The 72,089-nt window shown below is 36.3% G+C and overlaps 4 protein-coding genes across 4 annotated transcripts in view; 1 reads left to right on the forward strand and 3 right to left on the reverse strand.

The window, feature by feature from the left end:
* LOC120766495 (glutamate receptor 1) overlaps positions 1-1,252 on the reverse strand; it is a 3,855-nt gene extending 2,603 nt beyond the window's left edge. The window contains exons 1-2 of the mRNA XM_040092046.1: positions 606-1,252; positions 1-114 (exon numbers count right to left, since the gene is read on the reverse strand). The exon at positions 1-114 is cut by the window's left edge and continues 58 nt beyond it. Coding sequence (XP_039947980.1) covers positions 1-114; positions 606-1,243 — 752 coding nt within the window. The 5' untranslated portion in view covers positions 1,244-1,252. The remainder of the gene's footprint in view (positions 115-605) is intronic.
* Positions 1,253-27,560: 26,308 nt separating this feature from the next.
* Positions 27,561-31,673, reverse strand: LOC120781238 (esterase B1-like). The gene is made up of 7 exons (XM_040113381.1): positions 31,582-31,673; positions 31,219-31,510; positions 29,642-29,742; positions 29,273-29,546; positions 29,059-29,209; positions 28,218-28,948; positions 27,561-28,115 (listed from the first exon to the last, which is right to left on the reverse strand). Exons 3-7 carry the CDS (start codon positions 29,650-29,652, stop codon positions 27,663-27,665), a joined length of 1,620 nt encoding a protein of 539 aa, XP_039969315.1. The 5' UTR covers positions 29,653-29,742; positions 31,219-31,510; positions 31,582-31,673; the 3' UTR covers positions 27,561-27,662.
* An 11,952-nt stretch (positions 31,674-43,625) lies between these two features.
* LOC120779809 (salivary glue protein Sgs-3) lies at positions 43,626-47,745 on the forward strand. The gene is made up of 2 exons (XM_040112185.1): positions 43,626-43,757; positions 46,626-47,745. Exons 1-2 carry the CDS (start codon positions 43,743-43,745, stop codon positions 47,565-47,567), a joined length of 957 nt encoding a protein of 318 aa, XP_039968119.1. The 5' UTR covers positions 43,626-43,742; the 3' UTR covers positions 47,568-47,745.
* A 7,837-nt stretch (positions 47,746-55,582) lies between these two features.
* Positions 55,583-72,089, reverse strand: part of LOC120779816 — a 20,751-nt gene continuing 4,244 nt past the window's right edge. The window contains exons 2-3 of the mRNA XM_040112192.1: positions 55,755-55,923; positions 55,583-55,697 (exon numbers count right to left, since the gene is read on the reverse strand). Of these exons, the coding sequence (XP_039968126.1) occupies positions 55,664-55,697; positions 55,755-55,923 (203 nt within the window). The 3' untranslated portion in view covers positions 55,583-55,663. The remainder of the gene's footprint in view (positions 55,698-55,754; positions 55,924-72,089) is intronic.

The following is a 72,089-nucleotide window of genomic DNA, read 5'->3' on the forward strand; positions in this document are numbered from 1 at the left end:
TGATGGAACCGTAAATTAAGTTTGAGACCTTCAGCGGGGCTCCAATAACCTTTCGGTTCAATATCCAACCAATCTTTTTGTATTTTGTAAATGTCGAAGAGTTGTATTGTATTGCTGAAATCGAAAGAATAAATCAATTGCAATAATTAGTCGCAGTCGAAAGAAATATTAATTACTTAATGACTAAGTTGGCGGCAGAGCAGATGGGAACCAATTTCTCTACATAAATTTAGTATATTGTGGACTTGGATACCGAATTTTCCTTCGAATTCATTCTGATCACAAAAATTCCATAGAATTAATATTGCTCCTAGTAAAAAAAGAAAGTTTTTCTTTCAGTCGGAATTTTAAGCGTTTGGTCTCCAGTTCTTTTGCTTTCTTTCACCAGATACTATTATTTTTCTTTACAGTCTTCTTTGTCATAGGTCAGTTTTCACCAACGGCTCGGTTAATCGTTGGTCACATCGTGTCTTTATTTGCCGGGAATATTCAACAAATCTCCCGACAAAGTCAAATACTTTGAGACAGAGTCTCCATCTCACCACAAATATTCTGTAGCATTCTTATAGAATAATCCAATTTATTGTAGTATATTTCACACTCACTTGCCATCCAACCGGACACCGATTGTAATGTCCGCACTTATATTCACTGGTAGTGGCGTCATCACGCGGCGCACATTCGCCAGCGCTGCCGTCACCGTACGTTGCTTGGACATTATGAACCAGATGCGAGAACTGTTGAAACGCGAGCCCACATCGACACGCACTCTATATCCACCAGCATCGATGGTGTCAACACTAATCACATTTGAGCCCAAAACATACTGCTGCAACAACACATCCTCCAGCTGGGCCACATAGATACCGACGCGCGGTGAGTCATGATAGAAGAGTCTTTGAAAATCGGTAGCGTTTTTAGCGGATTTCGCTTGATGGACATCATAAAACTGAAGTGATGCCACATTAAGCAGTGCACGTAATGCATTATCCTTTAGCAAACCCGCCTGCTGTTGTGCTTGCTCTGTGTCGCTGTTGTAGGCGATAATGGCATGATGGAGGTGTTGTTGTTTCAAAACGTCAGCAAAAGCGTCAAATTCATAAGCATTCGCGGCCGCTGAAACACAGAGATTGCACTTGGATAAAAGCAATATGACAGTTGTGATGAGACTAGTGCGTCCACAAAGCAGTGCCGTCGCCAGTGTCTGCCGTCGAGCCGTAGTAGCGCCTTTTGTGGCGGCCATTGCACTGATTTGTCGTTGTCGCGCCTGACAAGTGCGTAGCAAAAATTGACGCTTTTATATAGCAAAGTGTCGGATAATTGGCAAATGGAAAGGCAAATGGAAGGCAATTTGAGTCAGTGACTGAAGCATGATGTGCCCTAGAAAAGTACTGTTGGCCTATCAAGCAAAAACGACTACCCCCTTTAAAAATATATTTCGCTGCATTATTTAGCACAATTGATTTTTAATACTTTACATTTCACTGCAGCAAAATTCAACATTTACCGCTAGAAGTCTTGCAACTTCAATTTGCAACAGTAATATTTACAACAAAAATCGGTTTATTGCAACACCTGCAGTGCGGCATGCCTTCACGTACATAACGGCACCTTAATTATCGCATTAACGTTAATCAGCGTCGATTTGTCACAGGTGTCACAACAGTTACTTAAACCACTTAGCTGCTTTTTTTTGCGATGGGCAAGTAATTGCGTTGTTGTTGGTTTTAGAATGGCAATCACAACTGTTGCAAGAAATGTTTGCAAAAAGCGTAATTGTCGCCATTATTGTCAATGTCATCATCAGTTTAATTTCGCTTTTGTCGCATTTAAAGCACGTACTACGCACATAACGGTAATGGCTGCCCGACGGAAATTTAGTAAGTAGGAGATGTTTTGTTGAATGCCATTTCGATTTTAAGCGATACATACGTAAGTGTAAACATTATTATTATTTGCAATGCAATTAGGCGCTTAAATGGTCAATCAGTTTTCTACCCGGTCGAGGACTGTAAATTCAGCAAAACTAGCTCTCCAAAGCGTTAGACCGAGCAGCAAGTGTAGAACGTCTGAAGGTATGCGCTCCCAAGTCTTTAAGGCTTGACCTCCCAAACATGGGACAGTCAATAGAAGTGATGAGTTGCTTCCAACTCATCTTCTTCCACACAGCTTCTGCAGATGGTACCAGATCCTTATAAAGTAGAGAAAATATTTATATTCCAGTAGATGAGATTCTGGAGAACTCTAAGTATTGGAAAACTTTACTTTTCATCAATATTTGACCTAAGAGTTTTGGTGTTGAAATAAAATATTGTACGTCATTAGTAGTGAGCAATAAGAAGATGAATATAAACATAACATTTTCTGTTTTACAAAATTTGAATTCAAATAACTCAATTAATGTTCAATATATTTTACACAAAGACAATCAGACGATTGGAAAGATGAAAATGAGCACAATTTCACAAATTTTTGTTAACTGATTACTCATTGCATTAACTCGCAACATAGTTACGTTGCCACATAATTCAATAACATAAGCAGAACTCAATTGAGATTATGACTTCAAGCAATAAGTGTATTGCTCTTGTATGCAAAATTCGATATTTCATACTGAGAAGTACATACAATTTTTTATATTCCTATAAGGGTGGTTCTAAAACATCATTGTCTGGGATATCACAAATATTTTTTTCCCTAGCCCATATAATTTTTCATCTCAAGGGTGTATCTATAATTTTAAAAATTTAAATATTTCAATTCCAACTCTAAAAGCAGTCACCAAGAAAGACCACTGTTAATGAGTATATCAATGCGTGGATACTTGTGACTGCGTCCCAAAATAATGCTATTTATTCTAAAGGAAACTCATTTTAGCAAAATTTGGTATATTATGATTTTATGCTGAATTTTCGGAGATATTTATATATATGTGATGAGTTTGTTGTGATGTTTCTTCCTTATTACAATATTAATTGTTAAAATTAAGGCATATCAATTTTCAAACACTGTGGCAGTTCACACAAGTATATATACGTTAAATATGCGTGTATTGCAGTACTGCAGCCGCAGTCCTTGTCATTATGATCCCAATCCCATTTTCATTTATAGTCACATTTTGCTTTCATCAAAAGCAATTGCAGCGCTGGCAAAATTAAATTTTCCTGAAGCGGCAATTCATATCTGGGTATATGAGCATAAGTTGCGTACTCAAATATAATTACAAGTTTGTTAAAGCGATTAACTTCGATTCCAGCTAGTTGGCCTGGCTTATGAGTCATAATTATTTACATATATAGTATTTGACACTTGAATTCATCTTAGTTTCCTTAAGCTAATGTTAAAGCGTTCAGTTATCACAATTATGAATTATTTACAGTTTAAGAAATCGTAAGAATTATGCGAAGGATTCGTTGAACAATGCTCGGTCCTTAAACTCCTTTTTGCTTAAACTATATGTATGTGCATATTAATTATGTAGTTCTATGCTGTTGCAATTACTTATGAATAATAACATTGTGCCAGCTATTAAAATAAGACTATTTAATATATTCAATCTACTGTAGACCAATATACTTTCAAAAGAGACTGCCGCCTTCCAAAGTATTTACGAAAATTGTAAATAATTAAATAATCACAAGAAGGGAGAGTTAAAGCAGAACTAAGACTATATTGAAGTTTTCGTTTACGCTAAATTATTTACTACAAGATTTTTGCAATTTACTATATGCTCCTATATAAATAATTTTTCATTATAAATATACATATATGAATACATTCGTTCTTACAAGATGCTAGACTCCTTTCCATTACGAAAATGAAATACTTAGCAGTCATCTGAAGATGGAAATGCGAACTCAAATTCTCTCAACCATAACATGCACATTAGAGTTACGTAAAATGCATAAACGAAATGATTGTCAGCTGACACTCTAGTCAAATAGTTAAGGTTTGCTAACTTAGGGTTTTCAACTCATGACTTACATAGAGTCAGGAGCATATAATATTTTGAATAATTTTCTGTAGACTCATATGTACATATGTATGTATATTTACATATGTGAACATAAAATGATATGATAGTCAATTCAGTCACAAATTTAAAAAAATAGGGAATATTTAGCTTACTTTGGTTGAAAAGACCTAAAATAAAATCAAAGTCAAAATATCAATGACCCGAAATGAAGAGAAAGTTTATTTGGGAAATAAACTTTGATGATTTTTATTCATTCTTTCGATATAAGTTTTTGCATGGTAATTTGGCAAATAAGAATAAAAATGTCAAACACAGGTGTTTATTTGACAGCTGGTTTGAGCTGGTTGTCGTATATGGCTTGTTTATTTTTTAGCTTGTGACTTACCCAGGCCAACAGGTTCTGATTAAAGAAGCGACAGCCGATTGTTGAATGCTCCTTCCACGTTAATGAATGCGTTTGGTTATCTAAGGAACTTATAATTGTCCCGACTATCTCATATAGGGCTGTATCAAACGATTTTCCTTTGACGCGTGTTGCCTCAATTCCAAACGGGATTTATCGATTGATCAGATCGTCGCAGATTCTCTTTATACTTCGTAGTAGGAAGAATGGAAGATTGATCAATTTGTAAGATTTTGGCAAAGAGTAGTAGGAGTAGTTGTCCTTTTACAGTTTTGGTTCCTTCATTAGGGCTACGTCAAACTTCACTTTTACTAGTCCGTCGGTCAAGTTTGTGGACGCCGCGCTTTCACAGTGGAAGTTAATCTGCTTCTGTCCTTCTAAGAAACAGCAAGCTCTCAGTTTCCTATCCCGATGGGCAACTTGTTGTGGGGAAATCCTCAACTCCCTCCTTCTCTGCGCTTGAAGCCGTGTGTGCCGGGTGGAGAGTAGAAAACGAAACATTTTTTTCAAAAATAGGAAACTGTTAGGCGGAGAACCCTACCGTTACAACTAAGAGCTCGTACTTGGAGAGCCTTCCTTAGGGATGCCCATCAACCAACTTACACTCTAATATAAAAGAATTTTTAGTAATTTTGGTCCCAGTTATATATTTAAAACCTTACTCTTTCGGGTATTTTGATGTTTAGTCTTCGACCTTTGAGATGTATATAATGGATGCAGAACTTGGTGCAGATGGCATATCTAAAATTTCCATAAGTCAATGAACGGTACACATAAAGTCCAAATGATGCCACACAAGTATTTGAAATCGTCTTTTGAGCAACTGTTCCGGTGATAGCTAGAGGCTAGCTACTATCTACAGATTTATATAATTTATAGTTTATTATCACGACTACACTCATATAAATTCTTAAATATATATTATATATACAATATATATAGATTCAAAGTATTATTACACTGAAAGAATTGTTCTTTTTATCTGCATTAGACACGATTGTGATTTCAAATTAAAGTAATTAAAAGTTGCAGATAACTGCACACACATACATGAACATAAATATTAAAGCAGCGCTAACAATAAATACGTGAAAGGCTAATGAGTTGTCAACCATTAGAAAAATAGTGCAAAGTCATAGAAGAAGAACACAAAAGACATGAGCATTACAAACATGCATGCATACACACATATGCAATCACATGTGGGAGTGTGCGATTTAAAAATATAATGTTGGACCGAAAAAGAGCAAGCTGTTGGAGAATTGCGACAACAATCAGACAGCACTGTTGAACATGAGCATAAAGTAGGAGACCACAATGCACTTTGAACCCGACAACGTCACACACTTCTTCGACAAGCTAACGCCATTCTGCGGGTGCGTTGTTAGACTTTGCAGGGTTGGAGCACCATGCACCAGCTGGAGCAGGAGTTGGTGGTGGCGGCGGCGGTTAGCTTGCTATGCCCGCGGGCGCACTTAACGTTGCAGCAAAGTGAGTGACAACAATTTAATGCTTGGCAATTAGTGTTACCCACACATATGAGCATGAATGCACACACACATACACATACACACATCCATGCATGCTTGGGCGCTGCAGAGTGGTAATAAAATGTACAGATTGTGGGTAGGCAGAGCGAGAGGCGCGGGCAGCAGACTAAGTTGTACGATTTGGCGGATGCGGATGCGGATGTTAGCGCACACAGGCGACATCTTTTGCCTATATGCGATATTTTCGCTCGGCTTTTACGCTTTGTTGTTCTGCTAAAGAGTTGTGATTTCAGACACACTACCATACATTTTATTGTATGTATGTTACCCATACACTTATATATAATTACAAATTTGCATGTGTGCGTATCTCTCGTGCAACCGTAATTTGTTGTTGTTATCGCAGTGTTTTTGCAACATTGTTATTTGGTTTATCGTTAGCAGTACAAGCACGTACGCATACACATCCACCTACATACATACATATATCTATCCAACACACCCCTCCCTCTCTCCTCGCTCCCGGGAACCCTTTCATAGTCGCAGCACTGGCGTGTCGCTGTGTATTGCGTTGGCATGTGCAGCGTTGCCACACGCAACACAAGAGCCAAAACTAACAAGAACAGCAGCAACAACAATAACAACAAGAATAGCAACGGCAAAAGGCGTCTAGCATTAAAATCAACATCAAGGCATAACAACCAAAATAACGGCATCACAAATAATGTCGACATTTGCTAGTCGATGCTGTGCCGTTGCTCGTTATTCAAATTGCGACTGTGCCGCTGTTGCTATTGTTGTTTTTATTTATGCAGGCTGCTTTTGTAATTTACTAGTTTGCGCCACGACCTCAAACACGGCGCAGAACTCCCGCGCTGCTCTGATATTTACTACCTGCTGCCACCTACGCAAGTCGCAAGCCGATTACGGTTAAGTGACACCAGGCTTTGGCTTAGTCGGGGGAGCGGTGGGGCAGAGAGCGCCATAATGTTGAAACACTGGGTTTGGTTGCATATTTCACATGAAAATTATTTCATATAAAAACTATTAATGCATTGTATATGCTGGCGTATAAATATATTTCCATAAAATTTTAGCAGGACAATGCGTAAAGGTGCAGCAGGAATGTAGTAGGATTTGGAAGGACTGGCAGAAAAAGCGGTTTATGCAAAAATGCCAGAAAAAATTGATGTGTGATATGTGAATTAAAAAAGAAGAAACTATGTGCACTCATTTCATCTGTCAGCTGGGGCAATTAGTGTGCCTGTCGAAAACTCAGTTCTACTTTTATGAAAAGCTGAAAATTTGGTTTTATCCATTATAAGTCAACTTGTCGAAAAAATTTACGTTGAGTGGACAAAATATCGTAATATCCTTGTTACTGTTTAAAACGTTGGATTGTCATAGTGACATTGTGGAACAGTTTCTGATTGATAGTAAAGTGGGATCGGGTAAATACAATTTTTTAAATTATTTGTTTGCAAAAATATATTGAGTAGTCTAAAAAGGCCAACAGATGTCGTTGCAGTCGTATATCTTCAGTGCTACCAATTATATTGTGTCATAGCATATAGTGTTGGTGAGTAAAGATCAGACTTGAAGTTTCATTTAACCAAGAAATTAAATTAAAAAAAAAATAATAATTTCGGGGAAATTGAAAAAAAGTTACAGCTGTTCAAAAATGAATGAAAATAATGAAGAAGTTCGCTAAATTTTGAAATTTTTATATAAAAAGGGAACACCAAAGCCACCAATGAAATTTGTGAAGTTTACATAGACGATGCTGTATCAGTTCGTGTAGCACAACAATGGTTGACTCGCTTCCGTTCCGGAAATTTCGAAATTTCGCTTTACAATGATCGCACGATGTCTCTAGCGGAAAAAGTGCAAAAAGTGTTCGACCAAAATGGTATATATTTGTTTATTTATATATTAGCATAAATAAAAAAATTAGTTGAAGTTTGATTAGAAACACGAAAATACTTTTTCCACTAACCAATATATCGGTTAGCATACGATACTGCCCTTTAGTACACTGTGTGAGGCGGAGGAAACGACGTCTAATCAACATGTTTAGTCGTTATAGCTTTCGTGGTTTGTGTGACACTTTATGCTCCGTAAATTTATTGGGGGCGGGGCAGCGTGGATGCTTAATTTTTCGATTTTCTGTATCGAATTAAAATTTTTTGTCTAAATTTGGAATAATCCAACCGAAAGTACCAAGGAACACACGTATCAAGTTTCATCAAAATTTCTTATTTTTTACTCAAGTATCACTTGTCCATGTAGTAGTATTTGACGAGCGTATACGTACATATATCTTTCATAAACAGTTCTACATTTCAATTGCTTTAAAATGGCTTAAACATTTTAGAATTTTTATGTATACATAAATAATGCAAGCTTTGGTCATAAGATTGATTTTAAAAGGTCTATTGCGTTTATCTTTAGGACTCGATAGAACTCTCTTAGTACTTAGTATCAACACCGATTTGTAGGATCTTATTTCATACCTTCGAAAGTTTGTGATTATCGAACTACATTTATTTATGCTAGACTTAAGCTGCTTATGTAACTTACAAAAGCATTTCTGTATATCTCGATACTTTCCTTCAAATATAAAGGCAGGTTCAGAAGTCTCTTTAAAGTGTTTTATATCATCATTAATATCAAGTGAAACAATGGAATGTGAAATTCATAGGATTAAATGATCCCTTTGAAAACCTGAGCAATATGGGTTATGAACATACTTTTAAAAATACACAATTTAGAAGAATTTTGCTACTTTAAGTCGGACAGCGTTAAAATATCTCAACGAATAGCCTCGTCGCACTTTTACTTACTGCAGCATCGGTAGTATTACGAATGCTTTCCGGCCGACTTGGGTGTGAAACGCCTGGCGCATATTTAATATGCGCAATTTTCGACCGCTCGCTTATGCTCGCTGGCATTTTTCCTCCCTACTAAGCATTGTTCTATGCGTTTATCTGCTGCTCTGGGAATTATTTGAGTGCGGTCGTGTGTATGTTTGTACGTGATGTGCCTAATCGCGGTTGACCAGGCCACGGGCGACCATATTTATCGTGGCACTTTTGTTGGTCACACGATTTTATCGCTGCGAAGTGTTTTTCATGAGATAATTTTTTATTTGTCTAATCTTCGGTGCCATCGGTGCTATGCATTTAGTATATTAAAAAACTTATTATTAATTTTTTATTTTATGCAACATTGCGGTTTTGAGCAAACTTTGCATGTCTCCTAGGTTGTGTGTCTTAGTTGTGATTTTATTATTTGATATTTTTCAAAATTTTTACAAAAAAATCTATATTTCTTTTGAATTTACTTATGTGAAAATTCATCAGTCATCCCATGCAACGTAATTTTTCTAATTCGAATACTTGGAGATAAAATAACATTTACAGTGGAAGAATTAAATCCAGCTGTTACTGTTGCTCCTTTTACATTCACAAGACATACATACACCTCATAGTTCATGAAAATTGCGTCCTTCCGCTGAAAAATTCAATCCGTGATTGCCCTTAGCTTTACAAAACACACCAAGTGAAAGAGTACTTTAAGCAAAATCCATAAGTCAAACAAACGATTTAGTAAGACATTCTATTAGTCAAGCACCGTCAGCCGCACCCGGACACACACACGGCCAGCAAAGTGCCATAACTACAAACCTTCATTTTAGTTGGCAACAAATAAATTCACAGAGGCCCAGCCACCAGCCACCGGCTAAAGGTAAGCGAACTGCTTTGTGCATAAAAAATTACAAAAGTTTGCGTATGTGTTAGTACAATGGAAGTAGGATGGGTATGTGTGCAGCTAGACGATGAAAGAAAGCCCTGCAAAAGAACAAAGAAAAAAGGCAAAAAATTCACTGCTAATGCAAGTAATTGCATCTTTGTCAGAGCATATTTAAATATAATAAAATACTGAATATTAGCACTGCCGTTGGCACTTACCGCTTTTACGGATTACTTAAAAGCCAGTAAAACGCCTACAATTTCCCCATTTTATGGTCGTATATTTTATTCACTGCAAGCGACTTTAAAAGCACACACACACCGACACACATGCATACACATGTTGAGGTAATTGTGCACGCGCACACACATACACCTACAAGTTGGCTGTCGGCTTTAGCTGTGTGCTTGACATTTATGTATTTGCGTGCCGGGCAGCTTACTGTGCAGGTATGCGTGTGTGTGTGTGGTTGCTGTATTTGGGATGCGAACAATACCCGGCGCATTTCGAGAAGATTTATTGCATCACACTTTACTCGCTCACCTGCACCATCGTGGCTGCCAAGCTGCCAGCCTTCTAGCCAGTCAACTTAGGTCTTCGCTTTAAGCCCGCATACAAATACACGTTCATATGCACATACACAATGACGTGAACCTTGAATATGTATGTGGGCATAATAATGTATGCCCTTGTGCCGACAGTGTTAAATAGCGATGTGAGCTATAAATGCTGTGAAAATTCAATATAAAAGCCGGAATAAGTCTGAAAAAAAGCTTGACAAGTGAGAAAACAGCTTGGTCGACTTTGCGTCGTAAAAAGGCCTTGAGAGCCTGAGCACATTTAAATACTGGAATCCTTTTCTCGAAGGATATCCAACCACATGCGACACTTGTTGGAGATTACTACCAAAGTAGCAGCGCATGAAGCTTTCCACGAAAATTCTGTTACGGTGAGAGTAGGCTCCACAAATGTCTCATATATTCTTTCGACATTAAAAAAAAATATATATGCATGAATTTGTAACAAACATTCTTTGGATAAATCACCTTTGGGAAATAAAAAGTAACGGGATTGACGGTGGTTTATAAAGTTTTTTCACAGGCTTTCCTTGAAGCCAACTTTACTCCATTAAGTGAGTTCTGTATTGACCGAAACAAATGCTAGTTGCCGAGTCATCAAAGTTTGGTCTAGCGTTGTCCTGATGGAAGACGAAGCCCTTTCTGTTGATCAGTTCTGGTCGTTTTTTTCGATTGCTTGCTTCAATCTCAGTTGTTGGCAGTAAAATGTAAAATCACTCGTTCGACCAGACTAGAGCAGCTCATAGTGGATGATTCCTTTCCAATCCCACCAAACACTCAGTATAACCTTTGGAGGCGTCAATCCTGTATTTGCGACCATTTGTTGAGCTTCACCACGCTTGGACCATGATCTTTTTCAGAAATTAATGTCGTATTTGATCCACTTTTCATTTACTGTTACCAACCGCTTCAGAAATTGTTCGACTTCATTTAGTTTCAGCAAAGAATTGCAGATGTTAATTCGGTTCATCCAATTTTTCACAGACAATTCATGTGGTACCAAAGCATCGAGTTTCTTTTTGTAGCCAGTCTTTTTTAAATAGTTCAAAACCTTTTGATGATGAATGTTAAGTTCCTTAGCAGCATCTTTCACATTGAAATTTCGAGAAAGGAAGCGAGCGAACAATTGTTGTACTATACAAACTGATATAGCAATTTTTTTGGTTAAATGAAGCTTAAAGTCTCGCCTTTCCAACACTATATGGTATGATACAATGTGATTGGAGATATACGACTGCAACGACATCCATTGCCAAAATACGAAAAGATTTTTCCCACCCCGGTATCTATAGCTGACCTTTTAGAAAAATATTGACTTTTTAGAAAAATTGACCGATTACTGTTGTTGATGATATTACTTTATAACAAAATTAAGCTTGAACACCATTACTTGAAATAATATTAAGAATATTAAGGTTTTGTTTTTATTATATGCCTATATTATTCTATAACTAAGTAATAATTGATTTTCGGGACTCTCATATTTGTGTTGCAGCGCTCAAAATGCGCCATCCAAATACTAGCACATATGCGTCAAGTGACCGGCACTCGCCCACATCACTTCCAGCCTGAGCTGGGAATGAATTATGCTTATGTAAAAGAATTAGAAAAGAGAAGGATCGAAAGGTATACAAGTGATATTAGTTTCAAAAAAGTTGCTAATGCCCATACGATATTTTTAATATTAAAGATATAAAAGCAATTAAAAACTTTTAAAACTGCACACAAAATATGATATATATATACTGCTAGAATAATACCAATAATACTAGCTCATAATTCTGTCTCTATACGAGCATTTGTTGAATTATTTAAATAAAATAATGCATGTTTAGAAAACAAGTTTCAACTTATCGCCTCAGCATTTTAAGCCGTGTCATACAGATGGCAATGACACTTCAACCACAAGCAAATACAAAAAGTTTTCTCCGCCACACCTCACGTGTCAGGACACCGTTTCGCCTTAGGAGAGATATATGCATGCATATATGTATACACAAACTTATATATATCATGTATATATATCAGATATATACATATATATATATTAGCTTGTAGCTGTTTCTTGACACCGTTGGCTGGGTGCATGTGTGGCATATGGCGTTCTAATCGATCCATTTGCACAAATGTCTGCCACCTCACACCTACTTGTACATACTGGTGCTCCAAAGAGAGCTTATGGGCTCCAGTGTGCACCCCATTTACTTGTGCAAACATATTTGCCACATCAAATGATTAATTACAGCACACTTTGCCACATTTCTTCCGTTGTGAGTATTTATTATAAAAAGCTTTGTTCGAGTGCCTCTAATACTTTAAAGCTGTTTTCTTTTCGTTGCAGCAGATTTTTTGAACTTTTTATGATTTTTCGTGTGCGTGAAAGTATTTGAAAGCGAGCATACGCTGCGAGATATTCACACTTGTGTTTCCAATACTTACCGTACACCAAACTCCCACGTGGAAACCAGCTCTGGTGCTGGCGACTCAAGCGCTAATGCAAAGTGGATATTCGGATTTATTGCACATCCGCTCACTGTTTGCATGGAATTTGGTGAGGAAAATGTTTTTCAACGAAATTATGAATACTAGAAATATGTGTTTGTATGTATTTTAACTAGTCTCTGGAGGCTGGCACTTGAGTGAGTGTACTTTTGGGTAAGGTGCTGAGGTATTGTTTTTGAAAAAGGTGGACGGACTGATTTCTGAAACGATTTAAAGAATTGCTATAGAGTTTCACGTTTCAATTCGATAACGCTGAAAAAAAAAATTATTTATTTAAAGATTGAGTGAAGAATGCCTTAAGAAGAAGTGGAAAAGTAAATATAAAGTGTTGCCACCCGCTTTAAAATGCTGGTGGAGATATTTTAAGCTATGGGCTTCAAGCTTAAAAAACTTAAAAATACGTACAATTGCAAATATTTCGGTCAGAGTTTCCAGAGCTTTTCTCTTTCTTGAATTGAAATTAATTAGTATTAAGACATTTTGTTTAGAATATATTTTTTAGACTTTTCATCGCTTTGAAGCACGGATGCTCACTACAGAGAATGATAGTGATTTTTTGAAGTTTTTTTAAAGTAAAATATGAAGGAAGTGAAGACCATCTGGATCAAAGATTGACAGACGAAAGTGGGATTAATCGTTGCCACACTCTGAGTGGAACAAAGCAAATGTGTGAATGCTATAAAAATGTTCTATAATTGTATGAAATGTTTGAAAATTTTTCATTAAAGCCATTTCTTAAAAAAACTTTTCAGAGTTTTGCAAAATATTTCCCCACTATAATGCATACGCTGTAGTTGCGTATTTGAGTTGAGTAACTTTTTAAAATAAACAATTTATGCTGATTACAGCGCTGCATTCGCCGATGCAACCGAAAATAAATGCGCTGAGTCAAAAGCGTGAAAGTTGTTCTAGAGAAGTTTTTCTTGTAGAACAAAAACAACAAAAAAAAATTTATAAAAACAACTTAAACAAGTTGCCGAACAACACAACACCGTGTCTATGGAAGCCAATAAATAAATTCGTGGAAGACATACATACATATATATATATTTGTGTAGATACATGGCTTGGTATAAGCATATTGAAGCGAGCGGATACGGCAAAAGTTTGTTGAAAGAGATTTTAGCTTATGTACGTAAGTCGGTGCGTAAGTGCACAGCACACAAAATAAAACGCTGAAAAACTTTACTCTAGCCGGAGCAACAGAAGATGGGGTAGAACTAAAAATAAGAAGCCCAGTAAGTGGCTTAAATCTTAAATCTCCGCTTTCTAGATTGCCAGTAATTGTTTGGTGTTGTTGCTATTGTTGTTGGTGTTGAGCGGTTGTGCTGGGTGGCAAAATGGCGTGGAAACGCTGCGCGTAAACTATTCATCTTCACGGTAATTTAGCGCAAATTATAATGTTTACAAAAACAAGTTAATCGGTTAGTGCTTCTCTGTAAGTAGGATAGATACCGGAAGAACCATACATATAAATATGTATGTGTGTGCACACTTATATATATGAACAATGCAACAATAAAAAAATTGAAATTGCTTACAACCGCTGCTTAGTAACGTTGCTGGCAGACACTTGAACGCGCAGTGATTCATCCATTGTATGACCGTTACTTATACGCCCTGGTGTACACCGTGTAAAAGTTAACTAATAAATCCACAGGCGCTTGGGCTGCAAGGTGGCACAAGAGGTGGGGCTTAAATTAATTCTTCTTGTGTTAGCGCGACTTCTTGGTGGGCTTCGTGGCGGCGATGCTTAGCAAATGCCGCCAGAGAGAGAGAGAGAGAGAGAGCAGGCAGACAGCAGCCTCAATCTTTACATATACGAGTATATACACAGTAGTTGCAGCAAAAATGACTAATTAGACGTGAAATTACACACTAAACGCCATAAATGATTACAGTGTTGAGCCATCGTTGCGACTTGCAAGTTATTTGTGCTTTGTTTTTGCTTTTGCTTGTGATTTTCTAAACTTCTTTTTTATTTTCGCTATGGCCTTTGCGCTCTGTTGCCTTACCTTCAGAGCGTGCATATTACCTGTGTCTCATGTCTTGAATGCAGCGGCTTTTGTGGCATAAATTGCCTTCAGCAATAGCAAAAGGTAAAAACAAAGCAAACAAAAAAGAATAGTTCAGTTGGAGGCAATACAATTGGCGCATTAAAGCTTGGAAAAAAGTATGTGTACTCGACAGCAAGTAAGTAAAAGGTATAAATTAATTGCAACCGATGCAGACCATAAAATAGGTAATAAATAATTGCCTGCAGTAACGGCGCATAGTCTCTGTAAGGACACTATAAATAGCAACTGGAACGACTACTTTATACTCGCACCTCCTGTAATCCTTTGCTGCTTCCTGACGACAGTCGCCACTTCGTTGTTGTAGACATGGTTTTCCTACATCAATGCTTGCCTTGGTATAAGAAGGGAAATGCTTCAAGCAAATGAAACTTTGAAGTGGCAACTTCGTGCGCCAGTATTGCGTTGCATTGCAATGAGACGTTGCTATGTCACCTGACGCGCAAGTACGTATAAATATTATACGTGGCATGCATGGAAAATGTCTAGCTGGTTCAGTCTTTATAAATATACAATATTTTCGCTTTTAGATTTGCAGTACCATACTTCAGTGGTGCATAAAAGCCGAGAATTTTGTTTCTCAGAACCATGCATTTTTTAAAGATATAAATAAACGAGCACTGATACTTCTGTATGCAGTTGAATATGTCTAATTTTATATATTTGGGTTAAAAATAAGCTTACTGATCATATCTTCAACTTAAGTTTCTTACTTCCAGAGACTTCAGATCATAGCTTAATAAATCTGTATCCACTTGCCTAGCGCTTGTACTGTCATTACTCTCGAAGTAGAAGAGTATAAAAGAGCACCAAGCAGCTGAGTGAAAGCCATCGTATAATTAAGTGAGATCCCATAAGCCTATCAGACATCATTCCTTTGCAAATCTCAATACTTCAGATTGCGCAACTAAGGGTTCCGACAGCATATAAGAGCAATCACCCCAGCGGATCGGATCAGCAATAGCGGATTCAAATTACTTTTTCATTTTTACATTAAGACACATTCACAGCTAATGATACACATCATTTCCTGTATGTATATCATCTAATGAACCTAACTGCGAGCTCTACTTTTACAACAAGGGTCTATTCAGTGGTAGTTGAACTCAAAACAGACTGCTCCTCACCTGCTCCAGAGTAACTTTGAATAAATCCGGAATGTGTGTTTTGGGGAAAAAGTGTAGTCTGCACTTTAGATTAACCATAGTCGCTCCGAGTCGAGTTTTAAGTGGATATATACATAACTCTAATCTGCATCATTGAAAGGTTGCAAGCATGCATTTTAGGTAACTTTTAAAGTGTCGTAAATAAAATGCAATTCATATTTCTACTATCCACTTTATATTAGTCACGGTTTTGTTCCTCCTAGCAAACTGAAACCAAAAAAAGCAGATGATTATTCTAAGATCGCGAAAAGTTGGAAAAAATCATAGAGCATCTTAATGCATGATGGTTATGAAACTTGTGATTTAGTTAGATAGTATATATTATGCCTTTCTTTATCTCAGTATAATCACATAATAATAAATAAATAAAGTCGTTACTGACTACAAAAGTTGTTAATTCAGTGCGATCAACAATTAAGCGCTCATAATTTGCAAAGAAAATAATTACAATTGAGAGTTGTTTCAATTTGCTGAATTCCAAAGCTCTTGCAATAGTTTCGAAGTCGCGGGTCAACTTTCAGCAAAACTTCTTTAACACTGCTTAACACCTTAAGAAAGGAAAACGAGAAAAACCGGTCACTTGGTGGTGTGTATGCAAATCGGCTACCAAAGAAGTCTGCAGCAACGTCGTTCGCTCTCTCCTACATACATAATTCACAACACACACACAGAAACGTGCTTGTCTTTGCCTAAGTTGCCGATGTAACTACGCAGATTTAGTTTAGCTAATTTCCACGCCAACTTTATGCGCAGCGATTTATTTATTTATATTTTATTCTACTTCGTTTTAGGTTGGTGAATTTTTTCACTCAAAACAGCAGCAACGTTAGCCGTAACTGCAGCACAGCTTAAAATATTATCTCGGAAGAACGTCTCACCTAAATTCGTGCAAATGCGATCTATTGCCTCCGCCGCTTGGTGGCCTTGTTGCTACTTCAACAACTTTCTTATGGTTCGACGGTGTTGAGGGAACACTCGCTGGCATTTATCGATAGCGCAAATGTGAAGGGGTCGAGAGAAATTTGCGCGCAGCTAGGGGAAATGTGAAACAGCCGCAGTTGCGCTTACCAAACTGTGCGCGCCTTTGCATGTTTGTGTGCGTGCAGCTAGAGGAATGCCAGCGAAACAACACTCCGGCCGGCCTCGCGGGCCAACCATTTGGTCTGCTGGGTGCGCCTGCTGCTCATAAACTTTATCCTTTCAGCGGAATTTATTACCTCAATGCAAGACTTTCAATCACCCGTAGCTGGCGCAGCGCGAGCTGAGCGTGAATTGCAACGCTGTCACCGTGTGCCCGGCGCACAAAGTGTTGCATGTAGTTACGCTTGCGTTCGCATTATAAGCTAAATATATTGCAACATTTTTGCCTGCCACCAGCATCCTGTTGCCAACTGTTGTTGCAAGTGTTGCGCTGTTTGGTGATTCTTACGCGTTTTTAGCTCTAGCCTTTCGTGTTCTTTACGCCGGTTTTGTTTTTTCATGTTTCTTCTACACTGTTTTGCAAACTTTCCTCGCGCAACATACTACAACACTCATTCTTTAGCGTTTCTTATAGTTGAAGGATTTTCTGTGTTATTTTGTGCTATTTTGTAGTAGCATATTTAGGGAGCTGGGGGCAGTGCGTACGATTGCATTGCACAATTGCAAGCAAGAAAGAAAACAGGGGGAAAAACTGCGTTGGAACTGTAGACTTACGAGAGAAAAAGTTTTAGATTCATTTTTCTTCGGTGCTCTTAAATTGTGCCACCTCTTTGCGCAGCATACTGCTTGTCGCTCGGTTTTGCCGCTGTCGCTATTCGGTGCGTTATTCGACCGTTTCGTTTGTGCCCCACTGATTTCAGGTGCGCATTTTTCACGCCAAATGTTTTGTGCCAGTCATTCGCTTCTTAGCAAGACATATAAATAAATGAAGCCATTTGTTGAGAGTGTGTGCTGTGAGAAGTTGATGTGCATTGGCAACATTAGGGTGGACTAAAAGTGAAGAAAAAAAAATCTTAAAAGTTTTGAAAGTTCAGTTAGTTTTGGTGGGACACTTATTAAAAGAAAAGAAACGACAACTGTAATGCTTTGAGAGCTTTCCACTGTTTTTCGAACAATTTTGCTATTAGATATAAATTTTCATACTTTTTGGGCTTTTAAAGATCTACAAAACAGATGTTACTTCGCACTGAGTAGAAAATTGAGAGAGTCCTCTCTCGACGCACAAATAAAGAATTCTACAAGTCACTCATTATTCCCGTCATGCTATATCGAATTTCCGAGAGAATGGAAAATTTACGGTTCTTTGTCGCATTCGATGGAAAGATGAGCTGTATGAGATGTACGACGACATTGACATAGTTCAGCGAATTAAAAGACAGCGGCTACGCGAGCTCTGAAAGTATTCAACGCAGCACCCGTCGGGGAAAGCAGAGCAAGAGGAAGAGCTGTAATACTTTGCAAAGACTTGATGAAAAAGAGCCTGCTTCCCTTGGAATCTCCGATTGGCGCCAAACAGCGAAAAGCAAGAATGACTGGCGGACTGTTCAAAATTCGGATATAACCGCGTAGTCGGTGTCTACCCCAAGGAAAAAGAAAAAAGACTTAGGATAAAATCATTTTAGTAACAAATTTTGGAACTTCGAAATTTAAAAAAACTTCTTTGTTACACACTTTTCACTCAATTATTTAACTATTTAATTTTGGACAACCCTAAGGTTTGTATTAATTTCTATAGTCGAATGCAAAATACAATATCCATTTGTATTTTTGAATATTCTGGCAGGTCCAACACTCCGCTATTTAAGGCGAACAAGCCGACTAGTTACCCTGAATAATCTAATTGGAGTAAGCGCATTATTCGGCAGTAAGAACCTTAACAGGAAGGGGTATGTAAGTTTTGGTGAATGGTAACATATAACAAAACTCTCTCTCCGCCCACAGAGTATGTTGATTTCAAAGTAAAATGAGTTCGAAAATGAAAGTACCTTAAAATAAAATTCAAATCACTCATAGTCGCCTCCGTATAAATAGATTAATGTCATCATTACACTCACACCCATTTTTATATATATATTAATATTCATTTTATGTTTATACCCATATTATGTATAATTAAATTAAATTTACGCGTACCATATAAACATTCCCCCACTATAACTTCTACCTCATCTATCATCCATTTAATATTCTTCATATACACCTTTGTTGCGCTTCATTAAGAAACTATGCACTTAAAACTTTTCACACGGCGTTTACACCGGAAATATGAGTGTACGCACTACTCGTATTTCATGCGTTAAAGCCATATAGCAATTCGGTAAGTTAGACGTCTGTCTGCATGTCTCGGTGGTAAACAGATGAAATGTTGTTTGGGTTAATGGCATTGGCGTTAACTAATAGTAGCTCATTCATTCTCAACAAAGATGTTAAGTTCATAAATTATGCGCTCATAAAAATGTGTATGAGTATATACTATTTATATATGCACACACATATGCACCATAATTTACCTATGTATGTGTAGATATGTAAATTTATGCGAGTATAATTTCGAATTAAGTTGGGCGCAAGCTCAGCAGGTCCGTTGTCTGCTCTACACACGTTGAGTGTTATTAATTTTGTTTTGCACTAACTCTGTTTTGACGGAAATTAATAATTTAACAACGGAAATTACACTTCACATACAACTGCAAATAAAGAACGCAAAATTTATGAAGAGTTTGTATATTAAGTAAATGGACCTATTAAAGAATATAGACGAACACTTCACGAGTGTTTAATATAGTTTCGAAATATGTTACTGAATTTAAGCATAACTTCGGAGGAAATTGAGGGCTTGTTGGAACACAGAACCAAAGATCCATGAATCTGTGGCAACTTCTGTCGATTTAGAGTTCTTATCACGTTTCATCACATTTTGTCTGCTTTCGGAATAAAAGAGGAATCAATGACATCTAAAAGTGGGGATAAAGATATTGTTCTACTTTTCGAGATAAAATTAGTTCTCAGACTGAGTAAACTTTTGTATTGTTCAACTCCTTGAGACGCGTTTAGCTAAGAAAAATATAGAATTTTGTTTGAATATTAATGGATGCTTTTCTGTTCATGGACTTGGAGTTTTGAGGTGATTCACAGTAAACCTTAACGCTGCTGATTAAATGGTGATAAAATTATATAAAATCGGTTTACTGAAAATAGCTGAAATGTTTATGGCATGTAGAAAATGATCCGAAACACAGGAGCCAACTCTCTGTTCAATGGTAACAAGAAACTCATATGGTTACTTTAGAAAGGCCATCAGAGTCATCAGATGCCAATCCTGTAGAGAATGTTTGGGCTTTAACGAAATCCAAAGTATGAAGTAGCGCCAATAAAAGACTTCATTCACCCTCTCTAACATACCTGAAGGTCGCTTCATTTGGAATACATATAACGAAAATATAACTGAAAGTTGCAATCTAAGATGTCACGCTAAAATAGACAACGCGGGAGATTGGAACAAGCACCGAATAAAAAAATTGTATTTTTATAATAACAACATTTTTTTTCAATAAACGCCGCCTACACCTTGAAAAACCGAAAACTACTCTTTAAACTGACCCGCCAACTCCTTCGTCAAAAGTTTCTTAGCGAAAGCAGCTTTGCCTGTCAATTACCCCGTAAAGTTCAATTTGGTGTCAATAAACTCTACAACTTTACATGTTTTTTGTATAAACATACCGTTGGTGGAATTGTAGTAAAGGACATACCATAAAACTACTCAAACTAATTCGATTTCCAAATTCATTCACTTTTCCTAAAAACGCGCCAGCAATTTGGCCAATTTTCGTACGGAATTCGAATATGCCAACTTCAGATTAATCTTTTCATACGAAAATGCAATGCGATTGAAGTTGAAATTTTTCATTGTCCGTTTCGAATACAACAAAAATAGGAAACATAAAATAAAGCATTAAGAATGTGAGTGATGGGAAGGCGAATGGAAAATGCTCGCACTGCTTGTATTGCATTTGTTTCGCTTTGCATTTCCATTTCGTTTGCAATTTATCAGATTGGTCAATGAGTTTGCGCATATATACACACACACATACATACTTATGCATACACATCTGCTTGTTGTGGCAAGTTTCTTGGCGTTTTTTTTTTGCTTTCAAATGTTATCAGCAATTGCTCCAAGGCAGCTATTCTCGCAGCTTGCCACTCGCCCATCCACGTTCAAACCGTTGCTTTACATTTCTCATTCTTTTGGCTACTTGCGATCGCTGCTTCCAGTTTTATCCGCAGCACATTGCATTCGATGGCTGATTGAATTGTTACATTACTCTACGTGTTTCGAGTGAAATACGAAAAGTGGTATTGTTTCACTTAGCAAACTCCGAGCACAATATTTCAGCTCTGCTTTTAACAGAAACCCAGGCGATTTGCACATTATAGAACTGCACCACGATTTATTTGCTATTTGTTGATAAAACTGAACAATAAAGTATTCGCGTATATATATTAGGGTGGGTCAAAATAAAGTGAACTTATAACGGCTTTATTTTCATTGCGTTAAAAAATTCATAAATTTTTTTCTTTTCTTTTTCTTTTTATATTTTTTTCTTTAATTCAATATAATCAAATTTTAACAGCTCATATCTTTTAAACAGTTAGTATTTCCTACATAATCCAACAAATGAAATGTTTTTTCAATTCATCCATTATCTTCTTACTTCTCAAATTAACCGATCCCCGTTTGTTTCCCCTCAAGGTCACTTTGCACTCAAAAGTTGACCATAAAAACTGCTTTGACACCACTGCAGCTGCGTTTTCCCTTAATAAATATATAATTTACATTATATACAGTTATGCTTGCATTTGAATCCCTTCCATCATTCCATCAATGTGCTAATAGATGCCTTCCAACTATTCTATCAATATTGTGACAGCTTTCAACTCGCCCCTGTTGCTAAATCTATAATACATACCGTTATAATCGTAGTTGGCTATTATGGCGGTAGTGAACTCCTTTTGTTTCGAAGCAAGCGGTTGTGGCTGTGGTTGCTGCGGCATTGAGTAATGACATGCAAACAATTCGCTTCGAATACATTTGATTGCCTTCATTAGCTAAGCAAATAAGTGTCACAGCGACATATTTACGTGTAAATAGATGATTGTGAAAGACAAAATGTATATTCGTATAGTGAATGTGAAAAAAGGTTAAGGAAAAATTAACGGTAGGTATGAGTATATGTTTCTGTGTACACTTCAAGAAGAAATTTGATGATTAATGGGAATATCTTATTACCAAAGTAAACTTCTATTAAATGCAGGGTAAATATCACAAAAGATTTTTGTAGTTAATTGAAGAGAAATTATAAATATCTGAGGCATTAAACTTTATAAAAAAACAGGAAATGTTTGGTTGCTGTGTACAAATATTTCACAAATTTCAATTTAAATTTGAATGACTGAGCAGTGAGATAGGACCATTATACTAGTTTTGGTTCAAAAGGGTGAACCTTACCCGTCGATGTACACATATTCCGAAAATTGTGTAAACTAATATCGGCAATACCGGTTTCATTAATTTTCCACCAAACGGCAATTGCAAAATGACTCCATCAACTGGTGCTATGAGCTGGTGTAGTAGTATACCAAATATTGGGTAGTCGAAAAAGTCTTTTCGTATTTCTAACCAAACTTCTACTTTTTTATATTTATAATGAACTTTAACGAACCAAATACTTACCATTTTGGCTAACATTTTGCCATTTTTCCTCTAGAGACAATATTCTATAGGTGTAAAACTTCTATAGTTTCTAGGCGAAAAACTGCGAAAAGTAATTTTCACAGGCTGCTCTTGAAGCCAACTTTACTCCATTACGGGAGTTCTGCATTGACCGCAGGAAATGATAGTCCGACGGTGCAAGATCAGGGCTATATGGTGAAAGCATCAAAACTTCCCAGCCAGCTCTTCCAGTTTTTACCGAGTTATCAAAGATATGTGTGGTCTAGGGCTGTCCTGATGGAAGCCGAAGCCCTTTCTGTTGATCAGTTCGAGGCGTTTTTTTTCGATAACTTGCTCAATCTCAATCAGCTGTTGACAGTAAAATGTAAAATCACTCGTTCGACCAGACTAGAGCAGCTCATAGTGGATGATACCTTTCCAATCCCAACAAACACTCAGCATAACCTTTCGATGCGTCAATCCTGGCTTTGCGACGATTTGTTGAGCTTCACCACGCTTGGACCATGATCTTTTTCGCACATTATTGTCGTATTTCATCCACTTTTCGAGCTTCTTTTTGTACCCTTAGTGATATCATGGGTGCTTATGTAACGGTCAATATTTTCCATAATTTCATCGACTTATTCAATTATTATTCAAATTTAGGTCGCCCAGAGTGAGGTGCATATTTCACATCGAAATTTTCAGAACGGAAGCGAACGAGCCATTATTGTGCTACACGAACTGATGCAGCAAAGTCTCCGCAAAATTGACAAATTTAATTAGTGGCTTTCGTGGCATTAAAAAAGGAAGTTTTTTTACGAAATTTCAAAATATAGCAAATTTCTTCATTATTTTCACTCAGTTTTGAACGCCTGTAACTTTTTTTAACTTCCCCGAATTTAATTTTGTTTTAGTTAAATGAAGCTTAAAATTTCACCCTTCCAATACTATATGGTATGGCATAATGTGATTGGTAGCACTAGAGACATACGACTGCAACGACATCTATTGACAAAATACGAAAAGACTTTTTCGACTACCCAATATATTGTTGATTGAGTGTTGGATATCAAGTGGTTGCAAACTTTTCCAAGTACACATTTCAAATCTAGCACTATTTATATATCTTGGATCCTAATATTTCGAGTATCGTTTTTAAATACACGAAATCGTATTACAATTACTCTTAATTCTAATTTGATACCATTTTAATTTCAAATGGATTTTTTCACTTTCATTATTAATGATACTAGAATTAAACGTAGCGCAGATAGCATCCGCAAGATGTGATATATTTCACTGGAATATCGTCAGACCTGGCCTATACCATTTTGAGCCATCGGATACCAAATATGAGAGCTTCAGTGTTGTTCACTTTATAACAAAAATATTGTTCAATTTACAAGGCATAATGAAAGTCTCCGATAATGATTTGGGTTTATGCGATAAATAGTGGTTTATTATTCTTTGCTCCCATGTATTTAATATTATGTTATTCGAACTTCCAGTTAACTTGGGTAGTTTCATTTATCTATATGACTTTTAGCTAATTGCGAGAGTAGCGAGAGTAAGCAAGACTCCGCTAGTCCTAATGTGCGCTATTTTATAGTGAAGTCTAGTTAATTTTTTATATGCATTAGTATATCTGCTTTTTTATAATCACTATTATTCATATTACGATTCATTAATATTTGCTTCTTTTTTCTTTTGCTGTTATACTGGCGGGTTTGAAGAATTTAGAAAATTTTCTTCGTAAAAACTGGAGAGTTATTTCTAAGATTTATTAAAATTAATTTATTTTTTTAATTACATTTTTTTATACAGTTGCAATAAGCTTGCCTTAAGCGTGTGTTTTAATTATACTCTTTTCGGGAATATGGGACAGTTTGAGAGCCACTGCCATACTAAATGCTTAATGAGGTGCATTAGAGAATAGTTCAGTTGAATTAGAGTGCATTTTCAAAACTATATATGTATGAACATATGCATATAGATATCAACACCATCAGTTTGTTTATCATGCAATAAAATATCTTCTAAAATAAATTATGCTCCTTGTCGTGCTTAATTACTGTAAAACACTGAATTTAACATCGCTGTATGCGTAAGTCAACATAGCAATGGCAGAAAATGGCCGACATTACAAAATGCAGACCCCATCATAAAAGCGTTTATACAAAATCAACTGTGCGACCGCAAGGAATATCGACAATGACAGCGAACAATGAATGTTAATGACAAACAAAAGTGATGACAACAAGCAATAACAACAAAGCACAACAAAAGCGAAGCACTTAAATGGCAGCAATGACAGCAAACTTTGCAACAACAAGATGATCATATTCACAGCAATAAAAGCAAATATAGACTATACATCATTACTGTGTGTGTGTGTGTGTGTGGGTGAATGGGAATGAATGGCTTCCGGTTGAGTGGCGTACAGTGCTGACAATGTAAATGATGATAATCGAAATTGATACGTCGTTGGTGGAGTAAATGTTGCACGCGCGTACGCTATACACAAGGCACACGAGCTTGTCACGCACTAATTGCGCGCCTAAAATGCTGCTATCATCTTTGATTTGCATCTACACTGGAAATCTTGTTTGCGACACGCCTGCGGACATTCGGACAGCCGCTTATTTTGCGGTAAATAATATTTAATTTGTTTTCCTTTATGATGGCAAACAAAAAGCTGATTACTAACAGCGGATAAGCAGCATAACAACGCCTTACATGGTGGTCGGTGGGGGGCATGTGGCTTGCAGTTGTGGCGCTGATAAGCATGTCAGTGTCACAGCAGTAAATTGTTAGTCCATTATAAGAATTTTCCATTAACGTTGGAAAACAATTTTCTACGTTTTATGAAACCAAAGAAATCACCGGCGACTCAACACTCGTCAAAGGCTCGACAGGCAGCACACGCTTGGGTATGTGTGTGTGTGAGTGCGTGTGTTTACATGCAAACATTATGACAGCAATTTTATTTATACATTACCGTTGACCTGCGGTATGTATCACGCTGCCAGCAGAAATGGCTTTGCGGCTCTGCTTCAGCGTCGAGGGAGCCTTTGTGGGCATACTAGTTACAGATAAACACAGCATGACAGGCGCAACGGCGCTGTCGCGAGCGGCAAAAGACAAATTTGTTTAACAAGCACTTACCTCGATTATATTTACTGATCAGTTCTAGTGTGTGCACGCAACAGCAGAGATAAAATAATGCACAAAGAAAAAACGTTGAAAACTATAACTACAATTTTAGCTGCGCCTGAATTTATGCTATGGCGAGGAGAGTGGTTGCGCAAACAAAGCACTTTCTTGCCTTAATGTTAACCCAGCGAGCATTTGCGTTTGGTAGATGTATTAATATTAGATAAAAGCGATATTTTTGCTGCTTAAAGCAGTTCGGGGCATAATCGCCACTAAATTATTGAATATCATTTTAGAGTTCACTTTTATTCGATTGTCTTATATTATTTATGCATCGTCGCATTCTGAATTGATTCTTTGTGTTTTTCGCCAAATTTTTAAACAAATTCGTGCCGCAACCACTGTGTTTGCCCGATTTAGCTCCGTGTGACTTCTGGCTATTCAGCAAACGACCGTTCAGGGAAAGACGTTTTGAGTCAATTGGAGTCATATGAATCGTTTTGAAGGCTATTCCGGAAATTGATTTCAACAACCCTTTCGAGGATTGGAAACAAGCAACATGGATTTTGAAGATTGCTATTTGCTGCTCAACGTAGTAAATATTAAACTATTAGTAATAAATAAAAAAAATTTAATTTATAACTTATATAAAAAAAATATAAAATTATAAAGTTTTAAAATTTGTTTTTTTTGAAAGGGTAAGAACTGGCCGCACTGCTTACCTTTTCATTTGTTCTTATTTCTTTACTACTCACTTGTCCTATCTTTTGCTTAGTGATTGTGCATTTCATCCACTCAGCTCTCTATTGACATTTACATTTGTTTGAGTTTGGCAGCAAAGTAAAAGTAAACTTAATATTGTACGCTTGTCATAGTAAAGTGTACTAAATTATCGTGATTGATATGGTATTTGTGATAAATGTAAGAAAAGTAATGTGTGCTCTGCTCATGTTTATTTCATACATTTTCTCATTTGCCGGGAAAAGAACTTTTCGTGCTTCGCAATAAGTCAACAGCATGTATAGTATGTATACTAGAGGGTTTTTCAATAAGTGCTAGATGATTTCTTTAATAAAAGCACAGTAATGTTTAAGGAATTTCAAGTGTTTTTTATTTAATGTAAAGTACAGTCGATGTAATTAGTTTGAATATAACGTCATTCTAATGGCACGAACGACTTATGTCATGAATGACATGTTCAATATTGACTTCTAAAGCTTGAAGGGAATCTGGTTTATTGCTATATACCAATGGCTTCAAATAACCCAGAGAAGCAGTCTAATGGTATTATTTCACATCCTCTTGGAGGCAATTCGATGTCACAATTTCTCGAAATAATCGAATCACCAAACTTTTCTCGCAATAATTCGGTTGCCGCAAGTGTTGCGTGGCACGCAGCCCCGTCTTATTAAAACCAGATGTGGTCAAGATCAATTTCTTCCAATTGCGACCATAAAAAGAAAGCGGCAAGCATCTTATTCCGTGGTTGTAAAGGGTATTCCAACAGAGCACTATAAAAGTAGAACGATAGGGACAGCAACAACGAAATATTTTTTATTTTGATATTTCTCTTCAGAAAGGTTGGCGATTTAATCATGGAAAGATATACCATCCAAAAACGAGTCGAAATTATTAAAATTTACTACAGAAATTCGGAGAGAGTCGCCTCAGCTTTAAGATTTATTTCTAAGTCCAAATAAATAAAATATTTAACATATTTCTTCATTTATTTTTCACATGTCTAACTAAATTGCAAATGTTCACATTCAACAAAAAGTTTACTGAAATAATCGTTTATAAAAAACAAATACCAAAAAATTTATAAATCGCTGCCAAACATTTGCAATTAAAACTTCCAACTAAAACCCTCAACTAAAAAGTCCTTATACCCGCCTCCTTAAAATATTGATCCCACAAGACGCACATCTCTTCCTCTGGCCATTTGACAAAGCTCAGTTCATCGCTAATATTAAGACAATAGTGGGTATCTGCTTTCAGTGGTTCCCAAACTAAACTGCTTAGTTTTTCACAATTGGGATCCGAATTGAGAGCAAACGCTGTAATCCAATCTATCATGCACTCAATCATCTTAAACTCCTTCGAGTTACGCTGCAGCTTGAATGAGTCTGGCATTAAGAACAGATAGGAAAGCTCATCTACATGGGACACGCCACGCACTTCACGGCCGCAATGCTTTATCCGATACAAGTTGAAGTAAGGTGAGTCAAAGTCGAAGCGATAGAAATAGGTAGGGGCTTTTGCATTAGGTATTCGTGTTTTGAGATAGCGGTATATTGGATGGTACATAAAATCATATGACGATAACTGTAACGGTTTGCATGAATGAACATGCTATATATTATAACACCTTTTGTTTATTCTTTAGTTGGAGTTTATAGAGAATTGTAAATAAATTTACATACTTACACGCATAACATCAAGCGATTGTTCAACATGTAGTTCCTTCGCACCTAAATGCAAGTGGATGAGCTTCCTTGCGAGTTGTTGTTGTTTGTGCACATCAGATTTCTCTCTGACTTCGTGTGAGAGCAAGTACTCAGGATGCTTTCTGAGAGTTTCATATAGTTCAGGTTGCTTGGTGAAATACTTGTAATGCATAAGAGACTCAAATGAGTTGCCACCTAACACGAGCGGTATACTGTGACACCAAGAATGCTTATTGGCATACATATCAAGTGGGTCCTTAGTTAGTATAGCGTCTGGCGCAGACTCACTTTCGAGCGTAAGAGAGAATACAAAAAAATGGCCTTGCTTCAGTTCTTCTGGCGTCCAAATTTGAAGATTGCAAAGGCGCTCTGCTGGCAATGCGCTGAGATAGGCAAGTATATCGTGGTTATTCTCTTTGCCCTTATATCCCAAGTGCTTGGCGAAGCGATATTCCAGTTGGGGAATGCGGCGTAAGTGCATTTGCATGCCGGACATTAGTATGACTTTGTGGAAGAGATTTTCACATTGGGGCAAGTACATGAGCAGCTGTGTTGCCTGGCTGCCCGAGCTGTGTCCGAACAGTGTTATATTATCGGAATCGCCGTTGAAGTACTGACAATTTTTCTTTATCCACTGCAATGCCATGACGATGTCTTTGAGGCCCGCATTGCCGGGCACTTGAAGTTCGGGTTCCGGAAAACTGAGAAAGCCTAAGTGGTTAGAGATGGGAAACTAGTTATCTTATTCGGTTCTTCTAAATGAAGTATTAAGTACTTTTTTAATTTAAAGGTTTCGAATTCTCACATAATTTGTCGCTTACCTAAAGCACCTAATCGAAATCCAATACTTATAAGTATTACATCTTTCATCATAAAGTAATCCGGTCCCCAACTATTCCGCGAGGCATCTCCGGTTGTAAAACGTCCACCAATCAAATAAGCTAAGACCGGTAAGGGCTTTGCAGAAAGTAACTAGGTTAATGAGACATTAAAATAAGTATTATTTTATTATATTTAAAATATTGCCAAGCTCACCTTTTTCGTAAATACATTTAAATACAAACAATCCTCAATGCCCTCAATCGCGCCATTGTAACGATTGCTTTGCATACATTTCGCCGGACATATGGTACAGTCCCGTACGCCAAGCCAAGGCTCGACAGGCTTTGGTGATTTGAAGCGTAATTTACCAAGTGGTGGCTTCGCATAAGGTATGCCATCGAAACTGTAATAGGTGTCACCGTAGATGCCTTCGCGCAGTTGACCTCTCACCTTACCACTTGCGGTGGACACTATTGGCTCCAGAATTCTAAAAAAATATGTTAATTACAATTTCATATTTCTTTCTACAGTTTGCTGGTATGTGATCTGTAAGAAATTACTCCCGGTCGTCGTGCGACTTACTGCGAATCCATAATGTCTGCAACTGTCTGCTGCGGTGTAATAACTGAAACGGCGGCTGCACCTGTGCCATTCTTTGCTTCTTCTGTACTCGATTTTTATATCTGTTTTGTGATATGTAAATTTAAATATATTTTATTTACACAACGTGGTATTGTTTGCACAAAATTGAATCTTCTCGCTTTTTATAAAATTATAAGCTATTTACTATATAAGCCATGCCGAAATCGCTATCTTGTTGTGGAGATTAAGAGGTAAAGTACTTGCTTTCACAATTTAAGAACAACATTTACCACCTTAAATTTTTAGACATAATATAAATGTTATCTTTTCTTGTTGAATCAAGCAGCGGCATCTATAATTATTTATAAAGCAGAGGACGCGGTCATCAAATTTGCAATTTCAAATTTATATGGATATCATCTATGCGAACAATCAGAAAATACCGAAGAAGCAATAAAATTAATTGACGTGCTCAAAAGAGCTCACTTATTGCAGTTATATTTACGATTTTGCGGTGGTAGAGATACAATGCATGGCATGGCATGGCATTTTAATACGTTATCGCTCGTATAAAGCTTGTTTGGATGCACCTTTGTGACCCTGATGGACTCCGAGCATGTTCAAGTAGTTGGACGAAGCCTCAGAATGTGCATTCCCCGAGTTTTTGCTTCCCTCGTATATCGATTTCAAAATATAATCGATACGCTGGGGAAGGAACTACAGGGTTTGACCGGAAAGTAAGTATCAAAATGCTTGCATTTTAACGGCCTTTTCAGGGAAGGAAACAAAAAAATCCGGTGGGGCCACATCAGGGCTGTTGGGCGACTGCGGAAGCGTTGGGTAGCTGGCTTTGTTTAGGTAGCTGTTCACAAAAAAGGCGGTGTGAGCCGGGGCGTTGATTTTCTTCTGCAGTGAATGTACTTCGTAGCGTGCGCGCACCTGCCGGATTCGGTAGAGGGCATTCCTAGCTAACGAACGAGCGGCTGATCAGTTGTCTCCCATCACCTGGAGAGTCAGGGCAAACAAGCCAGCCGAAAAAGCAGTGTTCGTTCGAGCAGAGGTACTTGATTAAATTCTGTGTGATACTCGTAAATCGGCGACAGAGACTTTTGATATGATCAAGTGATTTACCCAGATGTTGCTTTACCAAGAAGTGGTGTGTTTCGGTGACAGCGGGCCTTTTTGGAGGGCCGGGAAGAGATCGCTGTGACTCGTGTGCGCAAAGTTTTGAACTCAGACCGTCGACTAAGTATTCGTTTAATTGCCCAGATGTTGAATTTATAAAAATCTGTGGACATTGTGACGGAGCACTTAAACATGCGAAGGTGTGCGCGAAGATGGTCCCAAAAGTGCCCACTCACGACCAGAAATTGCGACGAGTGGAAGTGTGCCAAGAAAATTTGAATATATGTGAAAGTGACCAACAATTTTGAATAACGTGATCATAGCTGACGAGTCATGGATCTTTGAGTATGATCAATAATTCAATAATTTTTTTTTAAATCGACTCAGTCCTATTACTTTCTTTCTATTTTTTCTACCGCTAGAACTTTCGTTAGAACCCCTGAAAAACTTACCTTTGATGTTCTACAATTGCGGGAGAGAGTTGAACCCCTGAAACACCCTTTTGGCTACGCCCCTGTCAGTCATATAAATGTTTTTAAAAATTATTCAAAAATACCGACTGATCACATTTGAAAATATTCCCATTGAGTAGAAGTAAGAAAAATGTTGTACTTGAATGATTATATTTTTTGTCTTTCAGCGGACAGCAGCGGTTTCGTTCTCGTAATCGCACATCATGACAATGACTTATCGAATTCTTGTAAAACCATTCCAAAAACTATCGAAAACCAGCTAAGAGTATACCTCAAAGAAGAGAGTTAAATATAACTGAACAAGTTATGGTTCTGTGTACGCATTATCCAAACAAAACTTACCTCAACTCCAAGTAAATGTTTGCAAATTTCCACTTGTTAGACGAAGTATTATATTGGCTTCCAAATTTTGTACTTCAAATTGCAACATAAATTTTTAATATGCTCATTATTATCCACACCACTATCGTATTCAACAGTTCTGAGTACTGCAGACAAGCACAGAGCAGCACAGAGCGGCTTCAACGGCAGCCATCTAGCGGTGACCATCATTAAATAGAGTAACCAAAGTCTTCTGCAGCATCTGTACAGTGGAGTGCCTCAATTGTAAGTTGCTAACAAGAGGCTAAAGCGACGGGGCACTGCCTGCATTGATGCGGAAAGGTAAGCACTTAAGCTAGCAGCATCCTGCAGGTGTTCGTGCATGGCAAAAACTGCATTCGGTGAACAGGAACTTAGTCAATGCATGTTACAGGTCAGCTACTAATTCATTGCTGCTGCAATTTAACATGCCACAAGGCATGTTTCAACCGACGTGCGCACACACACACACACACACACACACACACTTAATATATATGGATAATGTACATATGTATACAGTATGATATATAGTATATAAGAGTATGCAGTTGGGTGCACCAAAATGAATTGCTTTAGACGATGAGTGTGCTTCAAATACAAGCAAGGTATTATTGAAGTACCTAAGAAGCACCACTGAAAGAGCTTTCTACATGCATATATACATATATACATACTTACATATATATACATATTATATATAAGAGTGCATACAATATGCTCGACATTAAACTTGCACAAGAGGAGTTGCACCAACTGCTGAATGAGTCTGTTGGTTTGTATGCACATATATACATAGTAGTGTGTATGTAAGCGTGAGTTTCCGGAGGGAAAGCATGCAGAATAATTTGTGAAGTATATTGGAAAAAAGTTAAATTGTTGAAAAATTACACTAGCTCATAAGGTTAGAGAAATTTCGCCTCACGTCCGGCGCATACATGCTTGCCGCCGAGTTCATTTGCAGCTGCCACTTGCCACTCGCCGCATCTGCTCTGGCTACCGCTTTGCTTGCACAAAATATTCAAAGAAGTCAATATTGATTTTATCAGCTCAACACTCAACTAATAAGCGCACACAAACATTTAACGAAACGTATCCATGCCCTGCCATCACTCGGATTTGTGGCAATCGTCACGAATTAAATGAACTTGAAGAGATAAGAAAATCCGTAAACGGACGGAAGTTAAATACTAAGTAATCTTGTGCAAGCAACATGAAACGAATAATCATGATCGTCAGTACAGAGACAAATTTTCGTATTTGCACTGAAATATGTTGAATAAATATTGGAAAATTAGCAGAATATAAAGTGCTAATAATGCGCTGCAGAAATCTTGAGTGGTCACTGGGAGAGAGCAAAGGGTGGAAAACTAAAGCGAAACACTCATAGCATATTTTCAATAAGGAAGACACTTTTTAGCAGTGTAATATCAGCAATATCAAGTGGTAAATTGCAGACTTTACATTTTGGTGGTGGCTGAGAAATAAAAAAAAAACTGTCTCGTCTTTTTCCATTGCCAAGCTAATGGGTAACCCGCAAAGTACCGGCGTCAGAAAAATGTGTTAAGTTGTTGTATACCTAAATAGGTTATGAGACTCACGGAGCCTTCGTTGAATTGTACTTAACAGGTCAATTGGAAAATCTCCGGCCTACCATAGGAAAACACATTTGTTTTTACGAAATTCGATTTTTTTATACAACATAGTTCCCTTCAAGGGTGAAAGACTTATAATGACGACCTTCCAACGTTTTGATATTATTTTTGTAGTACGATTTGTCTTTTACCTTAAAATAGGACTCAGTTTCGGCGATCTTCTTTTGGTTAGACGAAAATTACTTCCCAGCAAGAATTCTTTTAAGATCTGAGAATAGAAAAGAGTCGCTGACGGTCAGATCTGGAAAATACGATGGATGCGGAAGCAATTTAAAAATTTTTCGACATCGCTTTCACTGAATTGTGGCACTGTGTATTGTCTTGGTGAAAAAGCACTTTTTTCTTCAAATGCGTCCATTTTTCGGCGATTTCGTCCCTCAAGCGATTCAATAACGCTGTTTGGTAGTCGCTTTTGATTCTCCTTTTTTTCATGGTGGTCAATAAAAATTATTCCATGCACATCTTCAATTACAGACGCCATAACCTGCTGCTTTTCCACGCTTTGGAGCGAGTTTATTGCCAGCAGCACACTTCGAATGACTGTCGATTGTATTTCGGAGTGAAATGATATAGGTATGTTTCATGCATTGTCACATATCGACGCAAAAAACTCGGGTTTATTGCGCTTAAACATCTCCAATCAATGCTCCGAATCATCAACTTGTCGTCTTTTTCGGTCAAAAGTGAGCTCGTGCTGCACCCACTTTGCACAGAGCCTTCTCATACCCAATTATTCGTGAATGATATAATATCCAAATTCAGTTGATATCTCTATAGTGCCTGGTATCGTGAACAATTACACGGTCTTCCAAAATTATTTTGTGGACTTTTTTGATGTTTTCGTCAGTACAAGTACAATACAGTACAATACAATACAAGAATCTTGATCAGCCAGTTGGAATGGAAGCTTTATGCTATATTGATACGATCAGAACAATTTCTTCGGAGAATGCATTATTGCTTTATAAAATAAACCATGCCAAATTTCGTGAAGATATCTTGTCAAATGAAAAACTTTTCCACGCAAGCACTTGATTCCGACCGTTTCATTTGAACGACAACTATATGCTATAGTAGTCCGATATCGAGCATTCCAAAAAATGCGCAGCTTCTAGATTAGTCAAGATGTGTATAAAATTTCAGACCGATAACTCGAAAGCTGCAGGATTATTTCGTATATACAATGTAAGGACGAGAAAAACCCACAGCAATCCACTTCATAAGCAGCATTGTATACTCACATAGTTGCTTGTGGAATTGCGAATGCATAGAGGATTCCAATTTGGGGTAAAATCCGATAAGATCATGAGTAAGAGCAGAAAGTTTTGTGTATTTGTATGTGTATGCCACAAGCTTAACTTCTACGGGTAGCAAAGTATACGTGCTTGCCAACACTTCTAATAAATTGGAATATTTTCGCAGCTTTACACATATACATACAGACATAAATTACATGTGTGGCAAACAAATAAACAAGAAATCTCAGGTGGCAATGACAATGTTGACATAGTTCCAGCAAGGTGTGCACTGTCACGCTGTGCCTCCTTCAAGTGCCAGTGTGCATACCAACAAAAAACATACAAACAAACATGGAGCACATACATAGCTATGATAATTAAAATTGATTAGAAAAGTTTAAATAACCAAAGCGACGGAGCAGTGGAGCCTGGCATGCTTCTTAGCCAAAGTGGTAAACTAAAAAATGCCAGGAAGCTACTTTAGGAGACAAATAAGCAGCACGCGGCGACTACCCGCTGTGGCCAAAGTTCCGCATGTAGCTTAGAATGTGGCATGCAGACCTTCAAGTTCTGGCACATATACTTATAAGTACATACATACATACATTGTAAAGCATTGGAAGTTTTCAGTTTATGCCAAAGATGTTTGTAACTCAGTCGGCGCACTTCGCAATTTCGACAATGCGTCTCACATTATTGTGCGAGGAAGATTCTTCGTTTGCTTGGCTCTCTGCGTGCAACAGCTGACTTGACAATGATGTAGTAATATTGGCCAAAGGTAACTTTCGAACAAATATGCATCCAGTGCGGGTGTATGTTTGGAATATATATGTGAATATGTAAAACGAAAAGGTATTATATGAGGACTTGTGTGGTGTAATTTAAATAAAACAACAATAAACACATAATTTTGTGCAAATTAAAGCTCTTTGGGGTAATTATTCAAGACTCATGGCTCATGAACTTTTAAAGTAGAAAAATTATACACAGAAATAATTGAAAATATAATCTGTAATTATTTGTTTTGACATCTTACAGCCGCATTGTTTTAGTGGAAATTTCTCAAAACCAAAGGAGTGAAGAAAGTAATGCAGTTTAAAGATTAAGACTTTCTAAGCAGCTTGTCAGCAATTATTATGAAGTTTGAAAGAAATTAGCTGCATCTTTCAGCTTGAACAACTGAATCTATTAATTTTATATTAGACAAAACTCCAATCGGACCGTAGTGCTAACCGCTACAGCTTGCCGGTCACGGTTAACCGATGTTAACATCGTCTTAACAATAAAATCAGCGACAACTGAACATACGGGCAGGTCTAATACAATTTGTACGCGAAATGAAGTATGCTTTAAGGCACAGGGTAACCGCACAAAGACCTAAGATCACTAGTTGACAGTTTTTTAAAACGCGGTCAACAATTTTGTTAACGTCGTAGCGATTTAGTTAGGCGATATAGCTGCTATAATTTCAGGTGAGTATAAACTCCAAACTAGACACAGAGATAGGATACCACTTGAACATCACATACCCAACAGGTTTTGGCTAAAGCGATCATAGTATTTTGAGCGATGTTTATGAAGTCACTGCCAGTAGCAGACGAAGAGCTTGCATCAACTATCATGAACAGTTGAAGACCTGAAACACTTTTTAGTCAAGCTTAACATAAGTCATGTCATTTCTTTCACGTTTACTGCCATAACATTGATCCTCTGTGGTTGAACTCCATCACAACAACTCTCTTGGTGAATATGCCATTTTTTAAATCAGTAATAACAGTTAATTTTCCCTAAAGGAGCCACTACAACAATACATTGACTGTCGTCAGATTAAAGAAAACGTAGATATTTATACTTTCGTTATCGACTAAAAACATCTTCATAAAAAAGGTATTGATGTAGAGTGAAAACCATTGAAATTTCGATACCATATTATACATATATTTTCGAGAGGAGAGTATGTGAACATATTCGTGTGTAAGCAAGTTTGACTCAAGTAAAATAAAATAATTCATGCTGTTTACCCTTTGGTTGTTATGCTATTCACCTCCCAAGAGGCAATTGATGGATTTCAATGCGTAATGCCCTTTCCATATCTGGTTACCGTTCATCCATGCTCCACTTTCTGCAACGTGATTTGGCAATTTTCTACAGACTCCCTTGATAGACTACATATGTCTGCTGATGCATGTGTACATATGTATGAGCGCAAAAGTTTGTTTTCTTGTTGTTGCATTAAGATGTCGGAAATAAATTGTAAGGTTTTCACCCGCGTCTACCTGGCTATGTGAATGATATTGATATTGATGGCCGCAAACGAAGGATCGCGATTGAAATCATATGTCATGTAACTTGAGTGTGAGTGATGAAGTTGTTGCCATGGTTTGTATTGGTAATTTACCGTAAGGTGAATTGAATGTTATCTCAATTATATAACAATGTTGAGAAAATTTAAGAACAATTATTGCAAATATAATAATCCCTTTTTCAATTTTTAAATAAAGTATATGTTTGGGCTTTGAAATATATTCCAGAATAACCACCAACACTCTCAGCTACTTGCCGTGGATCCATACAAATATTTGCACGTGGATTTTGGCTTAAGGGGCTATACCAGTGTGACACTTTCAAAAAAAATTTTTTTTGCCTTTTCCATAGTTTATATATTCAAAAATATCCTGTGAAATCGGCGAGGTTGTATCTTAAATAGTTTTTGAATGGTAGCGTTCTAAAGAGCGACCGCTCAGAGGTGCAAACATACATAAGTGAAACTTTAAACGCGTTTTTCTCGAAACGACATTTTTCAAAATTGCTGACATTATAACTCAACGAGAAATTGACCGATGGCCTTCAAATTAAAACTGGATATATAGTTGAATACATTTGCTATACAATGGACTACGATCTTTTTGATTGGTTGAAAATTGTCAATTTGGCATTAAAAAACGACCATTTTTTTCGTAAAAAAACGATTTTATTTTTCAAAATTACGCCATTTTCTTAATTTTTGATATTTTCCAAAGATCGTAGTTCATTGTATAGAAAATATATTTAAGTTTAATAAACATTTTGAATTTTTTGTTTCAGCTACTCAATCGACCGGAATCATGCCAGCAGTTGAGGCACTTTTTTTCGGCACTTCCGCAGACAGCACATAACTCCGTTATTTTTCAATATTTTTGAAAAAAAAATTTTTTTTTAATATAGCTAAAAATATACTTTATTATGTCCATAGAATTTCGAAACATTCAATCTAGTACTTTCTTTTAAAAAAATTCACGAAAATCGCCTAATTTTTCATGCGTCATACTGGTATAGCCCCTTAAGACATATTTGTTTAAGAGAGGCTTAGCAGTTTGGAGATGCTATAGCCAGAATGTCAGAAATTAGATTTCTAGCACCAAAGAACTTTCCAAAAACTCTTCAAAGTCATCGGAATTTACTTAATGCTTACGTCTTCTACTTGTTCATTTGTCATTTGGAACAGAGTTAAACAGTTCATCTCTTCTTAAGGTATAAAAGCCTTACAATTTAGGTTCCAGTGATAAACATTTGAAATAGGCTGAATTGCTTCTTATTGCATTGTCATTGTTATTATTATGTTTATTTTTATTGCCTTTATTACGTAACGTAATACTCTTTATCTGGCGTTCCTACAAGACATTTGTTATTGTTGACACTTTGGCAATTTTCATTTCTGTTTTTACTTCAGCTTATATACACACATACATACACATAGGTGCATACGTTATCATTTCTACTCACGAAGTTTGTGTTTGGCATACAAATTGAAAAATTTCACTTGCTCTGTAGTGGAGGCCGCAGACGAAATATAAGTATCAAATCAGCAAAAGTGAGAAGATTGAAAACGACTAAATTCATCAATTGAAAGGATGAAAGTACATTTGGAAAAGCAGAGCAGGCACTAAACTCCTCTATGTTAGCAGTTATCCACATACCTCTTGCGACGGGCAATGATTAAATTGGCTGGCAACAAAGTTTAGAATAGATAAACCCATAAAAAACATTGAAATTTCACAAAACAAACGCAATTTTAATGCTTGCCATTTTGGTTACTTTTCTCTTCTATTAACCAATAGTGGTCAGCCGTTCGAAACAGTGTCTAAAAGTAAATATGTAGTTCAAGAGGTGGCTGAAATCCGTACATTCCAAAAACAACATATTTTAAGCGAGTTAAAATTTTCATTCAATATTTATGAAGTTGAAAGAATGCCCAACTTGTATCAAGTTGCCTTGAAAGTAGCTTCACAGCACCGTTGACATTCTGGTTATGCACTTCCTGTATTTTGTATACTGCTTGTTGCTGACTCGAGGGATTTCAGTTGTTTTGTCGTCAAATATTTCGCCCATATTTTTGAAGGGAATGTTTTTAAATAATGTCGCCGAACAGCGACTTAGTACATATCGTTGCTTTGTGCATGTTTTCTCTTAAGGTGTTCAGGTGTTCTTTTGTCGCTCGCCTAAAAGAGAACAATAGTGATGTAAAATAGAAAATTTCACAGCTTTTGTCTGCCTTCCGCATAGAGTAGTAATAACTGTAACGTTTACCGCCCACTTTAACATATGTATAGTCACACATTGCTGCAACTGCTATTGTTGTACCAAATATGTTGCTGTCAAACTATTGCATGAAGCATTACAGTACCACTGCGTTCTGACATTGACTGGCATTTAGGTAAACTGCTAGTGTCACTTGCGCATTTGGAAATTGAGAAAATGTTTTTGACTAGAGTGTCAGTGATTCCGCTGCGAAATAGCTGTCAAAGCTAATACAGCTTTGGCTTATTTGGTGAAGAGCTGAAGCTTCGATATATCACACAAAGCAGTCCACACACACCAATTAATTGATACGTGTAGGTATTGGGTAGTCTAAAAAGTCTGTTCGTATTTTGTCTATGTAGCTGCAGTAGTATATATCCAGTGCTACCAATCTCATAGTGTCGCACCATATAGTGTTGGAAGTGAGTTTTTAAGCTTCATTTAACAAAAAAAAAAATTAAATTCGGTTAAGTTGAAAAAAATTTACAGCTGTTCAAAAATGATTGAAAATAAATATGATGAAGTCTGATTAGAAACACGAAAATACTATACTACACCACCCTTTATGTGCTACTATTTTTTTGTATAATGCATGCATTAAGGTACATAGTATATTGAAGTGTATCAATGCTTAGAAATCATACAAAAAAACCAGTAAAAAAATTGATAAACATTTGACATCAATTTTAATTTTATATAAAATTAATTACTTTAATTAAATTATTTTAATTAGCTTCAACAAGTAACTTTATCGTTTTTTAGCTACTAATTGCTTTTTATTTGGACAGCAATTAACTATTTTATGGACTTGAAAGCGGATAGCTACCGATAAGCTATTAGAGTGATGCATTCAATGTTTGACACGAGCGGCAACATCGAAGTGGGACCACATGCGCGTTGATGTATGTTTGACCAAATTGACCTTGATTTTTTTAGTTGCACAATTAACGAGCTTTCAATTCAAACCTTTTTTTGACGTGTTTTTTGCGGTTTGTTTAGTAAAGTCTGTTGTTATAACGGTTGTTGTTTTAAATGTAACTAATATAACTCAATCTATTCTAAAGCACTCAAAATGTTTTTGAAACTTGTTTATTTAATTTAAATTCTGCTGCAAACACTTTATACCTGTGGCTATTATTTTTGCTTACTCTTCATCTTTCGCAATCTATTCTTTTTTTTTTTTTTTTGGTAAAGAAATTCTTTTTAGAAAGTTCGTTTATTTTAACTGCCGTATAATTTATGGATTCCATTTGCACGTTTTGTCTTCGTATTAAGCTAATACTGGCGTGTTGTGTAATAATGAAAATGGCAAAAAACATAGAATGTTGAAAGCTGAAGGCTGGGAATATCCGCGTCTATTCAAAAGGCAGAATAAGTAATTTTGGAATTATTCCAGTGTCAATTTTATGATCACGAATTTGGAACTCAGATTAAAATTGTACGTGAATATTGACTATTGGTATAAAAAATTAAGATGAGAAACTTGCCTTAAGCTAAACATAAGAATTAACGTTCGTAATGGTAACAGAAGACGAAAAGTGGGTCAAATACGACAATAATGTGCGAAAAAGATCATAGTCCAAGCGTGGTGAAGCTCAACAAATGGTCACAAAGCCATGATTGACCGCTCGAAAGATTATGCTGAGTGTTTGGTTGGATTGGAAAGGAATCATTCTTTATGAGCTGCTCCGGCCTGGTCGAACGATTGATTCTACATTTTACTGTCAACAACTGATGAGATTGAAGCTAGAAATTGAAAAAAAAAACAACCAGAAGTCATCAACAGAAAGGAATTCGTCTTCCATCAGAACAACGCTAGACTACACACACTTTTGGAGACTCAGAAAAAACTGGGAGAGCTTCAAGAGAAGCCTGTGAAAATTACTTGTCGCAGTTTTTCGCCAAGAAATCAGAAAAGTTTTACAATGATGGAGTAATGTCTCTGGCCTAAAAATGGCAAAAAGTGGTCGACCAAAATGGCATATATCTGGTTCATTAAAGTTCATTATAAATAAAAAAAAAAAATTAGTTGAAGTTTGATTAGAAATAGGATTAGACTTTTTCGACTACCCAATATTTTCATTTATGTAACTCACTGAATTATTTCACAAAAATTATGAACTTATTAGTAGGAGAGATCTTGCTTTGAAGTTACGAGGGAGTCTGTAATTCTGCAGCAGAATAAGGTTTTGGCTGTTTGCATTTTATTATATTCAAATTATATTAACAAACATATTATTTTGCGATTAAACCAAAATAATAAAATAAAACAAATGTTATTATGTTGAATTATTATCGAACAAAACAATCAAGTTTGTGCACAGCAAGTACAGGTTTCAGAAAATATTATACATTTATTTTTTAGAGGTAAAGCTATTAGCACCTGCCGTCACGAAAAATAAATGTTAATTCGAAAAATTTTGCTCGACATTTTCGTGTTTCCGATAGGACTAGTTTGACTGGGACTTGGTAACACGTTTCAGTTTCATCACCGGAACTCTGACGCACCTTACGGAAATGCTGTTTCTGGAAATTATAATGAAATGCAAAGTAAATTTAACACGTTATTAAGTACAATAAAAATGCAAAATAACAAATGAATACAAATTAAGTTGAGCTTTTCTCAAGACCGGAAACTAATTAAGTGTGAAGAAAGTTTCATTTCGTTGCGCTGGTGAATAAGTGTTTATAAATATGCATTAATAAAATAAAAAGGTCTGCCTTAATTCAATTAGTAAAGTGAATTTTCTCACGAAATTTTTTAAATATTAAATTGTGCCTAGAAAAGGATCCTGTTATAAACTCGCTTCAACCAAAGCTCCAGTTTGGAGTTCTTCTCTAGGGTCTTTTAAATGCCTGTACAACTTTGTGAAATAAAGATTTGCTTTTCTTTTTGTCAAAAAAGATGTGGTAGTGAATATTTTAGAGAGGGAGAGGAAGGATCTTGCTGTGCATTTTTTCCTCATTTGTTCTCTCGGACGATATTAGAATCAGCATGAATACTGAATTCGAATGAGACAAGCTGTTATAAAATTGCATACAAAAGTATGTTTCGTAATACGCAGAACTCCCTGAAATACGCATTTTCAATATACCATAAATATCATTAGACAATGTGGAATTCGGTCCCTCTCTATTTCTTTATTTCGAAAAGTTTTACTCCGGTCAATAAATTTTCGTATGCTGCCTAGAGATTTCTATTTTGGCAATTCGGAAATTATGACTCCATTGGGAGGCATGGTACACCTGATTGTCGTTTCCTATTGATTTAGTTGGTTAAGTGGGAAGATCTGAAGCTAGTTCGGCTAATAGAAATGATTTCTGGGTTCAAGGAAGATAGCTATGGATTCAGGAATGATTTTCTAACTTCTAAGAGTGCCTAGATTCACTTAGTGCTCATTATTTGTATTAAGTGCGTGAGAGTAATGCAACATCTTTATATCCCAAACGTTTTATTTTCGGTTCGCTAAACTCTAAAATTTGACGAATGTACTCATTTTGTGCAAAGAGGGATTGTAATTCAGAAAACTCTAACCTTAAAATATAGTAACTTGAACGATTAAACTATTTTCTGTTAAAAAGTAAAAACCTTCTAGATATATTCTAATATGTGACTTAGCCAAAAATTAGACAAAGACCTTCACTTATGTTCGTGTCAAATAACGGGTTCAAAATTTTTACTTCAGCGTCGTCTTAGCAGTGGTGTTGTTAGCACATAATTTTGGCGCGTGTAAATTTGAAACTAAAGCGTCTTTAAAAGCAAATATTATTTGTTTGGAGTTAAAAATATCTGTATATACATATTTATATATTATATATGTATATACAAATATTTACCGCCTCAATCAATTTAAATTTCATGCTGCTGAGTTATACACAAATTCGCGCTGATAGCTTGAATGATTATAGCGTAGAGCTCAAATCAATTAAATAGGGCCGTTGGGTAGCCTCAGTAGCGTCACACCGCTCAGCTTACAATTAACAGCTGGTCAAGCAGGCGAGCTATTTGCCTAGGCACACAACACAATGCCGTCGCATTGGCGATTTTGTTTGTTCGTCCGGTCTTCAACTTAATCCGGTTATTAAACTCTTGCACTTAATTAATTGAAGCGAGAGGTGAGACAAAGCTACGCTTTTGACTAAGTTAGCCCAAGCTGCTGAAGCGTTAACAGGAATGTTTGTTGTTGTATGTAAGTTGACGGCTTTAAGTGTTTTAGTTGCATGCTAACTTTTTCGAATGTTTGTTCTTGTTGTTATTCTCACAAATATATTAGAATTTAGTCTAAATATTCAGCATTTGACATAATTAATGTGGTAAATATAGCCGCCAACGTTTTGTCTTAAAATAAAGACGGAAGATCGAAAAGAATGAGTGAAAATGGAAATAAAACAAATAAATTAGAAATGAAGAGATAAGAATAGCACAAACTAAATAAGAATATTCTCCGGTCCAAAAATCTTTAATCAGCATTAAATTTTTACCCCGTCCGACAGCTGGTCTGCCGTTATAAAAGCAACCGTTGCGAGCGTTGGAGATTTTAGTTGTTTCCGAATTTGCATACGCGCTGGTCGAGCAGAGGAGTTTGTACACGAGTGTTTGTTGATATAAAAGCAAACACTGGTTTAAGAGCAGTTCTGAATCGAGATAACTGCGTGAAAGCTTAAGCGCTTACTAAAATATTCAGCTGACGTCATGAGCTGCCCAAAAGTGAGTTGTGTTTGTGGATACACGTTTGGAGCTGGAAGTAAAAATTTAAGCAACAAAAAAAAAACTGGAAAAACTGAAAAACGCCATAATTAACGCCATAGGCGAAATCGAATTGCCAGTGAAACATGTTTGATAAATACTCGTATTTTCGCCAAAACAAGGAAGTGTCTGCACTCGTTCACCTACAAATCTAACAACGCAAGTCCAAAAATAAACAAGTAACCAGAATTGAACAAAAAAAAACCAAAACCTTATCTTTGGTTGCAGCGAAGCTTAAATACCCTTTACAACAAAAAAAATATAACAAGAAGTGGATTTTGATTAGGCAGTTTGTATGGTGCTATAGTGGATCAATCTGAACAATTTCTTCGGAGGTTGTACTGTTGCTTTGAGCAAAAGCCCGTGTCAAATGTAAAAACTTTCCATACCAGCACATGATTGCGGTCGTTCACTTGGTATGGCAGATATAATATATTTTAGTTCCATATCGGTAGTTCCGACAAATGAGTAGCTTGTTAGGGAGAAAAGAACGTGTGCGAAATTTGTGATCGATTTGTCAAAAATTGAGCGACTGGAACGCTTATATACATACTTTCGGCGATACGGAGAAGTTAAAATCGACTCAGCTCGTCATGCTGATCATTTACACATTTACTTTGAAGGGTCCCCGACGTTCCTCTCCAGGTGTTACAAACTTCATAACTTAAAATATCCTGGGTAATAGGGGTAATGGGTATAGAAAAACAAGCGTGCCACAAAACCAAATCTCACAAAGCCTGTTATGCCTGAAAAGAACAATATTTAATTTCCTTTTCATCGACGCATGTAAAATCTTTGCCTTGGCCTGGCCACTCGGCAGTCACTTTTCTTTGCAAACTTGGTTTGTCATTTCAACGCTGCCACACTCCATAAATCATGGTTGGCAGTCGAAAATGTTACAAAAACAGGAATTTTCCTTCAGCAGTGCACCGACACACCCACACACACTGACATAAATGTACACAGTAGCAACATACATGTAAACACGTTGTGTGAACCTATGTTTTTGGTTGTGTGTGTCCCTGCAAAGCTTCAGTTGCATGCGTCCAGTATGCTCGTAATTAAAACGTTGCCATAACTCACTTAGCACTCAGACAGTCGTAGAAAGACCCGGCAGGAAAGAGATAGCAAGAATGTTGAGAGAATTTTTAAAAATTGCTTACTAACGAGTCGTTGGTATCGGAAATTCAGAATTTTCGCTGTTTACGCGAGGGGAAATCGTCGGATATGTTTCTTAGGAAATACCAGACAATAATATTCACAATCATATACATCTCCATAGACCCTGAAACACTCGTATTTCTAATAATTATTGCTTACTCAGCAAGAATATAAGAAGCTAGCACAAGATCGAAATAAATGGAACAGTCTCATTTGCTCGCCATTTGCTCCCAGTTGAGCCATGGGAAACTATATTCAGCATAGTAACAATGTTAGAAAATACAGGGACAGGGTTGGAGTTTCTCATATTTAATGCAGTTTTTTTAGTTGCCCAATATTTAAATGTATTTTTGTGGGTTGTTAATATATTGTATAATTTCAAAATTGTTTGAAAAAATGTATTAAAAAAATTTCTATTTTTTCCCAGATTTTTCATTTTCCAAAGTAAATAGGACTTAAAAAAACAGAAAAAATGCTTTTTGTGGCAAAATGAATTTATTTTATTCAAAATAGTCTCCTTCGGCTTCAATACAGCTTTTTGCATGATCCAAAAGCATGTCGAATGAGTGTTTTAGCTCCTTGGCCGGTACGGCCGTCAGTATGTCGGTGCAAGCCTTTTGAATGGCCTCTAGGTCTGCATAACTCTTTCCTTTCTTGGGCAAATGCATTTTTCCGAAAAGGAAGAAGTCACCCGGTGCTATATCGGCGGCGGAGTGGTTAATGGTTAAAATGTCATTTTTGGTATAACATTTGGTCACAACCTCTTGAATGATGCCCTTCGGATGTTGGATTCTGAGCAATTTTTGGTCGTCAGTCGAATTGTGCGGAACAAAACGGTGCACACACTTTTCGTAAGCCCAAATATTAGGTCTCATCTATCTCCATGAATTTCGATGATGACTTCGGCTGATTTTTGATGATTTCACGCACAGTTTCGATGGAATTTCCGGTGATCCCGAATTTTGTTGGCCCACATCGATCGTCATTTAAATGAAATCACTCGTGCACTCTGCTACGGGATAGGCAATCATCGCCATAAACTTGTTTCATCAATTGAAACGTTTCGGTAAAAGTTTTACCAATTTTAGAACAAAATTTAATGTTGGCTCTTTGTTCGAAGCTTATTTTCGCACCGATAACACAAGCATACTGACACTTAAAACGCAATAACTACACTTCCAATCTATGAAATGTCATGAAATTCTCACTGGACTATCGATAAAGATAGCAGATTCTAACGCACCAGTCGACATATAGATGGCGCTACTAGGTGGCGCTGGATTCAAAAAGTCCTGTTTACTTTGCAAAGCACCTTGTATATTCTTTTTCTTGAAAATTAGCCGAAAGATGTAGACAAAATTTGACACGGAAGAAGATATTTCGAAATACAGATTTTCGAAACGTCCTTAAGCCCCAGCTCCAAAGGAAATGCTTTAGTGAATAAGTGAAATATATTATTATCGGGAAACCTTTGATATATTGCAAAATTTGAAAACGCAAAGGTTCTTTATTACAACATGTTTCAATGCGCACCCTACGGGGTTAACGGCTATACGAGTATTTGCGTTCAGGCATATTGATCCGGACCTCTTCCAGCCACTCTGTTAACCATTATCTACGCACAGTATGCTCATGTAATGTTATGTTCTCTTGTTTGCTTTGTTGCAGATAGTGAGCCCATCCCTTGCCATTGCTGTTGCTCTTGGTTGTTTTGCTTTGTGTCTTGCTCCTTGTTGTCTGGCCGCCGCTGCGATAGATACCGAAGGGCTGACACAAGAACTGTTGGTGCCGTTCAATGATTTATTACCACCGCTCTCTGATGCTGAGTTCCAGGAAGCCCAAACAACATCAACAACATCAACGACAACAACGACAACAACATCAACAACAACAACAACATTGGCACCACCGGTCACTGAGGCACCAGTTAGCAAAGCGATTACAGCAAGAGCACCAACAAAGGTGACAACGTCGAAGCCAACGAAGTCAGCCACAGCACAAAAACTTAAAAAGACGCAATATCAATTGGATCAGCAGTCGCAAAAGCAGCCACTAGCAGTGCCAATATTAGATTTGAACCCCGAGGTGCCGCCCGCTTTGCCAGAAGCCGAGGCGCCCGTGACGTCGCAGGTCACAGAAGCACCGGTAACTCCAAAAGCAGTAGCAGTGCCAACAACAACTACAACGCGAGCTCCAACTACAACAACGAAAGCGCCTGCTAAGGTGTTGGAGCACAAACAAGCCGCGTCCACGCAATACTTTCAACAAGTGCGAACGACGCAAACACAATTTCAAGGGTTGGAACAACACCGGCGGCCACAACAACAACAATACAAGTCACAACCACAACAGCAACAACAACCACAACAACAACAGTTCGCCAAGCAAGCGCCACGGCAACCAACAGCTCAACACCGGTTCCAGCCACAAGTTGCTGCCGCCATAGCAAAAGTGGCACCACCGTCATCGCAACGCAGCGCGCCAGCAGCAACGCAAGTCAACGTCGAACACCTGAGGCAATACCTCGAATACATTTACCACCCGACGACGCGTCGTCCGTCGCGCGGACCGCTGCCCACGCTGACGCCATTCCCGCGGCATTTCAAGTAAAGTGACGGCTTCCGGTGAATGGGTGCCCCGCGCTTGTGCTACCTTCACCCGCCTCACTTTAAGAAGACTTAATTTATTCACGCAACTCCCCTAGAGCGTCTCAACTCATGCACATCAGTGATTAACTAGTTTTACGAAAATTAATATGAATAAAATAACGATAACATAACGAAGTGAATTTGCGACTTTTAATACCATCTAAGTTGGAGACTCGAAAAATACAAAAATAAGTATGTAAATTTGCATAAATTATCGAGCAGTTTATGTTGATTTTGATTTATATATATATATATATATATATATGTATAATATATATACATTAGCATATATTTGGCAAACGAACTGATGAAGATAAATGGTAAATCCAATGTGGTTAAACTTAAAAAAATGTGGTTTCAGAAAGTAGTTTGTCAGCAAACAGCTTAATTATACCCTTCATCTATTTGAAGTGGGGCTATGTATAACTTTGATATATTAAATTTTCCCAGCATTCTACTTTTCGCTACACCTGACCATGAAAGAACACTTTTTGCACAATACAGTCAGTGACACCTTTTCCCTTCTCCAGATAGTCGATGAACGTTTGCAATCATTTTCCTAGCAGTTGCGACAGTCTTCGCCATCTTCGGCACATATTCGTCGGTTGAAGACGACTGTCCCTTGATTTCTACTGAATATCAGTGGGTCAAAGTTTATTCGACGGTTTCGAAACGACGCTGAAGCCGTTTCTTATCGCCGCTAAAGCGGAAAATACTGGTCCGAAGTGATCTCACAGTGAGTGAGAGCCATTGTGTCGACAGCTTTTTCACTGTGTGCGAGTGATTTTACTACGAGTTCTCTCTTACAAACACAAAATAATGGATTCACCGACCGATTTTTAATTTTTTCACACTTGATCAAACAAAGCCAAATTATTATAACAAGTGATTCAAGTAGAGGTACTTTTATCAATAGCTTGTTTTTGCAGATTACGCGTGAGCTACAGCTACTGAAAAAAGTACTTCTACTCGAATCACCTGTTATATTCATTTATTTTTGTTTGATCAAGTGTCAAGTTGTCATGTTATTTTTGTTTAGTATTGTTTGACATTTCAGTAGGGAAAGACTTACGCTTGAACTACGTTTACAAATCGTTCAACTTTATTATGCAAATTCACGTTCTGTAAAGAATGTGTTTCGCGCACTTCGCTTAACTTATGGCCAACATAGTCGGTCGACTGAGCGTACTATTCGCAACACCAACGCCCATCTTGCTACCCAGCATTCATTACTGGATAATATTTGACCAAATAGATAACTTCCAGCATGCAGTGAAGAAAATATAGCAGCCGTAGCAGAGAGTGTACAGGAAGACCGCGAAGAGTCGATTCGACGCCTTTTCAGCAACTCGGACTAGCGCATTTAACGTCGAGATCTTAAATTGAAAGCGTACAAAATACAGTTTGTGCACACACTGAAGCCGCTCGACCTTCCCAAGTGACATCGTTTCGCTTTATGGGCTTATAAGAAGCTCCAAAAAGATTCGACGTTCTTCAGCCAAATTGTGTTCTGTATCTGGATCAACGGGTATGTAAACAAGAAAAATTATTGCATTTGAGATTAAAAAAAAAAAATAAATGTCAAAGATTGTTCTTTCGAATGATAATAAACATTCCACATTAAATTTGAAGTTTTTGTATTTCTTTTAAACTAGGGAACATCAAAAATGATTACTCTTCACTACATCATAGTTTAGTTTCGAGCCACACTCATATAATAATATTATACTCAATATATTGTGGTTATCCAAAAAAAATCTTGTATATCGGTTGAAACTTTCAGGTTGTCGCAGGACCATAAGAAATGTTTATGAGTTATTTTAGAAATCCCTAAGACGTGAAGTATTTTCAATTTGTAGAGCAATTTGTCAACTCAAACAATACAGTGCAGAAATTCAAATACACCCTAGGCTATGGTCTAAGTTTATATCTTATTCTTCAAGAGTTAAGCCCTGACCCCCAGTTCAACTTCATTGTCGCACGTGTTAATAAAACATTGATCTGTTTCATGTTAAAAAATAGACTTCTAATGTCGTACATTTTTCTCAAGTGGGGAGAAAGCCAGCATATTTGGCTCCAAACAAAATTTAATACAGCTGAAAGTCTGTAGAAACAATGGTTGTAGTTTACGATGCCTCAGGTTTGGGCCATTGTTTCTACAGTGATATATAATTTGCCAAGTGAAAACAACATGATGGTCATTGCTCCCACAAATTCTTTAAACTTAATATATTGTAGATGTATTCTCACTTTGTTAAAGGGGTCATAACCTATTTGCAAACAGAATTAAATTTCAATACATTAATCAGTCATATTGAGGCACAATAATATCGCGAACAAAAGACAAATCAACTTTATTACCGTTAAATTAAAAATTATACATCGTTTTCAAAAGCTTTGACAATAAATATAATTTATATGTTTTAAAACAATTACGCGTCATACCTTCGACCACGGGCGGACAAATACGAACACATATGTATGTATGTATATACATACATGCATATGAGCTGGCTGCAAATGAAATTTAATATGCAATTAATACAGCAGCATTGCGCAGAAAATTGATATATCCTTCCTTCCGCATTTGACCGTTGTCAGCAGCTGCCAGTTATTGCACAGCCCGTCGCCATAGTTGCCACGTTTTCCATTTCAGGTTTTTTTTTGTTTTTGCACACATCCGTGCGCACACATCGTTCTTGTTTCTGTACGGCAAGCTGGTCGCGCGGATATGAACGGGCGTTGCACATGAAGCCATTCGCCTTTCGGAGGTTGTGAACTGAAGTGTTCTGACACATGACTTTAATGCAGCAAGAGTTCAAAGAAATGCCAGTTTATGAATATTGCAGCCCTGTTGTTAACTACAACCTACTCCGAGCTCTATTTTTTTGGTATACTATGTCCTAAATTATCCTTATTGAACCAGGCTTTTATTTGGTCCCCTTATCTCTCACATATTTATAAAATTACGAGAACTTAACATTTGTCAGGGGTTCAAATATTTCTTGAAAACGCTTATAAATGGTGCAAAAAATAGTTTTACTAATGTCGTAAAAACAGGCATATTTCAGTTATTTGATAAGTTGAAAAGGGCAGAATACAACTAGTTATTCGCGAACACAGTCTACGCCTGAATGAACAAAATATTGTCATTTTGTTGCGTAAAAAAGGTGTTAGGAGGAATCGCTTTGAATATATTCCTTGTTGAAAGATAATATTCACATTAAGAGATATCCGAGCCAAAAGTAGAAATCTACCGCGTGGGTTGCTAACTTAGACGATGTTACTTCTAACTTTAAGACCACTGTCAAACTTGTCAACGCTTAACTTCTTTTGCAACCGAAATTAGAGAGTGACTATTCCAAAACAATGATAATACTGATAAGTATAGGGATATATATATATATTCATAAAGGGTCACGTAGTCTCTTCATATATTTTATTCTGTATAATTTTTCACACTTGTCCACCCTAGCATGCATTTCAGCGTGCCACGATATGCTACGATTGCTACGTAATGCTTACTTTCAATTATGACTGCAACTTTTGCCGAAAAATAAAAGGTTGCAACGAAGAATATGTTGATAAAGAAGAGTAAAAATAAACGGAAACGAATACATATTTTTGATTGATTGTTTAATTACGAAAGACTTCAAAGAAATGAAAATACAGTGCAAGAACAACATGCAATGGCGCGGCGTGAAAGGAGCGATCGCGTGAGTGGCCCTCTGTTATCGGCGAATTGCAGAACTGCGCAATTATATACATATGTGAGCACATAGCATGCAAAATAAGGACAGCTTTGCAGGGAAATGACTTTTATTGGGAAATTTGAATAATAACAAAGATGAAGAATAATATAGAAGAAGTGTAAGCAGAAGTTATAAAAAGTCAGTATTATACTTGTAATTGTTCTATCCCATAAGTTCAATTTTACTCCACGTTTTCTCTATATCTCATCGAAAACGTCAAGAAGGTTTTTTCAGAACTGATTATTCGTATCTGGTAGATTTGAAATTATCTCACAAAGCCTAAAATGTATGATCTAATGAACTCATGACCTAGTTGACCACGCATTCGTCTTTTTTCGACGCACAAGCCACGCCAGACAGATATGTTTACAGTATGCCAGTGAGCCTCTTCTCTCTTTGCTAGTCCACTGTATTTTAGTTTTCATTTTTCCAACTGAAAAGTTTTCATATTCATTTCATATCCGCTTCCTGGAAGGCGTTTTCTTAATGTACTTATAACTAATTAATTTACCATTTTCTTTTTGTTTGGCCATTTCCTTTCGTGTCTTCAACACATTCTTGAATTCAATTGGGCATACTATACATTTTATAATCGCTTTAGTGTGAGTGTAAAGCTTTCGTTAATTTTTGACTTCATTAAATATTGCTGAAAGGGGAGTAAAGTATATTACAGCCTTTCTTCGAAATCTTAGTTTGTAGTCTGCTTTATATTTTAATTTGATGAATTATTTAATTCAAGTTAATTTGGAATGAATATCGAATTCTAGTTGGACAATATTTTTGGCTTGAAATTCTAAGTCAAATACTTGCATCGCTCATTGGTTTTAAACTCACTTTAACTCGCTTAGTTGTCACGTACAGAGCACTTCAACTTCGCGGCTCACTTAAGTAAAGTAATACTCATATGCCTTATATCACATATCAGAGTCTTAATACGATTCGCATGGCTTCGTAATGCCATTGATGTGCTTGTACGCACGCAGGCTTATGCAAGCAATAATGGAAATAATGGAAATTTACATACGGGTAATTGCAAGCCATTATAGTTCTTTACACGGCATAATGAGTTGTAATTATATGTTGAGCCAAAAATTTTCGTTTTTTGCGAAAAATAATGGGCTTTTGAAATCTCATATAAGTTCTTTTCAATTCGTCAAAATATGGAGTTGGCGAATCGAACAATCAATTAGCATTACTGAATACTGAATGATAAGCAAGCGGTTATGCAACTTGATTTTAAAAATTCTAACTGAATAACTTTAAACTGGCTTCAACTCTTAGGACCATACCGCTGCTTACAAAGCTTTTGAAGGTTACATTGCACTTGAAATATTCATATACTGCTATTATAATTGAAAATTTAATGAAATATAAAATTGCAATAAAAAGTGAGAATAAATGCAAAAATAACTAAAAGGGAAGTTCAAAATGAAATTGAAGGCATACAAGGTATTTCCAAAGAGAGTGCTCTAGAGACGACACAGTGTAGCAAATTCTTTAATTAATAAATTAATTTCTTTTCTCCAAGTAACATATTAATTTGAAATTCAATTCCAAGGTGTGTTTTTCCGTACTTTTCAAAACTCTAGCAAATTAGTAAAGATTTCTAATTAGGCTATATGCGTTGGTTTAAATTGTTGATTCTTTTTTAATATTTTAAATAATTTATTAAAAAAACTCGTTCAGAAAAGCCTTCATATATACGAAATTAAGAAATGCATTTAATAATTTGAAATGTTACCGCTTGATTAAGTATTAGCTTCAGCAACATATTGCTTACGTAAGTCTCAAACGGAGAAAAACAGTCGGAGAATTGTTCTCTTTGTTTATGATCCTGAAAATTCAGAAAACTGTCTTCTATTCTAGAAAAAATGTGAATACGATACAGAAATTTCCAGTTTAAGGGCCTTTGTGGACGCTACCAGTAACTGGGCGAAAAGTATGCAATACAAAATCCATTGTTGTTCTTATTGTTGCAGTTTATTTGTTTTCGCCTACAATTGTCTACATGCCATATAAATTCGAAATTATCCGTTAGCTGGCGTGCAAGTCAGTTGCTAATTGGAAAATTCACTTAAAGCAGACTGCAGTGCTTTAACTGGATAACCGGCAGCAGAGGGCTGAAGGGAGCTATAAATGAGATTTTCCTTATTGCGGCACACAGCTTTGGCCAAACTAAAATGGCAGCATGTTTGTTGTATTTACTTTGGTAATGTCACGAAGTACCTTCGGCGCTGCATCGCTTTGCCATCGTTACCATATTGCCCACTTTAAACGAAACAAACAATTTGCCATTGTTCGCTAATTACAAATGTGCACACCAACACACACACACGCACGCACATATGCAAGCAAGCAATACACAAGTACACATGTAGGGCTTACTGAATTAAAATTCTACCAGAAAGCCGGTAAGTGAATGCAAGCAGTTTGTCGCCCTTTGGCGCATTTGCAGCAGCTTTGCCGGCATTTACAGGCCAATACTTCGACGCCTACGTACAGTGTTGTGGAAAAGTACAAAGCCGAAATTTTCGTAAGCAAGCTGGAGCAAAAGAAAATAAGCATTACTGTGGTCTATTGCGTAGAAAAGTTACTTACATTTGTAGTTTGCTTAGCTGCTTGTGTGTAGATGCGAGTATATACATATGTTTTGTTGTTGTTTCAGCACAAATTTCCTGCTTGTGCAATATCTGTCTAATGCCTATGCCTTTCCTATGTACATGTGTGCGCTTTACTGGAATTTTATAAGCATTTTAGTGCAACTTGCACTCGCCTCAGTTGGTGTAAACGCTTTGTTGTTGCTGTTCATTTCGACATACAAATTTTGCCAATTGCATGCTTCGGTTGCCTGCTAATGCGTACATTTTCTTTCGTTTGCTTGTTTCCTTCCTTCCTTCTATATGCCGGTACGTGTCCGACTGCGCCGTTGTGCTTTTCACCTTTCTCTCTCTCCTCAATTAGAATTTACACAGATGTGTGAATGTGTATTGGGGTGATCCCTGAATGTAGGAGGACTCATAACGCTTAAGTTTTCTAAATTCTCACACCGTATAGTATGCCGTTGCTATGATAGTTGAAAGTATCACGATTTTCCAACGAACTCGAACTCAAACAAATGTTTAGAAATTCCGGTAAAAAACTTCCTTTCTTTAGCTTAGTTTTTTAGCCAATTTCTTAAGTTTAATACCGAATGTAAATGTGTATATATGGTAGTTGAAGACCTCATATTGATTGTTCCGGCTGTTGTAGTGTTTTAAGAATTTGTTCCTGATTCTAGAACACCCGAGCAACACGCTCTTTTAGCATAGTATTTGCGCTTGAATGAGAGTGAAAAATATCAATTTAATTGCACTGAGTGCCACCCTAAAGTATTTCTACTACATTTTTCACTACCACCGGCGCCTAAATGTAGGCAAGTGCGTGTATGCGGAGTTATCAAAACAGCTCGTCGTCGTTTTGTTGCTCCACGCTCGTTTGATGGGTTTTGGCATTTTTGGGTTTATTTTGTTGCTCTTTTGCAGTTTAACTGCATCTTTGGTTAGATTTTGTTGCATGTGTTTTGGGGCACTTGCAAAATCTGCGCAAAAATCCGATTAAACTTGCACTTCACAAGGGCGGTTTGTGCATATCTATGTCCATGTTGATACAAATTGATATGTGCGTACTTTGTATGTATAATGTTAACGATAGATACATACGCCGCACAGCTGGTGGCACAATAACAACACAGCAAAGTAATTAAATATTTAAGAATATGAGCTTCGTCTCTTTGGAAGCCATCAATTATTATTTTTGAGCGTTTGCATAGGAAATTTAGGAAAAAGTTTCTTGTAAAAAATTTGCAATGGATTTTTTTTACATTTCTTATATAGAAACATTCAACTGAAATTTTGCACACGCCCTTTCCTCTCCACAAAAATGCTGTTTTGACGGAACCATCGACAGGAGCACCGATAGGTCCACTATATCATACTAAGCTGCCATACAAACTGAACGATCAAATTCAAGTCCCCTTTGCAAAACTTTTATCCAAGTCTAGGCATAAAAGTTCTTCCTCAATTATTTTGGCTACCCTCATACTATCAATACGTTTTGTTATCAACTATTTATGTATATAACGAGTATGCTATATGTATACTTCAGTAATTTATTAATTTATTTTGCGTTCACTGTGCTCGCGCTTCCCCGCGTTCACAAAATATTTAATTATAACTGTTTGCTTGACCACAAGAACGCCGCGTATTTTATCGATAGCCATTCGCATGCAAGCTCTCAGTTAGGTTGTGTATATTGGCCATTGTAGTAGTCACTTCACACCTATGCCGACGCTTCCTTCCGCCCTATCAAATAATAATACGCAAATGATTAAGCGTGGCCATTTTTAATTCATCATTTACCGCAATCGAAACAATGCGGGGGGTGCTATTAAAATCTTGTCTCCTGGGCATCGTAAATGTAAGCCGGGCGACTGCATGTGGTGTACTGGCGGACAGCAGGTGTGCATGCATGCAATTATAACCGGTGCGTGCACACACACCCACCCAAATACACGATTATGTGGCGAATCTGAAATTGAATATATGTATATGCAAACAAACGAGTAACGGTAAATTCAATATAAGCATTTGACGGTGAACGCTTAATCATTAATATCGATTAAGTGATATTGGAAATGATAGCCTTTTTGTTGCATGTGGTAACGATATGCTACACGGAGCAATAATTCCAATAACAACAGTTCCATTACCACATACATATGTACATACTTTATGTTGTATAGATATATGCGGTACATATTGGCGGTCATCAGGTGAAATTGTTTGATATTACGTTCCTTTCACTCATTATACTGTCAATATATTCGAAATTGAAATTATAATGATATTGATAATGGTATTGGTAATGGTATTGGTACTAGTATTGTTATTGGTATTGGTAATGGTAATGGTACTGGTAATGGTATTGATAATGGTAATGGTACTGGTAATGGTACCGGTAATGGTAGTGGTACTGGTAATGGTACCGGTAATGGTAGTGATAATGGTAATGGTACCGGTAATACATACTTATAATGGCTCTAAATGAAATTGTGTTACTATTAAAACTTTGTACTATTATACTTCGAAAAAAAGTATGTATATAAGATAATAACGACAATAGTAATTTTTGAAATAATATGTACAGCACTAGAAATCAATAATGACTAAAGCAATTAATTGTAATTAGTAATTTCGTAATTAATGAATGCATTACTAAGCTTGCTAGTTTTTACTTCCCAAATACACAATAGTTTATGCCTTTAACATAGCACTTCTCATTAAATTGCGTTTTTTATATCAACAACGTACAGAATATTTAGTTAAAAAGACCATTTGACGCATTAAGCTTGTAGAAAGTGCTTTGAAGATAATTTCAGGCGTGACAGCAACAAAATGGCGCAGCGTATTCCCCCTTGCATAATAAAAGGCTATAAATAATATTAAATTGCAATGTGCCATCGAATTCATATAATTTACCGCCTTTCTTGTTCCCGTTGATTTTGTTACTCTTTGTCGCCTATATCGATGACGTCGGTGACTATTAGTTATAATACTATTTTATTTCTTCTTTTTCACTTATTTTCACACGTTCATATTTTTTGTACTTTTTTGCACTTGCCTACAGTGGAAGGCAAGACACTTGAATAGCGCTCTAACATGATAAATTGCTTTGATGGCTGTGGGCAGAAAAGCAGCTTGAAAGCGGTATTAAATTCTAAAAGCAGGTCACCAGCAAGCACATAGTACGGATATTGCACATACACAATACGCATATACAATATGAAGTATGTACATACTCAAGTGTTGTGAACTGTGCTGCCATTTAGCGCCTTTATGGTTTAAGGCATTTCTGATGCATAGCACTTCGCTGTGAACTCAAAAATCGAGCAATGGAGGTAATGGGGGAAAATAACTGCAATAAAAGCTATTAAGCAAAAATAACTTGATATTCGACTGTGTGCGTAGAATTTTATTTTCCTCTTCGGAAATACTTTTATTAGAATTCCAAATGCTTTGAAATGTACTGAGCGGTTCAAACTATGGCATCAGGGGCTTCTAAAGCTGCCAGCAAATTTCTTTTAATAACTAAAGAGCGAAATTAAGGTAATATAGTAGTTCTAAGGTGTGTACTTGTTCAAAAACGAAATATATTTAAATTTTAATTTGTTTTCCGGCGTATCCATTCCACAGATTGAAATCGTTTTGAAAGAAGAAAAACTAAGGAGATTAATACAATTCTCCACACTTCGCCGAAAATTTTTAAATATTCATTACTCAATGTTACTAACCAGCTAGAGCATTTTAAATAGGCTACAAAGAAGTGCAGTCACCTTGAAGTAGAGGGAGCCATTTTCCAACGGCGTCTTATATAAGTACTTAAATAATCCAAGATAGCATTTGCTAAGCAATTCCTTTATGAGATTATATTCAAATTAAAAGTTCCTGAAGTTTTCTACCATCTTCCACTCGAAACTGGTCTGACAACAAACAACCATAAGCTTTCCTTACTCACTGAGTACTCACTCTATCAGAGGTCAGGTCTCTGGAAAAAAATAATGGTGAGCTAAATGCTTCTATACAGCGACTCAAAATCAATTCGTCTTCTTTATTTTCTTCATTCAAAAACTGTACTGTGCTCATTTAACAATTTTTACGAATTTCAAAATCTATCAATAGGCAGAAAATAAAATAAATTAATTAAAATTTTTGTTTGTGATTAAAATACTAGAATTGCCTACATTTTGTTTAATATTGCCGTGTAAGTTTCCCGTCAAAAATCGATTGTGCACAACCGAAGAGAACACCAATAAAAATGGCCGCTGCCGATTTTGATGCAATCCCAAGCGAAATGGTGGTGCCGTTGGAAATTCCCAGAATGCGTACAGTCAGCGAAGAGTTGGCATTTTGTCAATTGCTGTTTCATAATCGCAATTCGCGCAAAGTAATCGAACCGATTTATGAACGGAAGTTTACACGTGTGCCCGTGGAACCACAAAAGGTGCAGGAGCGGTGCCGTGAGCGACAGTGTCTGGAAAAGAAGATTAAGGCCAGGCGATCGCCTTCACTACCGCCAACACCCTTCACATATAAGGCAACGAAAAACTCACCACGTTCTGCCAATTTTTATCGAAAGTAATATGGGAAGGTTGTGCACATAAATACATACATATATATGATTAGTTGTTAAAATGGTGGCCACTCCGAATAAACTAAATTGTTTCAACGCTGATATATTTATTTGATTTTTCGCAGAAGGTTGTGATATCAATACTAAGCTGATATATTTCGCGAGACCGACTTGCCTAGAGTCGACTTCTCAACGGTAAGTTTCAAATTATCACAGGTAACCTTAGTTCGGTGCGGGCCAGCATTGAAAACTTTAGATATAGTCGGAAGACAGCTGATGTGTGATGCTTCGTAGAGTATGTTGATACTTTAGAAAGAGCGGTAAGTCTGGTTAGTTCTGAAGAAGCAAATTTTATCAATCTGTTATTGGTACGGTAGGATCTAAGCATGCTTAAGCGATTATGTAATGCGTGAGTTCTTAAAAACAACCAACTCTTAATGAATAAAAATAGAGCCATATAACGCCTGTAACCTCCGCTTGACAATTAGTGAGCTCTTACGGCTTCTCACGTATCATGTTAGCGGTTTCTGAGTTCTCTGTCCGTACAGTTATACCAGATTGGTTTCAAAATTCATAGATCGTTTTTTCACCTTCGACGGAGAGTAAAACAGCTCAATGACTTCAATCGTTTTAAAATTTTGTATTCATTAATGAGAAAAGCAGATTCATTTCGTCTTCACATTGCATGGTAACAGAATATGAAATTGAATAACTTCAAACGTAAGCTTTTGTTAAGCTAACGTAGCTGGCACTAAGCTATCACATTTACCTCATGACACCCTGATACCGTTGAGACGCTACGAATGTATGCAGGTGTTTAAACAAGATCAATGGAGGTGCGTGTTCATAATTCGTGTTTTTGTTATTACTGCAGTTACATTACTGTATGCAGGCGCATAACAAGATGTTGCTGCAATTAGAGCACCGCTTGAGCCTTGTTGGGCATGCATGAGTTGCGGTTTCGGAAACATAACCACTAATACAGGTACTTATGCAAGCATGTACCATAATTATCACGTGAATTAATGAACGAAATACTATGTTTGTAGGTTTATTGATCAATTTGAGTAAAAATAGGACTTTGGCGACCATTCTGACAAATTCAAGTTCTCCATATCTGCCTAGCAGAAAAATTCTTGAGACACCGAATTTGGAAAATATACTCGTTGTTTCATTTCTGCGCAAAGTTCGACTCAAATAATTAACAAAAAAGCACAAATTTCGAAACGCTAAAAAATAATGATCTGATAAAGTTCATAAATTAATTCATAAACAATACATTGTGCTTGATCAATTCTATAAAATGTTTTCTGTTTCTGTAGACTGGAGCAAAATGCAATTAATTCTATTCTATGAATATCCAATACTAAAAAAAATTTTACCGCCTTTTAATGATCTCCTCTACAGGAACATGCACATATCTTTGCCTCAGTACGTAGTTAACGCTTTGTCTTCATCAAACGATTGCGCCGTTTCCGATTCACTGAAGCCATAAAATGGAATAATGCTGTGAATATCCTTTGACAGTCACGAAGTATTCTTGTATTTTAACACCTGCACATTCACGCGTTAATGCCTCACATTTCACCGTTATATATGAGCACATCAAATCAAATCGACGCAGTTTCGATTTTATGTTTATATAATTCTTTCATCTCACGAAGATATTTTAAGAAAATGCTTTCGATTTATTATTTGTATCTCAGATTCCAGATAAAAAACTACATAATCCATTGAAGTTCATTTCCGAATGAAATGAATTCAATTTCATATGCCAAAAGAAACTTATTTGTTTTTTATTTTATATTTTTAGCCATCAATGCGAAGCAAGTAATATGTATTACGGGCATTATACCATTTATTGGCGGCTGAATATTCCATGGAATGTCTGGTATTAGTTTTCAAATTGTGCTCCCTGTTGTTGCTATAGTTGTTTGCATGTTTGATTGCTGGCTGCGTTGCGACACGTGCTGATTGTCAAAGCCACCGCTATTACCTGGTTTTCCTTACCGTCATTCGCTTCCTATGCTCATATGTTCACGGGGTCGTTGTCTGTCGGCAACAACAAACATTTTAAATCCATCAAAAGCGCGAATTTGTATGCCTCACAGTACTTCAACATACACCTACTTGGAATGCCTGGAAGGAGTTCGCTGTGAGAGCATACATTAGCCGCAGTACGGTTTGAAAAAGTTTCGGGTAGGTTGAAGCAGAAGAAAGGAAGCATCAACTTCGAGCAATGCCGGCGCATAAAATGGGTTCAAGAGAATATATAGAGTGTGTAGAGTCCACACTTTCAACCAATAATTTTTATATTGGACTATGCATTCTTGTATTCTTATTTATTTGAAACAGTTATTTTATTAAGATTTCGATAAACCTATGGTTGAGTCACCAGAGTTGATAATCGCTGTGTTCCGAATAGTGAGATTAGAGAAAAAGGGAAATCGTCATAATTGGTTTTTATAAATAAAGTGGGCCGCTTTGTGTCATATTTGGCATAACTTGAACACACTGGCTATAAGATATTCCGCTTTATTCAATACCGAGCCGTTCTACTTTCTTTAGCCTTAGAGAATCCTGAGGAACAACTTATAACGGTAAAAAACACAAAGTATGCATCAATGCAGGTAACAGAAGTTGCTAACTGTCAAATAAAAAAAAAAACAAAAATAAATAAGTAAATGAAAGCACAAATAACTGTAAGTCATTATGTTGCCAGAGTATGATGTTGCAATGGAAAATATCTCCTCACATAATAACAGCAGCCTCAACCCTAGCAACAACAACGCCAAAACTGTGGTAAAAGCATTACCAACAGATTGTAACAAATTTGAGCGACGACTTGTAGAAAATCCTTGCTTAAGGATACCTTAGCAAAACGAATGTCATACCAATCAGCTTCCGCTGCGCTCTTTTAACTACTTGCAACAAATATTGTCGAAAGTGAGCCATAATTTGCATATGTATACCCTAAAATTTCTGCTGTACATACAAAGATATGCAAATGTGTGCGGATGTGCTTCAAATGAAAGCCCCCATATGTGTGCTTTTAAGTTTTCGCTACGCTCGCTGTTGCGTCTGTTTGCGCAGCTGTTTAACTTGCTGCCGCATTTTGCGAACGCTTCAATACAGTTGCATTTGCAAGCAATTATCGTCAAGCAACAGTAGCACAGCAGCTGAGCTTAAACATTTGCCTTCCACTGCCACATTTCGATTCAGCTCCTTCTATGTGTGTTGTATGAATGTTTATGTTTGCCAGGAATTTAATGCCCGGTGGCGCGTTGCCTGAGGCAAATGCTCAGCTATGTTTGTGGCATAAGAACTTTAAACTATTTTTCAACTTCATACATGCTCTTCTACAAACTTCAAACTAGTTTCAGCACTTTAATCAGATACTTGAATGCTTTCATAATACTTTCTTAAGTGGCGTATGGGTGACGATGGGGATTTACTAAGCTAATGGAAGTGTTAACTTATATTGGCATAACGGTTGTTAATGGTCGTATGTATACATACATATATATTTGTATGGGTATATACAAGGATATATCTACACTCTTATAAATAATTATAGTATAAGCCATTATATCTATTGGTAAGCATCTTAGGCCCACCCCCGGCCACATAAAACTTTAACTTATTATATTTGCATATCCATGAGCGGAAGTTGTGATTTTGTGCCTGGTAAAATTTTGAAATATTGCGACGTCGCATCCTTCTGCTGAGAATTTTCTGCCATCAGTTTCAATAAACACCTTGACGTGTCAACTAATATATACAATATATGTATATATTACCCATGAGAATGGTTGCCTCTAGGAAAGTCTTTTCCATTAAGGAATATGCAATACATTCCTTGCACGTGTTCACTTCTCGATTACTCTTGATAAAATTTTTTTTTCGAATATATCAGCTACTCACCCAATCGTTCTCTTCGCCCTCATTTATTAAGACAAGTATCTTATAACCGTTTATTTCATTCGGCGGTCAGAGAAACCTAGCACTAAATATTCATCTGAATTCGCAATCGTTCTGTATTCCGAGATGGACGTGATCTTCAAGCTTATGACATTTAATAATGACAAATCTGTCAAGATGATTGACAGCTCACAAAGTTAGCTCCGAAGATAGCTGTTCCTCTCGCTTTCCACCATATTTGCATTTTACGTTTGGTTCCTGCTTCCAACAGGGAAGGATAGCACAAGATAGCAACCTACCCTATATAAAGCCCAGTTTATTATCGTGGCTCTATGTAATTTTACTCATCAGTCGGGTCTACGATTTCAAGGAGCCCTAAGCGCCAACCCCTAACAGGACTACTCTCAAAACAAGAGCTCTTATGATCTGAAATTAGTGTTTATTTATGGTAGCTGAGTTTAATAAAAGACCTAGATAGTACAAATTGTGCTTCATTTCTAACAATGAAAGTTAGAATTTCTTACAGGGCATGAGTCACCTGAATCCGAAGTGCTGATTTAAAGTATTTGTATGTGTGTGTATGCGCGTCTGGGATGCCTTACCAGTCTATTCGATGGCTCCAAATGGCTGTATCGAAGCTGAGTGCATTTTCGTGCTTCCTAATCACCTAAAATGATTGATATTATTTCCATCTATTACTCAAAATGGTTGAAGTGTAAAATCATTATTGCGTCAATATAATAAATTAATGCAAATAAATTTAGATTTGTTGAGTCATCAACGCTTGCATTTTAGATACGCGCTTATATAGAACAAGAAAAACAAACGGTTTCAAAATAACGAGAGGTATTTGATGATGACTGAATGAGTTTCATTTATTAATTGATTCACATCATTCAAATTAAGCAAGTGACGTCATTGTGGTTTTCTCGAACGTGACGCAATATTTTAGATTGGAATATAAGTGGGTATAAAAGGGAGTAGATCTTCGTAATATGGTATATTAATTAATTTGGAACATGTAATAAGAGCTGTAGTTGCAGTGGGAACCGATAGAGTGATAGAAAGGGCTTAAAGGGATTTTTAAGTGAATGCAAAGATAAAAGTAGTTCTACTTTAGGAAGAACCTTGATTATCGGTCTTTGCGGATATAGAAAAAGACTTAAAAATATCGTTTTACAAGCTTCGGTTTCACGGTCTTCACAATGTATGTATGGACTCCAGTTGGGTCCAATAGCTGTCGGAATAAAACCAAAAATAAGAGCTACCACCGGTTCAGTAATACTTTATAAATGGTACTGTAGAACTAGGGATTGGTGGATGGATTATGTTCTGTAAACCATCTGCAATATATTTACTACCTAGTCGACTATCTAATGCTGCTTTCCTATAAAGTGTAAAGGGCTGAGATAAACTATAAAATATAACATAAGAAAGATGACCTGTCTAAATTAAAATTTCTTCGGGCGAAGAATATATAGTTATCCCTCAAGTATTTCTGCAGCATAACCAAACGAACAAATATGAACAATTTAGAACAAGATATAACATTTGGGATCACAACGAAATGAGATGCTCTGCTTTCATCTCGAAATGGTCAGCGAAATATTTCATGATATCCTGCATCGGATATACCCAAATTTATTACTTAATCGTGAATTACTATCTAGAATTAAAATTTTCGTAATACATTCTGACAAAATATTTGTTTTTATTCGCTTTTATATCTAAAAATTACAAACACTAGAAAAGTTTTTCTAATAAATGAAAAAAATCTAAATTATAAAATAAAACGGCTAATTGAAGTCAGGTGTAAAAACAAATAATAACAAAAGTTTAAATTGACATTGTTTACTTCTGAGATGAATAAATATTAAACAAACATGTCAAAGTACTTGTCGCATTATTGCCACGAAGCTAACGAGCGCAAGCAGGGATGCAATTGAGCGTGCTAAATATGAATATATTTTCTAACTTGGGTAAAATAGATTCTTCAGCTAGCTTTTGGCTTAATAGAGGTTGGTTTTGTCTACTTTCTTTTTATTATTTCGAAGTTTTTTTGTTGTATTCGTCATTATAACGTCGCTAGGCTTTAGCAGCTCTTAAAGGAGAAGGTAAAACTTTTTGATTTTTGTGCCTTTTTTACAGCGCTGATGGGGAACAAATTTACAAAAGCAAAATTCAATGAAGTGACGCTTGAAAATGACATATAGTTGTATTTCAATATGTTTCGCGAAAGCGGTGCTTTCAGTGATTTAACGGTTAGTGCTCTTACGAAGGCATAAAGCTGAGTTTTTCGTTGCCATGTTATCACCTGTATTACTCCCGAAAGCTGCGATTTCAGAAGTTCTGAAACTGTAAGTCTCGAAACACCTTGTCACCTCATTCGTATTCTCATGTGTGTAAAAGCAGCCTGCCAATAGCGGTTTTCGAGCACTGAAGATCACGTTAGTACCACTTTAATGAAGCAGTCGCATACTCTCGCGCATGAATTCAACTCGATATCTTTGTTGTTGCAACAAACATAATGTTCTTTATGACAGGAGCGACGAATAAATGTATATACCATACATATGTATATCTGAAACTATTCATATTTATAAGAAAACTTAAATAGAATTTGATAACGTTGTTGCAAAAATACTTATTCCAGCCCTTTTGTTTTACCCCAAGTGGAAGATTGAGGAAAGTTTAGCAACAAAATCTGCATTGAATTATGAGCTTACACTGCAAATGTGTTGCTGTGACGAGCTAAATAAAATAAGCAACAGGAAAAGTTTTGTCCAGTGTCAGAGCTAACGAATAATCAACGTACTGAGGAGTCTATAAGTATGTATACATATACATATGTACGTACACGTGAAGTGAGTTTTGGAACATTTAATAAAGTTACTTAGATTTTCACTGTGATTATCTAAAATATAATTTTGCAATTAAATTTGAGCCTTGATGAAAATGTGTAGACACCCCACTTTTACTGCTTATAGCTCATGTTTCCAACATTCGGTCCGAGATAACTTTAAGAGTTAGAAATATTCGTGTTTCTGAAATATTCAGCAAACTATGTTAGCAATGAACACTGCTAATAGATACCAACTCAAGTATTTAAAACTTGTTTTGGGATTATAGTAAGCATTTTCTGCCTTCAAAAGCTACAAAATATGAAATTTCATCAATAAGAGTCAAAATATGTTTAATTACTCCCATTTCACAATTTATGAATTAAAACTTTAATTCATTGAAAAATGAAGAAATGGCAATTGCAGCATTTTCAAAATAGCGATTATGTGTTGCTTGCACTATTACATAATAACAAAATGTTGGTTTTTGTTTAAGAGCTGAGCTAAAAATGCGCCCAATCGGTGGAAAATTTAATAATATAATTCTGATGGCGCTATTAGCTAACGCCAATAACAGATAAAACGCTCGCAAAAACAGCCACAACAATATTACATATACATTTTGCAATTAAGAGCTTAATGACGGCAAATGCATTTTTCCGAGTTAAAAAAATATAAACGAGCCAAATAAAGTATAAACAATTAAATGAAAATCGTTACATCAAAGTCTGTGTTGGAATTTACGCATCAATTTAAATTACTTTGGGACAACGGATTTACGTGCCAATAAATGCGCGTCAAATGTATTTTTTTTTTTAATAAACAGAAGTTTTTATGCGCTCACACATACACAGAAGCAAACAGATTAATGCAAATACGGCGAGAATGCACTAAAAACTAGCTGTGAGTAATTGGCAATTTCGTGGAATTCATTGCAAAGTGATGTGAAACAAGAAACCGATTTGACAGCTAAATAAAAACTGCAATTTAAAACAATTATGTAAGTAACTATTAAACTATTTAAACTTAAGAACTTGAAAAGTTATTTTGCAGGATGTGCAGGATAGATTTAAATTAGAGCGCGGTGTTTCGAAAGGGAAGTAAGTGAAGTAAGCTGACCGCAAGAAATGGCACTTAAGCCGCCTATTATGCGAGGGAGCATTTAGCGAAGCTGCCATTGAAGTAGTTGTTGTTATTATAGAAGCAGAAACTATTCCCTATGTTACGCTATGTAGACCTGTCTGTCTCAGTTGAGAAAGTAAGATAAAATTTCAGAGCTTAGCGCCCAAATAATATAATTATTGCTGCTTACTGAGTGTTTCTGGCAGTAAGTTCGATATGAAAATATTTACATTGTTTTCTATCGACGGTATATCGATTGTTCACTGCATTATAGGAAACTGAGAGACTTACCAGCGACTGCTTGTCATTCACAATTGGTTTGTAAGGAAAGTCTTCGAAGCCATCAGCGACGATGGACTGAATTTTAATGTAGCCCCGTCGGTATTATGATATTAAACTTTGAGAAAAAGCCTTCATACAAGAGCTAATAAACCATTCGTCATTCACTCTCCATGGGTACTCTAACCGACCAGAATTTCGTTCATGAGCATACTCAAATCGCACTTTATAATACATACATATATGTATTTATAAGTGCTAAATATCTTACAAATTGCTACTCTCTGGTGTACACTGTCGCCGAAATTGGCAGCTGTTGAAAACTGATGGACGTTTAATTCGAGCAAATAATATGAAGAAATTTGCGCTTATGTGAAGCAAGTGACCATAAAATAGGTCAGAAATATGAACTCTTGCTGTTGATGCTCAACAAACATTTTCACTCAGGGATTTCTTTAATGTAAAGAGTAAGTTTTATTCGATTTTCCAAATACCAATGTTCGGGTGTTCGATGTTATTAACATTTAAAGTTTGATCTCAAAAGTAAAGAGCTAAGTCGTGGCTATAGTTGTTCAAATGACAGATTCTTCGTTGAGTACCATAAGCAGGACTAAAATTTAAACGCTGGGGAGTTGTACGACTTGAACATCCCTAAGGCTTTAAATAAATTGATTTGATAAATTTTCTTTGCGAAAAAGATAGCGGAAGAGAATTGAAAATATGCTCATTTAAGATTTGTGCGTACCACCCTAATGATTATGCACTTTCATAATTATGTCGAAAGTTTTGGAATTCTAATTTACCAACTATAAAATTCATAAAATAAAATAAATATTAATTTTATGGGATTTGTAGTGTTCGTCCACTTGTGTACTACTTTTCGTGATGGCCACAAGACAAAGCAACAGGAATTGGACGAAATACTTGTTGTTGTTTGATACATACTTGTATATACATATATATACAGTTACACATTGTAAACACCAACAGTTCTAACAGGTAAGATAGTAGAAAGCCGGCACTCCAACCACTGGAGAATTGTTTAAAGCAACGATAGATAATTTTGCTTGTATTCTCAGCAACTTGTTTCCAATTTCTATGCTACAAAACTCGTGTCTGCTAGTGTGTGTGTGTATTGCGTAATGGTTTGCCTGCATATCGCCGTGTCACCTTAAAATAACTGACACATTTGCGTTTGAAAGTACAGCTACACCTTTTAGCTGAACATCACGTCCGTTGCACGACATGCTGTCCTGCCAGTCGAATCTACGTAAAATCAGGTCAAACAAGACACGGGCGCCGACACTTGTAAATGTCATCAAATTTCTTGACACTCAAGCGCAAACATTTTCATGTCAAATTTCTGCTTGTTAATTTTGTTGTTGTGTATTATGGGCATTGCCATTTTCTTAATGTCATCGGCATTAAAACAACACAACCAACAATTGTGCGCCATAGCCATTGAGCTGCAAAGGCTTTAAAGTCTCTCAACGTGTACTTTATTTCCGTGACCGAGCAGAGTTTACGGTGTTGCTTATAACTGTACTTAATATTAAACCTGTGGGATTTGATGACAGTTTCTTGTTTACGCAATAACACTTGGTTTCACCAAAAAAATTATGGAATTACTATTTTCATGGTAAAATGAAATTTTCTTGCTGGGGTGGGGAGAACTCGTAATAATGAAAGAGAAGCTACATTTACTTTAGAGAAGGCCTTGCGTCATATATATTGGTGAAGAGTAGAGACTTTTAAGTGTACACAATTCTTTAAGGTGATTCTCTGCACAGTTTACTGTTGTCCTTATCAAACAAGAGCTGACGTCATAGCGGATAAAATGCAATTTGTGATGACTAAGTCGCTGAGTGTGTAAAAGGACGTACATTTTTGATTATTTGTGGCGTGAGAGAATATGCATCGAGCAACATATTGAAAAAGAACGGATGAGTGGGGATATCTAATATCTGTTCAAAAAGAGACACAATCGTATCAAACCTAAGCTCAGTTAATAACAGGTAATCGTGAGAATATCAAGGTGACACTGATATACTTCAAAAATTCTTGAAGGGATGAGAGTAAAGTTCAACAAAATTGATGGAGGAAACAAAGGTTGTAGTTTGGAGATAGGCGTATACCCAATAATATCTGTAGTTTAATTATTGAAAAAGAAACTGATTTATCATAAGAAAATTCCACAAACAATCACTCAAATGTAGAGTAAGGACCTCAATATTCGATATTATTGAAATAAAGCAGTTGTAAATTCAAATAGATTCGGCATAAATGCCTCTAAATATACATATGTATGTCTATCGGTTGAAACCTAGTTGTAATACATACTATATAGTTCAAAGTAATGTCAAGGGTATATTCTAGTTTAGAGGCACAAATTTTGCAATAAATAAATATAAAGAAAATAAATATTTGGAATGTACACAAAATTAATTAAAAAGGGGCTAAGTTCCAAGCAATTATATATAGAGGACCCGTTCGGGTTTTACTGTGACTGATACACAAATGGTCCTACCATATATAAGATTTCTGGTCAGCCCTTATCTTTAAAAGATTCGTATACAAATTTGGCAACTGAAGAAAAGATATGAGCGAAATGAGCACCGAGGACAATGAAGGCAGTGGATGCTCTAAAGAGGCGAAAGTTTTGTGCAAAGTGGGTGCCTCGCAAGTTCATAATCTAACATAGCTCTTTAGTCATAATAAAACTGAATTTTTGTGTCGGTATTTGACTATAGAAACATGGCTCCATCATTTCATACTGGAGTCCAAGACAGTCAGCCTAGTGGACTGCACATTAGGAACCAGTCCTCAAGCGTGGAAAGATGAAAAAGTTGGCTGGCAAGGTTATGGCATCAGTCTTTTGGGATGCATGTAATATAATATTAATCGACTGATTACAGAGCCAGTAATGTACCATTGCACTACGTATTTGGTTCCAGTTTGATTCTACTATTCCCAATATTCTGCAAGTACAGATATTATTTTTGAAGAGGATCAGTTTGAAATTGTACACATATACATACTTCATCGTTTCCGTCTAAATTTTCTTCTGCTCTGTGCAATGCTTCGAATAATAGACCTTTTTATTAACATTGCAGTTATTTTGTTTTTTTTTTTTTATTGGTTTGTTTTGAACCCCTTTGCGTCCCTCGTCCATAATCTAGCAAAATAGCCAAAATGCCTTGATGACGGAAATGTTAATGCTATTTTTGGTTTTTTGGTAGTATTTATGAGTTATTAATAAATATAATATATGTAGATAGATAAAATGTGTCCTCTGCCCCTTGGTTCAAAGTTACCTCTCCATCAAAGTTTAGCCAAATCGGTTCAGCCGTTGTTGAGCTATAAATTGTGTAACTAACACGACTTTTTTTTATATATGTATATATGTAAATATACTATATATATATATATAGCATTGATTGAAAGTCGCTATCTCAAGAAGCTACAGTAAAATGGCGGTAACTGAAAAATAAAGTAATTGTTTTCACTGATTTTTTGACTTCACAATTTTTGCTTGCTTCATGAGATAGGGAGATATATGTATAAAGAATATTCATGCTATATTTCAAGTAATTTGGCTGATTTGAACGAGTTTGGCGACCGCATCAAAAAAGGTTGTTTGGAGAAAGATGCATTATATGTTTCGCCCACAGCTCAAACCGGTTCAGTTGCCACGAATCTGAGACAACTGTAACTTCGGAAATACATCATTCCGATTTTGATAAATCCTATTAGGGAGATATTTTTGAATATCTAGGCTATGGAATAATAAAAAATACAATTTTTGTATTTTTTTTTTTCAAAAACCATACTATAGAAGTATACATATATGTATAAATATATATAGTATATCGATCCAAAAACACATTTCGCTGAAGCAGTTCACATGAGAATGTTCGAAAAATAGAAAAAAAGAGTTGGTGTTAAATATTCAAAAAGAGTCTTGCTGTTTTTATACTCTCGCAACAAAGTTGCTAAGGAGAGTATTATAGTTTTTTTTTGTGTTTGAGATAGTCTGCATGAGAATATATCGTTGTTTCGTACACTAAAGAACAAGGAAATTTAATTGTTGACCCTTTAATATTTCCAAAATATTATTGAAAAAATGCAATAAATTATTCTTTTTATTCTTTTCACAAATTAAAGTAAAATTTGTTAAGTTTATCAAATTGAAGGTCTTAACAGAAGTTAAGTTTGCCTCTTTCATATACTGCAGTTAAGTATTCTGGCAAATTTATTTATTTTATTTAGTTCTCAAATTATTGATATCTGTTTTTAAAGGTTTTCGGCAGCGAAAGAAGTATTCTTCGCCATAATTAATTGCATATACTAAATAAAAAAAGATATTCAATAATTTACATGAGAAGCTTCACCATATATGTATATACACATTCATAATTGCATTATGCCGTTATAAATTATATTAATTTATGAGTAATGCAACTGTGTTAACGTGCTTTATTCGGACTTCCACGCTTTGTACTTATTGTACTTTATGAATTTATAAATAATATAATGTTGTAATTTAAAATTTAACTTAACTGTACAAAATTAATTTAATGGCTTTGCGAGGCAAAACACACTAACCCACACATACATACGTTTGCGAATATAAACTAGCTTTATGGCAATTTTTCGCTTAAGGGGGTACTCTCATGTGAACGCATACATTTTACCACTTTTTAGGAACATTTTTTTATGCGACAACAAAATTCAATCATTTTATTTTTTAATATATTTTTATTTGTATTTTGAAATGTACAAAAAAATTGTATTTTTCGTTTTTTACATTTTTAATATATATTTTTTTAAATCAAAATAGTCCCCAACAAAAAAAGTAGTTCACTGGTCATGGTGATAGCGGCTGTTCATGTTGTCCGAAATAAAAAAAAATCGAAAGGATTATTATTCAGTAGTTCTGCGGCTATCGTCCCTACCAAATATAATCAATTTCATAAAACAAAAAAATGTTGAACTTCAAAAAAAATTCACGAAAATCTTGTTTTTTTTCGTTAAAAATCGTTTAAAAAAATATGAAAATATTTTCGAAAATAAACAATTCTGGTAGAGACGATAACTATAAATGAGTAGAAGAACATATGTAAATTTTAAAGAAATAGGTTGAATACTTTTTTTTAGGACCATGACAGTTTCAGAAAATGATGATTCGAGAAAAATGCGTTTAGAAACGTAGCAGCTGCAGACTTGTCATGGTGCTTGGTAGACAGTCGCTTACGACATGTCGGCGACTATGAGCTGTGGCTTATCAAATACTATGAATTTCGGTCTGAAATTTTCACAGCATGTTTTCAATAGGTTTTACTGTCAAAATGTAAAAAAAATCGATTTTCGAAGGGATTACATGAGAATACCCCCTTAACGAAG

Source organism: Bactrocera tryoni, chromosome 1, assembly GCF_016617805.1.
Source record: "Bactrocera tryoni isolate S06 chromosome 1, CSIRO_BtryS06_freeze2, whole genome shotgun sequence".
NCBI lineage: Eukaryota > Metazoa > Arthropoda > Insecta > Diptera > Tephritidae > Bactrocera > Bactrocera tryoni.

Excerpts from the sequence above, each read along its gene's own strand:
- LOC120781238 (XM_040113381.1), bottom strand. Across the intron at positions 29,210-29,272 it reads TAAATGTATTTACGAAAAAG|TTACTTTCTGCAAAGCCCTT; the intron begins GTGAGCTTGGCA and ends TCATTAACCTAG. Across the intron at positions 28,116-28,217 it reads AATCGCTTGATGTTATGCGT|TTATCGTCATATGATTTTAT; the intron begins GTAAGTATGTAA and ends AAACCGTTACAG.